This window comes from Egretta garzetta, unplaced genomic scaffold (assembly GCF_000687185.1).
Source record: "Egretta garzetta isolate BGI_Z169 unplaced genomic scaffold, ASM68718v1 scaffold231, whole genome shotgun sequence".
Classification (NCBI taxonomy): Eukaryota; Metazoa; Chordata; class Aves; order Pelecaniformes; family Ardeidae; genus Egretta; species Egretta garzetta.
In genome coordinates this window covers 4,868,971-4,941,059 of record NW_009258727.1, presented here as the reverse complement: position 1 = coordinate 4,941,059, position 72,089 = coordinate 4,868,971, and the positions used below count along the sequence as shown (strand labels likewise).

The 72,089-nt window shown below is 38.9% G+C and overlaps 1 protein-coding gene across 1 annotated transcript; it reads left to right on the top strand.

Annotated features, from left to right (window-relative positions):
* The first annotated feature begins 32,243 nt into the window (after positions 1 to 32,243).
* On the top strand, positions 32,244 to 56,127 carry MCHR2 (melanin concentrating hormone receptor 2). The gene is made up of 5 exons (XM_009649034.1): positions 32,244 to 32,425; positions 41,183 to 41,392; positions 52,301 to 52,495; positions 54,568 to 54,687; positions 55,803 to 56,127. Exons 1-5 carry the CDS (start codon positions 32,244 to 32,246, stop codon positions 56,125 to 56,127), a joined length of 1,032 nt encoding a protein of 343 aa, XP_009647329.1.
* Positions 56,128 to 72,089: the final 15,962 nt, after the last annotated feature.

Below are 72,089 nucleotides of genomic sequence, written 5' to 3'. Positions count from 1 at the left end.
ATTTTTCCTGAAAAGTATTGTAGTAACATGTGCATTTCTGCCAATTCTTATTAAAGGTATGTGGGATATATGTCATACTGTTAACTATGAGCTCATAGAGTTATACAAAAGAATTCCCAGTTTGCTTCTTGTTGCTGTTATTGTTGTTGGTTTTTACCAACTGAAATGGTAACAGATCAAAACCAAGCTAAAATAATAGTTCTTTTTAATGCAGGTTCATGATTTTTAGGTTCTGAATTATTCCTCTGCAAATCTTGGCAGTTGAAGGTATCACATAGTATATGTTCCTGTCAATACTAACAAAGATGTTACTTATTTTATGGTAGCCCCATTTGGCTCACCTCCTGGCATATGAGAAGCAAAAGAAACAAAAATGTCCTCTACCCAAAGGAAGGTAGGTACAAGATTACCGACTGCACCTATAATCATTCCAGTCTGCAGTGAGTAGCTGTGACCTTGGCATGCCAGATATTATTACGCTGGCCATTATCTAGATGGTTGGTGCCACTACACCAATGAAGAGGAGATGGCAGAGAAGATAATATTAGGGCACAAGCTGCTGCAAAGTCAGTTATCTTGTCTAAGAAGGTTCAGCTCTCTCTATGGTCAGAGAGCGAGAGATGAGGGGACCATCCGTGTAATGTAACCCATCTAATGATAAAAACAGTATCTAAGATAGGCACTTCCAGAGAAATTTCATGAGATAACCAGCTTCAACTAGATCCCTAATTTTCACCTGGTGAGAATTAGGCAAGGTGACAGCCAGTCTACCTGTACAAGCTTTCAGTGTCATTTACTTTAGCTAGGGTGTGCTGAAGTCTGTAATCCATCATGTCACTTGTTATTTGGGATAGCTAATGCTTCTTCAGCTATGCACGTACATCTTGTGGTCAGACACGTAATTGCAGCATCGTTCTGTCTGATACAGACTCGGGTGAAATAAATTTCAACAGCTGTATGAAAGAGACCATCCCAGTAACCTGATTGGGTCTCCTGCTGTATTTAAAGGGAAAAGAGTTCTTTAGAAATGAGAACAGCACCTGGTGTATGTGAGACACTTTCAGAAATGGTTACCCTAAATAAACGAAGTCTGAAGTGATTTGTGTAGGCTAAGAATTTGGCTGTTTCTACAAGCCCAAATAGCACTTAGCTAAGATTCTTGGAGGTACTGAAAACAGACTTCTGAGCTGTTAGGAAGACATCATTAATCATTAAAATATCATTTACACCAGAAGCCTGGAAGGTGGCCAGTAAGTCCCTGCTCTTCCTGTGAGGTATTAATAATCCGTTTTAGATTTGCAAGGGACATACCAGGGCAAAACAGTTGTAATAATCCGTTTTAGATTTGCAAGGGACATACCTAAACCAGGGCAAAACAGTTGAAAAAAAAAATCATTAGTGACTTTCATACAGCATCCAAATGTCTGTAAAAATCCACAGTTAAATGAATGACATTTCTTTTTATTCTGTTATATTTTCCAGAAAGCGATATTCAAAAGCTCTAGAAAGGTCTAGGGAGCTGCAAGTTGTTAACAAAGCCAGGGCTTCACACCGAGACAAATCCCCTGTGGCAGAAGGGGCATAAATCTTCAGAGTGCCTTCAAAATCTGCCCTTAAAGCTGTGGAGGAAGCAAAACCAACTGTTTTTCTGGTTGAGCTTTTTAACAATCTTTGCCAATCTCTGTCATGAATTCACCAGTGCTGTCACGCTCATCGAGTATAGGGTTTCTCTATCTCTAGGAAGCCATAGATACGCTGGTAATATAGACCATTCAGATATGGAGTCTAAAACATCTTGAGCCAATTGAATTCTTTGAATATGTGCTTACTGTCAAAATACACGTACCCACCTGGAAAGTGCTGCATCTACCATGCTGCATCTGTATTGCTGTCTAATGAACTTCACCAAGGCACGGAACGCACCTGGAGTTTGCAAATATTGTACAGATTTGCAGAGACCACTACAACAACCACACAGCCAGAATCCTCAATAGTTATCCAGAAGTCCTCAAACTCTGTCTTGTTAAAGTTTCCACCTGGAAAAAAAGTTGATTCCATTGAAATAAAGATATGGTAGCCCTCTCTGAACATTAGTCAGTGCAGTGCTGTGAGAAGATTCTATAGCATGCATGTTCACATTAATAGAAAGAAAATGTTAATAAATAATATGTTAATAAATGTTAACATGTCATGTTAATAGTAAGTAAATATTACGCATGAGCAATTACTTGCAATTATAAAGTAGTTAAAATTTTATCTTATTTTTTAAATTGTAGCATTGAGAAATATTGGCTAGATGAATAAACTGCAGGTAGAAAACGTTGATATTGATTGCTGCATTTTTCTCTAACTTTATAGAAAACTAATGAGCTATGGCAATTCTGGAATTTGCGTATTTTAATGTTCAGTCTTTTTTTGTAATTTAAACTGATACCGTTTACATTAAGTGCATGAGTGGGTCACTACAGCATCTCAGGCTAATTTATAGCTTCTGGCAATCACTGACTCCCAAAGTTTCATACCAGTGCCAAATTTCTGTAACAATTTCTTTTTCAAGCCACCTTCAATTATAAGGAATTTATAGTATATTGTAGAAGGCCATTAATTTTAAGTGTGGTGTCTATTCAGCCAGCCTACTTATTGGTTGCAGCAATTCTAAACTGATATTTTACCAGGAGAAAATAAATCTTTACAGCGTTATGACCCAAATACAGGGGCAGAACAGTAAATTCTCACATGACTGCAACTCTGCTCTCTGTGCAGACATGTCCTAGAACTTAGTGACAGAAAGACTCCAATTTGTGGAGTGATATCTCGGCCCCATTAAAGTCAGTGGCAGAATTCCCACTGACTTCCGTAGGGATTTTACTGATACAATACATTTCCTTGTCGATGTGGTAGTTATTACTCTATATGCCATAAGGCATCGTCCTTCATACAGTCCCAGACCACACACCATTTTAAGGATAAAAGACTGCCTTTCCTAGCATAAAAAACATCACCCATTAGTTCTTTTTTATTTTTTTTTTTTAACTGCTAGCCCACATATATCCATAGTCATCTTAGAAGGTATAAATAAAAGGCAGAAGACAGGACAGCAGTAGCACAGTGGAGCACAGCTAAGCCACGGCCCACCTAGCTGACCTGCAAGTTCTTGCTGCCTATCAGATCCTCATCAGCTTTGCACATTGTAGTGGCCTTGGCCAAAGGGCACTATATTTTCTTCTTCAGCGTAATACAAGCCTGAATTCTTGTAATGCTGAGCTCCTTATCAGTAGCACATGATTTGGATTTTGGTTTGTCTCAAACCGTAAGTATGCTTGAAGAGCCCATTATCATCAGGATTTCATTAGATAAAATAAACAGGTGCCTATACTGCATGTTTCTGAGGAATTAAAGTCGTAGTTATTTGGAGAGAGAAAAAGAACTTACTCAGATGCACCTTTACACACATATGGAGATATATGGCTACTCGTTGTCATGCAGACATAATACACAGTAGTAAGATTGCAGCATTTCATAAAATCTGCAAGTATGTTGTTCAAAATATTTACAGGACATACATTTAAACCTGCCAGGAACAGGAAGGCTGGGTCTCAATATTTTGTTTGCAGGTTTTTTTTGTGATTGTGACCTTTTAAAGCAAAGTATAAATTCAAGATGAACTGATGTCATAAAGTTGGCCAAGTAAGGAACTAATTTATATAAACTCACGTACTAGATATCAAGCATCTGGCTTTTGCTGTAAAATGCATAAAAAGCACCTAAAAACAGTATTTATGTTGGACACTAGAGATTCAGTTATCAGGCTTTACAGTGATTGCTGTCACTTTATTTTTAGCTGTTCTTTATTATATATTCTCCACTGAGTACTTATTTTCCCCAGGTAGCTGGAATTCCAAGATTTTTAGTCATCAATCAAGTCCTGCGGAATGATAGAAAATAAAATAGGACTCTTTTTGAGGCAGTTGATTTCATGCAGTTCTCACATAAACAAAATTTCTTTAAACAGATAAACCAATTTAAGCAAGAGAAGTGGAAGTTAAGAATTGCAGCTGTGGTCCTACAGTAGGATCTCTCTGTGTGAAGCCATGGCAAGAGTGGAGCCTCGCTCATAAAATTTTTGGAGCCGAAAGATACAATAAAATTGTCAGTAAAGATACAACACTGAACTAATCTCTGTAATGGCAGAGCTGGGAATTCATTTAATACTGCTCACATTTTTAAAGGTGCACTCTGTGATTATTCTTTAGAGATTTAAATAATTGCCAAGATGTCCATCATGATAAAATCTCTTTTTTTTTTGGTAACTGTTCATTTATATCCATTTATCTAATAACCATAAATGTGAGCAAAATATAATTTGCTACAAATCCTTGATATAAATCTTTTTTGTAATTATATCAAGTATTCATATTATTCTAACTTTTTATTCTATTATTTTATATATGCTGCACCTGTAGGGTCATCACCAACGAAATGTGGCTCAGGATAATTTTGCTTCTTCATATAACTATCCCACTGTATAGTAATTGCTTTCAAAATTTTGAAGCAAAAAAATAAATGTTTTTAAAAACTCATTCCTGTCTAAGAAAAACTTTTAAAATCATAAAAATAACCTTATTCTAATAAATGCAATAATGATTGCATTTTAAATATGGGCTTAATATCTAAAGGTTATGCAAGTTACTTTGTTATACTTCTACTGCCCAGGCAGTGAACATAGTTACATTTTTTTGAGATTTATGTCTTGTACATCCTGCTTCCAGCTATTTGTGTCCAGATTTTGTTCACCAGAACCAATTAACCGGCTACCTCTTAAGCATGGATTTTCCAAAATGCATCGATTTCTCAGCTCCCACCACTAAATGCTTAGAGACAACTTATTTCTCAACAACTCTACATGCACAAGTGTACTCCAAGTCTGTCTAAAAAATTCTGGCTATTCTGCCAGCATACATTCTTTAAATACTTCTAATGGAGCTGATGATATAACAGCCAATGCCTGGGGTGGATGTTGCCATGCTCTCTGTTTCCTGAGAAAGAAGTTATGAGCTCAAACAGCAACAAGAGAGAATTAAGTGAGGTACGAGGAGAGTAAAAAGTCTGTTCTAAGAGTATCCACATACTGGAGCAGATTGCCTGGTGGTGAGCCTGTGGGGTGCTAAGTGAAGGATGTGGCTTCAGGCACAATCCGGTGTCAAAGAGCACATTGCCTCAAAGGATCACTCATCTCAAATTACATGTCTCAATCCATCTCATCCACATTAATCCACAGCCATTGCAGCCATCGATAATGGGATTCTTCAGATGGTGAATGGATCACAGGGGATCTTCAGAGGATCATTCAGCTGAAGACAGCCCAGAAGGTGTTTTTGAGGCCATGCACATAGATTTTCATGGTCCAGTTCAGCTTGCCTACATACTTTCTCGATCCATCTGTTCTATTACATCTAATTACCTCCATTCCAGTTCATTTAAATGGGATCCCTAAGGTAGGAAAGAGAACTGAGGATACCTTTGGATAACTGGTTGTCTGAAAACAGCCAAAAGAAGTGTCAAAGGTTATGCGCTTGAATTATGTTCTACCTTATTGACCAGCACTAAGCATTTTAAATGATAGACACATCATCTTATGTCTAAGCAGGTTGTGTAGGTGCATGGTTGTGGGTCTTTGTTCTTGGAGGACTAGTACAGCAAGTCCCCAGAAGCATTTGTCAGCTTCTGGCTGTAACTTATTCTGGTCTAGTCAATATAACTGTTGCCATGTATCTTCTTAGAGGATATCCCATTCTCACACAAGAATGGCTCGATTTTTCACTCAGAAATTCAGAAGCTGCTTCTCCATTCTGTGTATGGCTGCTTGGACATTCACAGCTCCAGGAGGAGGATGATTGCTGTCCTTGCTGACCAACCTGTGTCTCAGCCTACCATTATGTGTTCATCATGGATGAGCTCACCTCCATTTTGCAGTAACAGCATGAAGCAAGGCTTGAAAAAGAGTTGTATCTCTAGATAGACTTTTGACTAAGAAAGGTTTGGGGTTTTTTTTCCCTTTTTAGCATATATTTTTTTCCCTGTGCTCCATCAAGTATTGCATATGGACAATAATAATCATCTAAGTAGTATACGGGGGGCAAGGGGGAAGGAAGCTGGGGGAAGACATTACTTGGGAAAGAATATGCATATTATAGTGGTTCACAAGCTGACATATGTTTGCAATGTTATGTTGATGATGATGCAAAAAAATGAAATCCAAAGATCACACTGGGATGTAGAAACAGGAGGGTAGCTTGCAAAATGCATTAATAGTAAGGTCCATAAAGACAGTGTACCTCAAAAGATCTTTATTTATTGAGGAGCAACCTTAAGGAAAAGAGTTAGTCCATATGCCTGCTCTCAGAACAGAAGCTCCAATTGGTGCACTGCTGCTTTTCCTGGGAATAGTCTTGGGAGACATCAAGCTAAGAGTGACTGTAGTTTCAGCAGATCTTGTTACTCATTCTCTGAGTTTACTTTATTCTTTATTCTTGAAATGCAGTTCTTCCTTTTGCCAGTTTCTATGAATTACAAATTCTTACCGCATTCATCATCACTGTTGCCCAAATTGCTCTTACCTTTTTATTCTCAACCACTTCTTTCCAACTCAGATCTTCAGCAGCTGTCAATATTGTGTACCTCAGATGAACTGCTTGAACCCCTAATACTTCCTTCTCTCTCACCTGTCATTCTGAGCAAGCTATACATTTTCTGTGAAACAGCCAGTCATCAGAGTTACCTCACCACCTTTTTGCGATGCCAGTTCGGTCACAGTTTTGGTTGTGCATTAAGCATCCCAGTGCCTCTTGCTTATTTCTCACACTGCTTGCATTACTATCCAGGCATTTAAGTTTGATGGATAAATTTAATCATGACAGAGAAATGGGAAAAAGCATAAAGAAGAGGACGGTGGATCAATCTTCTCTAGTTTTAGACCTCCAAGCTATTGTGTGGACTTTCAGATGCTGCTCTCTCCTCCTAGTTTTAAGCATTAGTCACTAGATTAGCAGTCAGGCACACAAAGTTGCTTTTCCCCTTTCTCATGGGGCACAATACACAACATATTGTCAACACAATATTACTACATGTTCAAGAAAGCCAAAAGCTTATTGGTGACACCATCTCACAACATTCATTTTCCCTGAATCTCACCTGTAAGAACTGAAGACAACATCTCCCAAGCTCTCTGTTCTCACCTGTTTCTAGAGTCTGGTAGCAAAATTCAGTGACTCCTGAAAATATTATTGACAACACACATCTGAAAAAAAATGCAACATGCATATTCACAATTCATGTTTCATTAATCAAATGCTCATAATGTTTATTCAATAATATGACTATTCATTAACGTGTGGCATTCATTATGGTGTATATGCACAATCTGTTCTGGCATTTTCTACCTTTGAAAATGTGACTATGCAACAGTAATGAAGTTGTTTAATGTGGGACTGTGTAATAATACACATCCTGTTAAAGGAATACTTTCAAAGGCAATTTCAGATCTGGTCACAAAAAACCCCAAATAAATGTGTAATATTAGCTGACTTAGTTAAGCAACCGCTTTATATTGGGGTATTCTTATTCTGAACTGGAGCCATACCAGTGTGGCCAGAAGGACATCATAACATTTGACTGTATATATCAGAAAGGACATCAGAAAAAAAATTCACAAATTTCAGGGCCACAAGTTCTGTTTTAGTTGTGCATTTTTTTAACTTAATCACAAAGATCAATAATGGATGCAAAGGAGAAATTCAAGTATCATTTTCATTCAATATTAATGAATCAATATTAGCTTACATTAATAGTGGTCCCTGTAGGCAAAGTTCACTGCAAAAATACAGAAGATGAGCAACCCTTTGAATAAAGTCACCTGCTGGGCTAAGAGAATTGCAAGAATTTATCCACTCTGGCATTTAGCTATGCAGTTTCCCAGCCTTCGTTTATGATGACTCTTGCTCACTTTAGCAGTGCATGCCTCTAACCCATTAGATCTGACAGTCACAGATGGTTTCACAGAAGTTTTTCTGGTATACTGGCTACAAAAGCTGGTTTGGATTGGAATCAAGCTGTTTATTGCTGAATATAATGTTAAATACTGATGGTGGTGAATCAATTAGGTGTTTCTGCAATAGCCGGCACAGCAAAAATAGCATTTACTGCCAAGTAGTAAAATGATTAAGTAGAAAATCTGGAATCTATTTTTTTCAGGTGACTAGAGAGAACATTACCTTTTATAATCATCTGGAGTTCCCTGCAAGCAATTCAAATTTACAGCAATGTAGGCGGGAGGCTCATCAGCTGATGGGTATAATGGATGAATTATGTGCTAGTTGTAGTAAATCTGGGTGTATTGTCACACTCTGCACTCCAGTGACCAGATTGTCACAGACTGTTTGCATACCTTTCCTCTTCCTCAGGCCCAAGTATGCTTTATCTTGAGCATATAGCTGATGCAACCACAGTATGAACTTGTCCCCAAGCTAGGCTGCTTCTCTCTTTTTCTGGGGAGGATAATAAAAAACCCAGTGAAGATAGGTAGAGAGATTCCCACATGCCTTAGAACACACTTTTGATGGGGGTGTGGGGGGGTGGGGTTTCTACCTTTTACACTCAGTAACTTTTCTCTGTATAATTTAATGTTTCTGCCACAGAATAACCTTCATTTGTTTTGTTCATTGCTTTTCATTACTTCTGAACAGAATTAATTTAGCCCAGATTCCATCAACACACTAATCCCCATACTGCTAAAATCTGATCTAAAATAGTGAACTGTTAATTAATCTCTGGACTGGAACTCTGTAATCAGTGTTGGGCTGAGTATTGGGCTTAAACTTACTGGTAGGACTAAGAGTATTTGCTTGTCATAGAAATCATAGCCCTGAAAACATGACTACCAGAAAAGCAAGCAAATAAACAACCAAACAAAACAGCAACTTAATTTTGATTTAAAAAAGTAAGCATTTAAAAAAAAAAAAAAGTAAAAGAATCACAGCAATGAGATTTAATATGGTCTTTCAGAATTCCCTTCCTTATGCCATTGGAATGCTTGGTATACAGATTCTGTTGGTTGAGTACAAAATTCAAGCCCTACAAAGCATTCAGATACTGTCTTACACTGTCATAATAATTACATGTGAGATACAATAGTTTCTAAGTCATTGTTAAAAATTATCACTCTTCTGGTTTTGTCCTTTTTACTGCTGAAGAACAGCAAAGATTTAATGGTGTTAATCAGAAATTAAATAAACAAATGATCAATCAAAATTGATTTTCTAAACATAGCCAGCATGTAAAAAGAAAGTCAGTTTAGAGCCCTACATGGTTAGTAAATGGGAATGCATAAAGAGAATGCCTTAACATACACTCCGTCATCCAAATGGGAGCTCTACGTTTAGCTTCTTTTAAAGAGCAGAGAGCACTTTCTCAATGAAGATGAGATACAGAGATTGGATTTCTTTTTTTTTTTTTTCATTTGGTCAAATTTATGGAAGAACTAAAAACACATTTGCTACATACATATTCTCCCCAAACACATCTATCACATTTCTCAGTCTTTAACCCACTAGGTACTTGTAGTTATGTTCTATGCGCTCCGTTCTTTTAGTACGCTGGCCAATTAATAGAAAAAAATCCCCTGGTACAAAGTCTTATTGCAGCAGCCAGACATGCTAGTGAGTACTAATCTGCATGTAACATTACTTAGATTCAAATGAAATTCAACTAAACAAACTTAGGTTCCAAATTCCCTTCCTCCTAGTCATTAGTGGCCCAGTTCCAAATATGTTGATGGAAAAACCCTAAAGAGCTTTAATAGTCTTTGGACTGAGCTGTGAAATACCACATAATAAATCCTATTCTTTTTTACAGTCTCTTCCCTTTTGACCAAACAGTAGAAAATCAGGCTATTCAAAATTCTTACCACACACAGCATATATTCTGCAACGGGAATGAATCTACATTTCAGATACATAATTCTGGGGTAAAAGGAAGGGATAGGGTTCATTAGCCTTTATATATTCATTGGAGAGATGAAGGAGATTTTGATTATACCTTCCATCTATCAAAGAAGATGCAATCTAAGGTGGACTGCCTTAGCCAATGCATTTAGGAAAGTCAAGAATCTGTAGAAGATGATCCAGGCTACTTAATGTAGGTATCCACCTCTTTCCATTGACAGTACATGAACTCTACAGGAATGGCTATAGTGGCTGTAGGTACATGAGATTCAGGCTATCTAGTGGCACTAATCCATTCTAAAATAATATCTAAGGGTTAACTCATAGCGTGGTTAACTCTTAGTAACAGAAGATGGTGATGTACCCTATGATCTTCTCAATAGCTTTGCATTTAGAAGACTTACTTCAGAAGTGTAGAACTCAGCTGCAGGATCTCCACCTGTGGGTTGTGAGGTAAAACCAATGTCTCCTACATCCTATTATCCATGGAGCAACCCCTGTGAGCTAGACTGTTCTGTTTTGGACCATTAACTGTTTTGGTCACCATCTCTTGAAGCTGGTCACGGCATTTGGCATAAAAGACTTACAGATTATAAGATTCACTTGACTTTCATAGCCTTTATTGGAAAAGCAATTCAAAGGCTCATAAGATAAAATTTGAAAAACTTATTAAGAGTGGGGCAAAACTGTAGGTCTCTCGTACCTTGTCTAAGAACCCTAAAGAAAAGGTAAGAATCAGGTCTCCTCTTTCCCACTTTCCTGCTCCATGATTCTTGTATTCCTGGCAACACAGCGACTCAACCTGAACAGCAGCTCTAGTCCATCAGGCACTCCCCATACCTGCACATTGATGACTAGCACAATTTCCTCACAACGTGGGCATGTACCTGCTAAGCTTGCGATATGCTCAGAACCCAGGTTTCCTCTTCCTGGACTAGTGTTTTCATTAATGCCACTGTACAAAGAGGAAAACATCCTAGTACTATGAACTGAGATGTCTATGCCGTAAAGCATCACTGGAACATATGTGAAAACTACCTCACATCTGCAACTGGCCTATTAAAGGGAGATTCGGCTCCATGCTGACTGGGGAAGCTGCACACCTTTCAAGGAGTCTGCACAATCATGGCAGAGAAACTATTCCCCTAAACACGCTCCCCTCCTTCTCTGTTTTGCAGAAGACTAAACAAAAGGATCACAATGTCCCTTTGCATCATATACATACATTCTTATGTGAGTATGCGGTACTCTTGTCATTTCTGTCAATGACATCTGTTCTTATATTCAAATTTTTCTTGGACCATGTAAAGCCACAATACTTTAAGTCACTATAAATCAAATTAACATGGGAGAAAATATCACATTGTCACACATTTTCTAAATGAGTAGTATAGAACATGTGGTGGTGTTCAAAAACCAGGTCTTTTTAGTTGCGATTTTTTTAAGATAATTAAAAAAACTTCACACAGTTTTCAGTAATTATCTTGTTATTTTGCCTGCCTAGCTTTATTTGCCCTGAAATGGTAAGTGTATCTTCTGAAGCATGTTCAAGGCCCTGGCTGCAATTAATTGATTGTAGTTTCTGCTACTACAATTATGCTAAGCTTTGCAAGTGAATTTAGAATACACCAATTAAAAGCTTCATCAAGTTATAAATGGTACACCTATAATACATTCTTTTTCCTGATTTTTGTAACTATGTTTAGTAGTTCATGAACCACTAATTATGAGAGGGTCATACAGTTTGGTTTAATTAGCTATTGTCACAGAATATATTAATGTACTGCAGTAAGTTATGGCCAGGCTGCACTAGTCTACATATAAACACTTTTCAGTATTGACTAAGAAAACTTGGTGGGTCTGAAAAATGTGCCCTAGGGCTGATGTCTATTGTGTAACAATTCATGTCACCATTTTTCTTAAGCTCTCTGGCCTTCCCTGCCAGAGAATATATTGTTTTAAATAGAACTTGGCTAACTTTCATTCAAACGAAACACGAGTTGCCACTACATACAGTTTGAATGAAACAAGGTAGTAAAAACTTGGAGCTTTGATGGTCTAAAGTTATAGAAGAAACAAGGTATGCTCTGTTATCTCTAGATAATAAAAGACATCAGGCTCATACTTCAGCTCATTCAGCGACCACTGGAGAGATTCTCTTCTTTATTCACAGCACTGAACAAATGATTACATCTTTACAGAGGATGAGTACTAGAGCTTTCAAAATGTCATCTTGCTCTAAGCCATTTTGAAGTCAGGACACAAGATTAAATTAGCAAATACTTATACTCTTTAATACACTTTTATTCTCATGGTTCTTTTCTTTACATTTCTGAAATATACATGTAAGGGTCAGGTTCAATGGATGAAATTCAGAGTACTATTAGAATGTAGACTACTGAAGCTAAAACCAGAGTTCTGGAAAACCTCCCTCATCAATGCTTTTGAAATTTGGCACCACTTGAACTTCAAAAACCTCTTGCTTTGTGACTCTGAATATAATCAGAAAATACACAGTTTAGACATATCTAAGAATTCATGGCCAAGCTCAAACATGGCTGAAGTTCCAAAAACCTAGCTAATCTGACTAAGTTACTGGAGACATCTCATCTTGTAATTACTCATTGAGGGTAGATGTTTAATACACTGAAGGGCTAAAACCCCCCAGAAAATATGCCAATAATATTTTTTTCTTTTTGATCAGAACCAGAAATAAAAACCACGTGCTGTGGAAGTCACTCACACAGTGCAGAAGATGTTTCTGTGGAAACTAGATTGCATCAATGCTGTGTCTATGAGAGCATTCAAACCCTTTGCTGGTAACTGCCTTGGCATATGAGGGATGGGAGAGGAAGAAAGGGAGGAGAGTTTCACCATGAATTGTATTGTGGGGTGAGAATGCAAACTCCCCTGGGCTTGAAGGAGAGCACAAGTGCAAATTTAACTCTGTAAATTGCCTATGTTTGCAGGGATACTTGTATTATGATGTCTATTGTGTAACAATTCATGTCACCATTTTTCTTAAGCTCTCTGGCCTTCCCTGCCAGAGAATATATTGTTTTAAATAGAACTTGGCTAACTTTCATTCAAACGAAACACGAGTTGCCACTACATACAGTTTGAATGAAACAAGGTAGTAAAAACTTGGAGCTTTGATGGTCTAAAGTTATGGAAGAAACAAGGTGTGCTCTGTTATCTCTAGATAATAAAAGACATCAGGCTCATACTTCAGCTCATTCAGCGACCACTGGAGAGATTCTCTTCTTTATTCACAGCACTGAACAAATGATTACATCTTTACAGAGGATGAGTACTAGAGCTTTCAAAATGTCATCTTGCTCTAAGCCATTTTGAAGTCAGGACACAAGATTAAATTAGCAAATACTTATACTCTTTAATACACTTTTATTCTCATGGTTCTTTTCTTTACATTTCTGAAATATACATGTAAGGGTCAGGTTCAATGGATGAAATTCAGAGTACTATTAGAATGTAGACTACTGAAGCTAAAACCAGAGTTCTGGAAAACCTCCCTCATCAATGCTTTTGAAATTTGGCACCACTTGAACTTCAAAAACCTCTTGCTTTGTGACTCTGAATATAATCAGAAAATACACAGTTTAGACATATCTAAGAATTCATGGCCAAGCTCAAACATGGCTGAAGTTCCAAAAACCTAGCTAATCTGACTAAGTTACTGGAGACATCTCATCTTGTAATTACTCATTGAGGGTAGATGTTTAATACACTGAAGGGCTAAAAACCCCCAGAAAATATGCCAATAATATTTTTTTCTTTTTGATCAGAACCAGAAATAAAAACCACGTGCTGTGGAAGTCACTCACACAGTGCAGAAGATGTTTCTGTGGAGACTAGATTGCATTGATGCTGTGTCTATGAGAGCATTCAAACCCTTTGCTGGTAACTGCCTTGGCATATGAGGGATGGGAGAGGAAGAAAGGGAGGAGAGTTTCACCATGAATTGTATTGTGGGGTGAGAATGCAAACTCCCCTGGGCTTGAAGGAGAGCACAAGTGCAAATTTAACTCTGTAAATTGCCTATGTTTGCAGGGATACTTGTATTACAGACTGTCCTTTTCAATAGCAAACAAAAAAAAAAAAAAATACCTGGAACACATACTAGACCCTCCTGAGGACAGGATGTCTTCAGGCTGATGGAAGAATTAGGTTAGTATTACCACTTTTCCACTGGACTGAATTACACCGGTCATAGAATGATCCCTCCAGTATGAAGCAACCCTCACTGTAGTGCTGGTATCTTACCCAGTCACACCAGCTACCGAAGGAACTTGTGTGTCTACCCAAAGGAAAATAGCCAGGGATTGTTTGTAACCTAGCTGTCCTTGGTTTCTTACATTCTTTCCTGATAATCAGAGGTCAGTCAATAATTTGACATCATGCATCACAATAAATAACGGACTTCAGTATGTCCAAATAAGGAACTGTTTGTAAATAATTGTTTCTAATAGTTGTGTATAGACTGTCCTCATTGTGATGTAAGTGGACCTTCAGTTTAGTGTAATTCATTTGGGAAATTAAAAAATTTCTTTGCGTTAGAGCAGAACAGTTACACCTCACTTAATTGCCAGCACTGGAGCATTTAATTTTAGAATAAAGCACTTGATAAAATTATGGATTGTTTTAGAGGTGAAATACAGTCTCTCTAGGATTGTTGCAAATAGTGTATTTTAAACAGCATATTTTTTTTTCCTGTCCTCAGTAGTGGCCCCCATCTGCTCCATTCTATGCCAGTAAGGGGACAGCACACATTGGGGGCAATTCATTGAACAACAGAAGTTTGGAAAACATGGCCAACAGGGTTCAGTGAAAGGACTAGATTTCTTCAACCAATGAAGGAGAGTATTTTTATAGAGGTCTTCAGGTATGCGAAAGGTTTCTTAATAGATTTGGTTTCCCCAGGAGGCAGGTATTACAGCGTACAAGGAAAAAACACACTTGCAGAAGGTAGAGGAAGATACTGAAGCGATTTGTTTGCTTCTCAGTCAATTTTTAAATCTATATACAAATGTTCTACCTACCTTTAAGCCTTAACAGGTAGGTATTCTCCCATATTTGTCATACACTTCTGAAATAACTGCATAGCTGTATGACCATATTTGGCCTCCATATTTGCTTCTCCTATTTTATTCTGTTCCATTTTAATACAGTAGTAGTTATAAGAATATATTTGGTTGTGCTGAAGAACTAAAACTAATCATTAGTAATCTCAATGTTTTCCCTAAGTAACCATTGCAATCTAAGCTCTCAATATAACTTAAAAGAATATGAGATATTGTAATTTTTACATTGTATTTTAGTATTAGAGTATTTTAAAAATTGTATTTTATCTGAGGTGTCATAAAGAAATGAGGATGTTAAAATTTCTTTAAACTTTAAACTTTCTAGGAAGAGTCTGAAAAGCTGTGAGAACGATTTGTTCTGAATATTTCAGTTACAGTATAATTTCTTCAAAATAGTTCTGATTTCCAAAGATTTGTATTTTAAGCAGTCTAAAGAAAAAAAAATGCCTCTGAACTGAAATAAATTGCCTTCTCCTAGAAGTGATATGAATTATCATTACCAGATTTATACATAATCTGAATTTCTTATCAAGGAAGTTAATATCCATCAGCCAAGTTAAATGACTGCAGAGCTATTCAAGCATGTACTACTTCTTAGAAATTGTTTCGCTGTTCTTAAAATAAATTTTCACTATGGGCTTGAAGAAATCCACTGAACTCAAACGAAATACCTTCCAGTTTCCTGCAGACAAAAATCTAAAAACTTATTAACTGCTAAGACTTACAGATCTCACATCAAGATGAAGTTTGAAATGCAATTATGATTATGATTGCATTTTATCTTTGATGGTAGTTGCCAGCAACTACAAGTACTGAACTTTTCTAATTAAGAAATACTTTTTCTGTTCTTATTATTCAGGAGATGCTTTCAACATTTTTCCTTAGGATTGAAGATCTCATTGTTAAGTACTTAAAAATAACTACTGGTGCCTAAGGTTTTTGATTATTTCTTCTAACTAATGAGGCCATATGAGTGTTCTCATGCTATATTCATTATAGGCAAACACAGTTCTCTTCCATTAGAGACTAACTTAAAGTACAAGTGGTAGCTTGATGTTTTGAAGAGCAACAATGGTCTAGAAGGAAAAAACTGTTAGGAAAAAAAATCTCCCTATATTTTCAGTGCAGAAAAAAGTATGTTACAAAGTGCCTAGCTAATTCAAACTCTACACGTATTTGTATATACATCATTTTCCGTCTACAACTTTTGCTTTTCCTACTGCGGTATAAGGCATTAAAGTACACTTCATTGTGGACTCTTGCTTTCTGAGTGACTCTTTTGAGTTAGTCTTTTATCCTCGTCCTACTGGCATTCCTTGCTTGAGAAGAGCTGGCTGCCACAAACCAAAGCTGCAGGTAGTATTAGGTCTCAGCCATGCAGGCACCACCACTGGCAGAAGTGGAAATGTGTAGACCCCTTATCAGGGCAGAAGATTTCACATCACTCAGATCTCTCAACATTAAAAAAATAATTTAGACAGACATATGTGGAGAAGGAGAAAGAGATTCACAAAACTACATGCAGGACAACTAGAAGGATACATCTGTACATAGGAACTGGTGTTCAGTAACACATATCTCTAAAGATATCAGGTGCACACACTAGAAGAAGGACCTAGATGTGCATTGGAACTTATTGTTTCAGCCAGACAAATGCAGCTAAAAAAGATTTAATTGTCTTAGCTTTCTAGCCTTTTTACTGGTTCAACCTGAAAGCTTGCCCAGTTTGAGTTTGTAGCCTGTACTAGTTCTGCTGTGTCAGTGATTGCTATATCAGTCACGGGAACTGATAAGAACTTAACTGTACCATAGTCAAGACCTTGGTGTGACCTGCAAAACATAGTTCCATTGTAATGTGGCCAGGGATTTATCAAAGGGGTTTGAAGGGAAATACTTTCTTTTATTTTTATTAAAAAGACTTAACTACGTGGGTATTTTGCCTAGCCAAGTAACAGCCCCCATAAAAATACATCTTTGACCTTGTTCACATGCACAGAACAGTTGTCACACTGGTTTCCATTGGCAAGGGCTGACCAAGCAGACCATCTGAAACCTGCTCTACAGATGTCCTGATGCTGCGAAAGGATAAAATTAAGGGGGCAGATTGTAAATTTGGTCATAAAGAACTTGTTCATTGGTACTGACACTGGCACTCTTCACTGGACCTTTTCACCACCAGAACAATATTGTCATGGCTGCAGATGGGGTCTCATTAGGCTTGTGAGCAGGTAGAATAACCTTGTGCATCATTGTTTTGGGTATGCTCACCTGAAGATGGTAGCTTGCCAACACAGCCTATAGCCAGCTGGCCAGACAGAGGTTGTACCCCGAAGCTGAGATCATAACCTGCGTAAGCAGGTGAACAGATGGTTAAATAAAGTGGGTTCTGACTCTAGGGGGTTCTCTTAGAGGCTACAGACCTGTTTTCCATGAGCCTTTTTTATTTTCCAGGTATGCACTGGCTTGCCTAACTTGAAGTAGTAGCATGCTGCCAATTTATATAAAAATCAACATTAAAAAGAAAAAAAAACATAAATAAATACAGAACTTCTGGGAAGGATCTTCTGTGAAACTGCCAGATAGAGACATAATGAAAAAAACTTGTGACTCCAAAAAGAAAAGAAAAGAAAAGTGGCAAAGAAGACAAGATGTTTCTTGGGCACAGCACCAGAGTGCTTGGCTCTGAAGTTATGTTATATATGACTGCTGCTGTGCAGGAAAGTCTATAAATAAATGCTAAAGATATATCTTTGACTCCATGTCAGCAAGGAAAATAGCCTCATCCAGTCTCAAATCATGACTTTTCATGCACATTCTTACAAGTTCTTTGGCTATGAGATCATTAATGGTCTGAGGCATAAATAGGAAAAGTCAACTTGAAGGAGAAAAAAAACCCAAACAAACAGGACAATCAATACCTGAATGACCTTCTATATTTCTCTCAAAATATTAAGGGTGGTATAAAAATATCTCTCTCAATGTCTCTGAAGCCTTTGCTTTCAGAAAAGATCACTAGAAACAGATTTATTTTTTTACATAACATGCCCTTGCTTCTAGCCAATGGTAATATGAAAAATACAGACTCAAGCAATAAACAATTGTTTGCTGTGAAAACATTACCTCAAGAACTGTACAGATGAGCCAAGACATTTTGAAGTACCAATTCATTAATTTATTTTTTTTTAAAAAAGTAAGGGCACAGAGGAATTTATTAACTTTTGGTACTGTATTTTCCATAAGTATTTTTCATCTCATATCATACAAGCACACACTTCAGAACTGATAATAGCTGCCTCCAATTAGACATTTTGCAGGAAGAAAGCTCTTGGCGAGTAAACCTAAGATTTCTTATGTAATACCAGGATTATATTGCTTTTTCACTTTTAGGCACATTGGAGCCGTAAGAATATCTAATTTTTTTTGGAATGCAGAGTCAAAAAAAGCACAATCTGTGCTTTTTCTAGAGGTGGCAACTATAATCTTTATTCCAGTTCATCCAGTTTTCCCTTTAAATCATATCTTCCTGGAACACTGGGTAGGAAGAACTTATTAACAACCATTTTATTTTATTATCCCTTTTTCCAAATTCAGTATTCAAACTCATTGCTACTCCTCACTCTCTGTCACAGAGAAGGTAATGGCTGGACCCTGGCTTGGCTTGGCAGAAGTAATAGTGAAATGTATTTACTTTGTCTGGCAAAGTGGCAGTTAAAATGCAAGTGCACTTTCCATCTTTCAAAAACACCCACTTATCAGGCAATTTGGCTCAAGTATTGATTCTTCTCAGGTACCCAGGCAGAGGTGACACTCCCCTACTCTCTCCTCCCCAAAGAGAATGGCTTCTTCATAAAACTGAGCAAGCTCATATAAGCTATTGGGTAGATCTTCTTTATGCTACTATGCACAGGGATAAGAAAGATGTGGAAAACTACGATTCGCAGCACCACCTGGTGGTACTGACTTCTTGCAGTTATTTGGTGTAGCCCTGTGAAGCATCCTGCCTGCATTGCGTGGGTAAGGGAGTTGTTTTCAGGGCAGTAGATGGAAAGAGTTGGGAGTTGCATTACTGCTGTTAACAGTCTCTTTTCGTGGGGAAGTGGGAAAACAGATTGCAGGCATTTGAGGCTTTGCACTGAGTGTCCTATGAAATCACAGAGTCTCCATCTGTGTCGAAACGTCTCTGCAAATACATCATTCCTTAGGGAAAAGCAGATGTTTCAGCCCTCTTCTCCTGGTCAAGAAGGGTATGATGTTTTCAGAGAGGTAAACTCTGGAGTCTTTTGGCACCTTGGGAGAAAAAAATAAGCAAGCAAAACTCCTGTGAATTATGCCTGATGTTTGCTATTGACTTCTAAAATGCCAGTGAATGAGAACTAGAGACTAGGACCAAACCCAAAGATTATCCACAGAAACTCATTTTTCCTTCAAATAAAAGTTGTTTCAAGGGAAACTACTTTGAGAGGAGGAAAGCGCTTATAACACTAAATCCAAATTAATGTGAGGCTGTTCTGATATACTGATAGATAACCTTAGAGAAAGTGGAAGCCTTCAACAGAAGTTCTGCCATGGGGAAAATTCTGAGTTAAACTCTTTTTTCTTTTTTTTTTTTTTTTTTTTTTTTGTTAGTTAGTTAACTTTCTTCTTAATCATTTCTCAGGCCAATACATTCACAAAAATGAATTATTCACAAAAAGATCACAACTTCCCTCATAGACTATCCTATAAAATTTCCATGTGCCACATGAAGAAAGCTCTGTGCCAAAACCCAGAAATTCGAGAAGCCAGACATGCTAAAGAGAAGGGCTTATCACTGCTCCTCTGAGGGAATGGGGTTCCCGACACCCACGGGAGGGAGGCAGCACCCTCCATCCATGAAGCATATCCCTAGTGCCATCCGTTCCTCTCCCTCCACCCCACCTCCACCATAATTTCTGGCTTAATCACCTTTCTTAGAAAGCAGAGGTAATGATTATGAAGTAACTTCTGTGGTCACAGAGATGCTGGATAACTCCCTGGATTTGGTAGACTGGGAATAAATTAATCTGTGCTGCCCAAGGGAGTTTGTGATGAGCATGGCCAAACCACGTGGGCACTCTGAGCTGGGAACTCTGCCATATCCTCCCCTTGCTCTTCCAGTTCTCATGAAATAATTAAAATTCACTATACCAAAAGGAGAGTAAGAGAAAGCATGAATACACAGAGAGCCCAGAGTACCAGTCCCTGCTCCAGTTAAATCTTAATTCTAAATACTTACTCCTCTTATTGCTCTGTTCCAGGAAAACACCCCCCAAATCATCCAAGAGCCATTCTTTCTCTTTCATTACTTGTCCCAAACCAGATACAATGTTTTGTGTGGAGCTCAGATCAGTAAGGATTTATTAACTTGCAGCATGTCACTGATTATGAGTCCAAGCTGTTATGAATCAAAACCAAGTGTCAATTGTCCTTATTAAAAATTAAGAATAGAAAGAAATGAAGTAATGTATGGGCACATAATGGTTAAGACAAGCAAATAAAAGTTTTCATGGCCAAAAATAAGCTGCCAGGTTTTGAGCTTTATCGCCGTAAGTGATAAAAATTGAGTTTACTACATTTACAAACTGACAGATCTTAATTTTACCTTGGAGCAATTTTCTAGAGGTTTCAATTTTCCTTTTGAAAGGAAAAAAAATTTTTAGAATTGCTGTATTTATACCATGCCTGGAGAAAAGCGTAAAGCAGTAATAGTTTTCAGTAAGACGTGGAAACTGTCTGGTAGCCTGACCTCAATCCACCTTGCAGTAGGTATTTTCATTTTTGCCACCTTACTTGCTTTAAGGTACTCAGCATCACAAACTGTCATAAGTTCAAAGATTTCCAATCTGCCACTGAATCTGCAAAGTCAAAACATACAAATCTACATTCAAAGCTATGATACATCCTAACTATTGCATCAGCTTTTTCTTGGATTACAAAGCTAGTAAAGAAACTGCGAGCAGTCAGATGCCCTTCTGTAAAATATTGCAACAGATGCTATCTGCAATTAATTCCCATTTGAGCAAGAATGTGTATTTCAGTAAAATACCTCAACTGCCTTAATAATTGTTTCAGTGTTGCAGAAGCTACCTTTCAACTTGGTGAGTTGTTCCAATAGCTACTAACCACCGAAGTCTTACCTATAAATTGATGTCTTATTTCCACTGTGGCTTTTCTCTAATTCAGTTTTCAGCCTGTCAGTTTAATTGTATTACCATCTGTCTGAGAGAGAGCTTTTTCTTCTAAAACTTTTTTTTTTTTTTTTGGCTTACGTTGATATTCATAAACTGATGAAATTAAAAGCTTCTAATCTTTTCTTTGCTAAAGAAAAGAGATTCAGTCATGTGTATCCCCCCTTATCTCTCCCTGCATGTCTGTTTTCCAGTCTTAAAATTCTCATCTTGTTTTTAAATCTTCTGTGATTCCTGATATGCTGTAAAAACTTGAGCAGGGCCCAGTACTCCCTGTACCAAATAAAGATAGCATCTCTCCTTCTCCTCCTCCTATTGGTATTAAAGTTTATATGTCTAAGGACTGTATTAGCCCCTTACCTGCACTGACTCACCCGAGAGCCTGTGTTTATTTGATTTTCCACGATGACCCACGTTCCTCTCTCCCCCTCCCCTATAACCTTTTCCAAAGCTACCACATCCTGAAATGGACGACCCCCAGTCCCTAAATATGAACTACAGTCTTTGGATTTGGCTGCCTGACTCTACATTCGCCCAGTTTTACTTGGATTTTTCTTCACAGAGGTCTCTGACCAACGCTGGTTTTTTTGGTTGTTTTTTTTGGTTTTGGTTTTGGTTGGGTTTTTTTGAGAGGTTACTTTTCTCACAGATCTGCAAGTGTTATGTGTATCATTACCTCTCTCGGCTGGTTCTGTTGGATTCACAGAGATTCATTTAAGTTCCTTTAACAGAAAACTTTTCTAACCCTGATCTTTTGACAAGAACCAGGTAAGGGAGGGATGAAACCTGCAGTTATGTTGGCACATCTGAGGAGGCAGAAATCTTCGGTAGAAGAATCAGGGGCAGCTGAAGGCAACTGGGCTGGCTCAGGCACGGGCAGGACAGGGAAGCCGGCAGGAGGCTGAGAAACTTCCATTTCCAGAGCAGAGGGCTGGAAGGGGGCATATTGCTGAGGAATGTACCCCTGAAGCTTTCTCTTCCTTCTGAGTGCAAAACTTGCATTTTGTGGTGTGTCCCAAACTGACTATATTTATTTCTAGCAGCCTTTCTCATGTGTCCACTCTACTGAGTTTGTGTTTCTTATACTCTTATGCAAGCTGCAGTTCTCTGAGACGGCATAGGGGGAGTGCCTGGTTTCTAAAGATAATTCGGAACTTTGGGGTAAAACTTTTTTTTCTGCAGGAGCTGAAATGGTAACATCAATTCCAAATCTAGTCAACTGAGATGCGTCTTTGAAATGAAAGAAATCAGCAATGTTTCAGCAAAAATAGATTTCCATCAGATTTGGAATATATTTTGCCAAAATTAAGTGTGAAAGGCAGTTCTGACAATAATCTTCTGTCAGCACTACGGTACTGTTTTGTCTTGGCTTCAAGTGCCTTCCATTCAGGTATATATTGCATATACACCATGAAAAGTTACTAAGAAAAAAAATTAACTAACTCTGCAGTTAAAATAAAACATGCATTCACACGCTTCTAGGAGGGGGCCGTTAAAAAAAAATATTTAGGTCACTACCTTTGCATATGAGAACCAGAACCCATTGTTACAATTTGAAAAGCCTGAACCAGAGCTGTCCGGTTGTCTCTGTTCTAATACAGTTCAGCAGCTGCTGGGGTTCTTTGACACTTACTGTGCTGTTATGCAGATATGGCCATTTCCCTCTGTTCCTCTCTCCTGTTTCCTGAGAAGGATTCCCTGAAATGGTCAGGGAGGTTTAAAACTGTGAAGAGGTAAGTGCTGTGGAAGGTGGAGTAGGCAGTAAAATAGGTATCGTATTTTCCTGTGATCTTTAAACTTTTTTTGCAGAGTGGGGTTTTGTTGGCTCATTTGCTTTCTCCGGGGTAGCTACAGTGCTGGGATTTTATATTTAACGTTTGTGTGAGCGTTTGGAGAAGGGCACAGCCGCGGGCTGCGTGTTGGGTGTAACACGCTGCTCCCTCGCCTTCCGCCGCTGATGGCTGCTGGGCAGAGCTGCAGGTCCGGTCTCAGAAGTGGACAGGAGCAGAGCACGGCTACAGGTGAGCTCTTATTATGCAAGGGCCAGGGGAGGCAGCGCTTACCCCTCCACCTCAGCCCCAGGAGGGGGGAGCTTGTGGGCAGCGAGAAGCTGGGGGTCGCAGGGGGGGGGGAGGGAAGGGGCTGGCAGCAGCACAGCTGGGGATGCCGGACTGAGGGATGCTGCAATTTTCTAAACTTTTGTGCTCTGTGTGCTATTAGCCGTGAGGGATTTCTTTCTTTTTCCTTTTTCTTTTTTAAGGAAAAAAAAAAAAATCCACTTTTGGATTGATGCTTGTCTTTAGCGGAAAGGTGTGCATGTGCCTTCAGCAAATGTTGAAGAAGGTTAGTTGCCTGGGAGAACGATGAGAGGTAGTATCCCTCCAAGCCTGTCTTGGAGAGAAAGATGCTGTGGCATTATTTAAGGCAAAGTGTTTCGGATGGTGGTTTTATAAAGAAGAAAATAGGAAGGTTAAGAAAAGGTTTGTGTGATATGACAGCTATGTTTTAAGTCAGCAATTCAACTTTTTTTAAAAAATTAGAATTTTCTGATCTTTCTTACTCATTGGAATGAGAAAGAATGACCTTTTCTTCTGGTCATTCATTGCCTCACATTTATTGAAGAAGAACCAAATACCTTTAATTTGCAGCAGAAATTGAGTAAAAAATGAAAAATAGTGTGGTTTTTTTAAGGTTATTGTGCAGCATAGCCATCAAGCTTTAAAATCAGGGTTAAAAATCATATGGGGCTATTGTGTTTAAATACTCTTTCTCCTGATACTTTGCTTTATTTTCTTGCATTTTGATCTCAGACTGATGTGAAGTCAAGTCATACCACATGAAGAAAAGTGTCTTCCCTTAGCAGTTTAACTCAGATTCAGTAAACATCTGCTTTGTAATACCAGCTAAGGAGTAGTTAGGGATTTACAGGAAATTTCTATGGAAACAATTCTTTTATTGAATTTATATTGGTCTTACATAGAAATCTCCAAGCAGACCTTCTGCTAAGATGCCATTAAAATGCTATGACTGAATAAAAATTTCATGTACTAAGCAACAATTTTCAGTATTTTCTAGGTTTCTGTCATTACATTCCTACCCCCACTCAAAAAAAAAAAAAAAAATCTATCAAAGGGATAGATGTTTGTCTACACCACAGTGGTTTGTTAATCCTGGGTTATTATTTTGGATAGAAAGCGTTATTAACAACATGAAAATTTTAATAGTGGTTTAGAAAGTTACAGTTGTGCTCTTAGATGAGTATTAGTGAACAGGGTAAACCCAGATTATCTGCAGTTACCTCCGATACAACCGAGTAGGCAGTAGACTGCATGGGAAGCCAAGGAAGAGCAGAGTCTGTTGTGAGTAAACGAGAAACGTCCCAAAGGTTTCTTACCTCCTCTAGTGGTAGGCACTGAGACACACACACACAGACCAAGGAAGATTATGCTTGACAAGGAAATGTGATATCACTTAGCTATGACCTAGTCTTGAGGTTTTGTCCATCAGATCAGTTATGTGGGGGCAAAGATACAAGGGAGCTGTATGTACAGTGAAACAGGGGAATATACAATAAGCATAAGTAGCAATTCTCCCAGCTCTGTAATAAGATTCCAGCGGGATAAAACAGCAGGACAGACCCTAAGCAAGCCAGAGATTAATGTTTCTGCATTCTCATTTAACTTGGTGTCCAGTCCATTGCTCATTCTGAAACTTAGTACTACATCCAAATTATGGGAAGTACCCTGTATGCACTCTTACAAAAAGCCATGTAAACTGTTTCAATACATGTGCTCTTTCAAGGTCTTCAGCCTCACTGGATGTAAATGGGTAACCTAAGCAGCAACTTTACCTTGCATTTCCAGTGCTGGTCTTGTCATCATGGTGCGGACATACTTGTTGCATCAGGGTGGAAGGGCCTGTCTCAGCGATGCTTTACAGAACCAAGGCAGGTATTCTGTGGTCCAAATTTCTTCTTCAGTTCTTGGGCCAAGTAGGTAGATCTCTGCTTAATTAATTTCTTTCTTCTCTGCTCTTCATTTGAACACAGCTACCCTCATCCAATTGTTGCTACTAACCAGCCCTGTTTATGAAAAATCTCATACATTTTATTTTATTTTATTTTATTTTATTTTATTTTATTATTTCTAGAAATAAGAATCAAAATTGTATCACTTGCAAGAAAGGCATGGTTGATACACAAGTAAACTGGTATTCTCTCACACTTGTGCCAGCAAATTAAATTGACCCATTCCACAGCTGCTACTCACTTTGACTACTTAAACTCCTTGCCATGTAATATATGCTCACAGCAAAAAGACTGCAAATTTTCCAAGGGAAACATGGTCAGGATACTCTTGTTAACATAGCAGCATCCCAGCATCGCCAGAGACCTAGCATACCCATTCAAAGTGATTTATGATAAAAGATAACAGGTTTTGTTTAGGTGGAAGATGACCAGGTTAGACAGTGCCCAGAGCTGAGCATACTTACTTTAAACAATATATAAGCAGAATTTTTCAGAGAAGCTTTAACAGTGAAATCTTCGCAAATGTCGGAGGAAGCATTAGAAGGGAAGCAGTGAAGGTGTTTCAATATTTCAGAAGTAGATAATGAAAAAGGTTAATAAAAAGTAGGATGAATAGCATATTTCAGCACAAATCACAGCCGTTTCCTAGGACAACAACCTTAGACAAATAACCAGTTAACATTTTTCCACCTTTACTGCCACATCAACAAAAAGGGAAGAATAATTCTTAACCTTTGTAAAATCAGGCTTTAGTGTTCTCATCTTGAAATGGATATAGCGAATGTCATCAGTATTCTCTCTTGCTCCCTTGGGGAGGTTTCTGAACAGATTCAGAAACCCAGAGGCTTTCTGTATGCCCCACATTCTTATCAAACTGCTTCAAACAAGTTTGCATAAATTTCAAATATCTGCTCTTAAATTATGGTCTTTAGGCTTGTCAGCTCAGGGCTCTTTTCCTTTCCCAAATCTCTCTTCCTCTTCTCTTCCTAATTTGTTCTCTTCTAGGTTTTGTTTTCTTTTGTACTGCATAAAATAATTTCTTTCCACAACGACAGAAAAGGATTAAAATGTATCAATCATTGGCAGAATTCATGCCTTTACTGATTGGGGTTCAAAACACACTTCAACACTGGAGAAGTAATTTTAGAAAAGGAGTAATTTCACAGATTACTATTTCCCAAGCTTTGACCATGAGCTTCAAAACCAGAACAACTACATTCCATTTCCAACTTCCTGAAAGATGCTGAATAACATTCTCTACCTGCTTACGTTCGGCATCCTGCACTTCCTGAACTATGCCTGCTCTACACAAGTTACTAAATGACCAACAGAAATTGCTGGCTGAGAAAAATTAATTACTAGAGGAGGTCAGTCTAAAAGCAATAAGCATATTTTCCGATAAACATCAAAGTGTTAGTTCTTATGAGTCCTTTATAGTAGAACAAAGACAACAAATCTAAGAACTCAGCCGGAGTCAGTAACTAGTTTTACACAGGTTCTTGCAAGATACTTGTCCAAGATACTGAATGTCAAGAAGCTTGCCCTTATTCCAAACATCCCAAATATTTTTATCTAACCATAGGCTGTCCTCTTCCCATTTATAGGTTGCTATTTTCTTCTCTACACTCTGGTGGGAATACTTTCAAATGTAGTCATATATTGGTTTAAAAAGAGTGAATTTAAATTGTAAGTAGTTATTTAAGAGAGATACAATATACTAGATAAGAGATAATTTGCCACACAAGAGAATTACCTAAAACAAGCTATTTATACTGTATTCATATCTGGCATAAATCTATTAAGTTCTCTGGTACAGTTACCTCTGTCTTTTCCTGGACATAGCCTTTTTTGTGCCAGAAACTGTCTCAGTTGAGCTGTAGGAATTACTAGAATTTCTTCTACTGCCTTCTTTTTAATCTTAAGTGTGTTCAGGCACAGAGATCTCATTTTCAAGAACCCTGAGGTACTGTTGCATGGGCAAAAAGGAGACATTCAGTCAAATGCCTTAGAAGCTGGCTGGAATTTAATCTTACACTTCTTTTAAGTGCTGTATAATCAGGAATGTCCAACAAGTAATAAATATTGTAATTGGCTCAGAGTTAAGAGAAAGTTAAGATGACAGTTCTGTGTGAAGAAGAATCAATGAATTCCCTAATGAGAATTATAAATATACTCAAAGCTGTATGTGCTATTTGATCAAGCAGGACAGTATAAATAGTCATGTAACTATATATTTATTTTAATAACGAATAGAAATCAAAGAACTACTTAAGAACTTGCAATCTATTGCTAAGCAAAAAGTGCCTAAAGGCTGTTAAAGGCACTGTAAAAACTCCTACCGACAATAGCCCTGGTCAGAGTTCATGGTTGCCCTGTACAAGCGCAGGTTGCACCCATTACTCTCTGGTTCTCCCACTCTTTATATTACAGCCCTTCTGACTATGTAGCATTGTAATTGAGACTATAGTGTATTTGTAAGATGCAGATTGAATACCAGTATAGAGAATATTTTCCGTCTCTGGATCTTTTTTTACTTTACTGAGGTATAAGAAAAACTTCATAAGTATCCGCATTTTGCAGATGGACTGGCTGAGTAATAAACATGCCTGAGGTCATGCACTGAATCAGTGGCAGAAGCAAGAATTAAATCCGCATATTCTAGTTTTTCTAGAATAAAGGCAATGGAGAAAAGGGTAAGACAAAGGATCAAAAAGCAATGAGACAAAAGATGACTTTTCCTAATAAAACAAGATAAGCTTCTGACTTCTGACATTCCAAGTTAATGCTAAAATTGGCATGAAACTGCAGAACCTTGCAATGGTAAGATGTGAGCAAGCCCTTCAGACAAAAGCTGAGCATGTCAAAGGCATCAGAGAAAGTGAGAATAGTTATAAATTACACCAAAACTAAGTCAAGTAATAGTCGAATTCTATAGCTACTTTTTCCATGTAAGAGTCAGTCTGTAACTGGACAGAATTGCATGAAAAAGTGATTTTTTTTTTATCATTTGATTAAGCTGTCGCCAAGAATTATTCCTTCAGAATGCATAAATTATAGATAAAAGAAGCTACTCTTCTTGACTGATTTTGCCTCTAGTAAAAGTGTGTTGTGTTACTAAAAACAAATCAGGGTTAGTATGCACTCACTCCTGTAATAGTCCCTGGCAGTTATTAGGAGGATTAAATTCATAGTATAAATACCACCTGTTTTAAGTGTCTGAACTGCTTAGTGACAGAGAATATATTTAATAAGAAACACAACTATATACAAGAAGTTAAAGTAGACAGCTTGTATAAACACTTCAGTAGTGTAACTGTTTAAAATATACAGGAGAAATCTTAAAGAGACTCATTAAGGGTCACAACTATTCTATGCAAATCTTTACTCAGTTTCATTAGCCAGTTTGATCCAGACCTCATGAGGAAGCCCTACTCCATGGCCTAATTATCTGTTCTTCCATGCTTAAGCAACCAAGGAGCCAGCTTCCTCTTTTCTCAGCTTTTGGAATTTCTGTATTTGTGTCACTGTCGTGGTGAATTTGTGTGCAGCTGGTTTCTGTGACCTTAAGTGATGAAAAATTACTGTTTTGAATTTCCCCTATAATTCTAGTTCTTCATGTAATGAAGTTTTGTTGATTCTACTGCAGGTAGTAGCTTGCTGTGTCGTAGAGGAATGATGGGATGGATTGTAAGCACCGGTATTAGGGACGTGGTTTAGTGGTGGATTTGGCAGTGTTAGGTTCATGGTTGGACTCAATGATCCTAAAAGTCTTTTCCAACCTAAACAGCTCTATGATTCAGCATGTTATCCTGACTTACAGAGCCATCATAGGTCTTGCTACATTTGCAAGAGTTTGTTTCCTCGCCAGAGTTTATAGGAAGTGAGGCACAAGAAAGAATTATGCTACCGGATCATTAGGGCCCATGAGAAGATATCCCTGTGTTTGTTGTCAGAATGCTAACTGTAGGGGTTTTGCTTTTATAGTTGAACTTAGCTTAGCTAAGATGTTCTCCTTACTGACAGTCTTCCATTTTTGTATAGTAATAGCTTGCCAGAAGAAAAACAGACACATAATAGATGTATTAAAAATTTGAAGCTTCAGAGAGTATATTTTAGCTTTTACACTTTGTCACTGCAAGAAGTTGATGATACAATTTTGAATAGTCTGCCCTTTCAGGGGTGATATTAATTAAATTATTGGGTTTTTTCTACTCCCCAACTGAAATTTAAAGGGTGATTGATGTCAGTAATTTTGGAGGCAAGTACTAAAATAATGTTCTTTAATATATCGGTTCAAAGAGTTAGAAAAAAAGAAGGGGTTATTAGCTTTAAATCTGGTCTGTTATATCTGACACTCTCCTTATTAAAGTAAATGATTAGTCTTTTCCCAGTTCTTTCATGAGGTGCTGATCTTACATTTTCAAACAGAAAGAAATATGATTTTTTTATTGGCTGAAAAACTCTCATCTGCCCTTTTTACAAACAAGAGAGCACTCACTTCATAGAAGCACTAAACAGGCACAATTTTCTTTTTAGCCCCATGCATCTTTTTATTATTAAATGACCATTGGATCAATCACTCATTGGGAATGGGAGGTTACACTAATAACAGAACCAATTTTGAGTTTTCCACTTTTTTAATTCTTGAAAAGTATGTGATTTTTCTCTTTTATATATATAATAATCGTGCCGCTAATGTATCTCATAAATGCCTTAGTAAAGTATGATTTCCAAGCATATTTGTGAAGAGAAATTGTTTTTACTGAGGGAGCCATTTATCTGCACCAACACAAGTAACTGTGTTTGTGATCACATGCCATTCACTCAGGCTTCATTCCATCAGAAGATACTTTCCTACATTGTGGCTTTGCTGTGAAACATAACGTATGTAAAGTTCTTGGTGGTCTTCGACTTAAATGCAATATACAAGTGTAAAAATTACACTCCTATCTGTACGCAGGGAACATATTATTACAGGTAAGTTTCTCCTCTGTAAGCAACAGGAAACTGCTTATTTTTAATTTAGATTTTTAAAAATCTGTCTCTGCATTTTATTTTCATTAATTTTTCCTATTTCTGGTAGTCTCCTGGACCCCTTGGTTTCAGCAAGTAAATTAAGCATTTATTACCCACTGCCTTCCTTACATCTTGAAGAGCAGAACCCTGCTACTGTTAATTTGATGTTATTGAAGAGCAGTGACTCATCATCCCATAAAGACTAAAATCTGATAAAAGGGTGATTTTATTCTCAAATGCATAAGGGGATTTTATATTATATAAAGGAATTTGTTTACTTCATCCCAGGCTGCAATTTTGCTTTAAGATATTGCATTTACTGAAATAAAGATCAAATTTGCTACAGATGTAAATTTGTCTCAAATTAGTATTAAAAATACACAAGTATGATCTGCCTCCCAATTTACTGTTTTAAAGCTGGGTGTGGGTGTGCCTTATTTGCAGCTGCTGGACTCTTGGCAGGGCTTACTAAATTATTTTGAGCAGATTGCCTTTATATATTTGTTGAGATCCTGCCAGCCTGAGGTTCCACTAGGCAAATAAAGCAGAGAATCAGCCTATGGTTGCATACTGGTGGGAAAAAAATTATCTAAGGAAAAATATATAATCTTTACTTGAGGAAATATAGGATTGCATATCTAGACAATTAAGAATCTAGAAGGTAAAGACTCTGATTTTGTTCAGTGTATTATGGAAAGTGAGTGTATGGGATAGAAGACAGTTTTGCTGCAGCAGCTGGAGCTGTTGAAGAAATGGGCTATATGCATCTCCACCAATAGCTTTGTCATCAGGTATAACTTATGGCTGAGAAAACTATAGGTTTCTTGCAGCTTCAGGCATCTCAAAATGGACAGACAAGACTAGAGGTGATTTTCAATTAAAAAAACCTAGATTTGACATCATTGTCTCATATTTCACGTGTTCAAGAAACCTTAGAGCAAGAAGAGACCTCTGGAGATCACTTAGTCAAACATCCTTCTCAAAGCAGGGTCTGACCACACCCATTTGTTGGTTTGGGTTTTTTTTAACATGTCTAGGAGATATTCAAAGAGATGGAGATATGTGGAGATTCCACAGTGTCCCAGGGCAATCTGAGTCCAGGGTTTGAACACCCGCACAGGAAAAAATTCTTTCTTGTGTTCAGATGGAATTTTCTGTGTTTCAGTTTGTGCCCATTGCCCCTTGTCCTGTCACTGGGCACCACTGAGAAGAGTCTGGCTCCAGAGTCTTCACTCCCCTGCAACTGACTATTTACACACATTGCTCAGATTCCCCTGAGCCTTCTCTTCTCCAGGCTGAAAACCCCAGCCCTTCCAGCCTCTCATATGCCAAATGCACCAGCCCCTTCGCTAACATCATGGCCTTCCAGGAAGTCTGTGTCTCTCTTGTACTGGGAGTCCAGACCTGCAAATGTGTCACCAGGGCTAAAAGCAAAGGGGCAGAATCACCTCTGTGTCCTGCTGGTAATGCTCTGCCTAATGCAGCACTGGATGCTATTGACCTTATTTGCTGCAAGGGCACATTGATGGCTTGTGTTCAACTTCTTGTCTACCGGGACCACCTCAGCCAAGAGAAAAAGTGGACATGGGCTTTCTGAGGGCAGAATAAACACTGTGATTTTAAAATGGTCTGTCTTGGATGATTACAGAATTGCTTAAGTTATAATGGAGTTATTACATCACAGATTTAATTTTTAAAACAACAACATCTGTTTCTTTTATGTCCAATCCATGTATAAAATCTTTTTGTGAACGATTTTTATGAAATTCAGGTGATCATTAAACAGTAATGTACACTTAGAAGCTAGACTTAACTCATTATATTCAAATGATTAGACCATGAATAATTTATTTTCTCTTGCTACTACAGAGCTAAGTCCTAAAGTCGCTGAAGAATGAGTGAACGTCAGCCTTTCTGTCAGAATGGTACACCAGGCTTGTTTAACAGATCTCTGAGCGGATGGCACCATTACCAGGTGACTGGTGCTGCCGAGACAATCATCCTTCCCTCTCTGATTGGGATTATCTGTTCAACAGGTTTAGTTGGAAACATCCTCATTGTGTTCACCATAATAAGGTATGGAATTGAATACATTCTACAATAAGATTTGGTGCTGAAAAAATAAGTTATGAAGTGAATTGCCCAGCAAAGACAAGGAGAGCAAGTTTTTCATGTTTAATTTATTCATTGACATTTACTTCTCATTAAAAGAAAAAATAAATCATGACTACAGGTAGCGGTAATATATGCCTGCTTAGTCCTTTCTGATACAAAGCACTTACGTGCATGACTGCAAACACATTCAAGGAAACCAAAATACATCCCTCCTTCCCTGGCTTCCTTGTAATTGGCAGCTATCTTTCCCATAGCACACGTAAAAGCTAGACCGAACTTTAAACTTTAGTTATGGTATTAGCCAGGCTTTATAATGTTTTACAAAATGCTTTCAAGATCAGTTGAAAAGCAGTCTTTTTCTCCTTTGAAAACTGCACTTCTACCTCAGATTATTTTAATAACAGAACTCTATTTAACTTTTGCCCATTTGAAGCAGCTTCCTAGAACTCATTGCTTTTTTCCAGCATCACCTTACTTCTGGAAATAAGGGCCTTAGTGCCAGTCAAGGATTCTCACATGGCAGGAATTAATACCACAAGATATTTTTGTTGTATTCTGAGAAGGTAAAATTGCTGAAGTTGCTGAAGTTTTTTGGGTCATAAAATCTGACCCAGCCATCCTTTATGCAAGAAAATACCTTCTAGTCTCTTAATTTTAACAAGAGATTTCTTTTTTCTATGTAATAAAGAATTTGCTGTCAAGTGGCTGATGCTACCACAAACTCTAAATCCCCAAGCATGTATCTTGAAAAAGTGGCTTTTATCTTCAGCACAAGTTTAACATAAAGATTTACGACAGCATAAGGCTAATATATGTCACACGCTACAAGGATTAATAGATGGACTCCACCCCTACATACTGTGCTTTTAAAGGAAAGATTTCCAAAGGCCAACTTAGGACTAAGTGTCTGTCAGTCCCTGAGCTTTAGTAAACTTCCCTTGAAACTACCAGAAATCCAATGCCTGCTACACTCAATTGTAGCTCATAGTCCGAATGCAGAATAGAAGAAATGTGGAAACAGTAAGTATCAAGTGAACATAATGGCAATACAATTTTTTAAATGTATGAATAAATAGAAAGGAAAAAAGGAATCATTGAATTTCGAAAAATTAGTTGTAGAGTCTCTAAAATAATGGAATGGAAGGAAACTGAGAAGGAACAAAGATTTTTTTTGTCCCTAGTGAAAAGCCTTTGTCTTGCTTAAATAAAAATACAAGAGACAGAAGGAATAGACACAGACAATGACTTGAAAAAAATATATAATTTAAACCGTATTTATATTCAAATTTATGGGCATGGACATTTACACACAGGAAAAGAGTTTGAAAATAGTGCATTAAAAAGTTAATATGGTGGTTACCAACACTTAAAAAAGCCACCCACAAACCTCAGAATCTGTAGATTAATGTACATTTAAAATGTAGCTACATTTTGAAAAATCACCATGTCAAATTCTCGCTTTTCACTAAGCAGATCTGATTCTACTCGAAGGCTCTGCTTCCCAGTTGTGTCTCCACTCTTTACTGAATACATTTTCTCACAGATACATTTAAATTTTGTTAGCATTACAGAGTCATTCTTTTAAGAGAGAAAGAAGCTAGATGATCTCTCTAATTAGCTAGAAGGCTGTTTACTTTCCAGTAGCAAATGCTTTACTGATGATGGAACATGGTAAAGAAAGAACCTTGGAATTACAGCTCCCCAGTTTTGTTTATAGGTCTGCCAGCTAGGGACAAACATTTTTAAGTGTGAATTAAGTTTATATTATCTGCCTACTGGGAGAAAATAAATAAAAGTTGTAATGAAAGTTACATGTAATTTATGTCTATGCACTGAGGGCATACGTCTATGCTGCGCCAGGGCAGGTTTAGGCTAGACATTAGGAAAAACTTCTTCACCGAAAGGGTTGTCAGGCACTGGAATGGGCTGCCCAGGGAGGGGGTAGAGTCCTCATCCCTGGAGGTATTTAAAAGAAGGATAGATGAGGTGCTTAGGGACATGGTTTAGTGGTGGAATGGCAGGGTTAGGTTAAAGGTTGGACTCGATGATCTCAAAGGTCTTTTCCAACCAAAGTGATTCTATGATTCTATGATTCTGTGATTCCTTGTGTGAATGAAGTTCATCCCTAGGGAATAACAGAGGGAGCTGAGATATGTTGCTGTTTAATTAAAAAGAAAATAGTGGAGAAAATGCTCCAAGAGTTCAGTGTCAGCCAGAAGTACCCAATAATCTTCATCCAGCAACCTAGAAAAAATGGTCCCCAAAATTGCAGTTCTGCTAGCAAGCAGTTTATGTAAACCTACTGACTTTGGTGGACCAGCTGGTGGGAGAACGGCTATGGTTTTGTGTGGAGAGGGAAAATGTGATCCAGACAACCCCATTTAGCTGCATTAGTCTGACTGTATTTTTAAGGAAGAGTATGTTACAGAAGAGAAAAGGGAATCAAATACAATTTCAATTATCTGTGAGTACAGCTTTTCAGATTAACTTGGTTTTTAATAAGGTAACTAATAGCAAGTGGTGAAATAGCATTTCTTAAAATAGAGGTTGCAAGTAAGTGTCTCAACACTCCTTACTTGCATTCTGAGTCTTCAACTGGAGAAGGTGTACTTGCAACTGAATGTAGTAACCAGTAGAAAATTTTGGAAACCGCTACATACAGCTATCCTATCCAGATCAGGGATTTTGTATTATCAGATTTTATGTGTTTCCATGTTGGAAGTTATTAACTCAGCAAAAGAACAATATAATGAGTTCAAGAATAATAACATGAGAAAAAAGTTTGCTAAAGGGTGGCAGGTACTAGGCGACGTTGATAAGAAACAAGTTTCCTGAAAAGATTTTCAGGAGAAATAGATTAACATGGAACTTTCAGGAACTGATCGTGCAGCCAGCCAGATTTCATATTTTCCCTCAGAAACCTGAGGCGAAGTGTAAGAGTGTGTCTACAGTATTCCTAATGACATGTGCTGGGGAGATGTGGCTGATGTATATGTATGGAGTATAAGGCTGTCATATAGAAAGAACCAGATAAAGAATAGAGGGACTAGAGCAATAGAAATGCGGTAACACTTAATAGCACAAAGCACAAACCCACAGATTTTTTTCTTTTTTTTCTTTTTATAAAAAATAACTGACTGCTATCAGTTAGAAAACAACGGAGGAAAAACTTCTGGAATTGCTATGGGCTGTCAATAGGCTAAAGCTGCGTGAGAAGCACACACATCTGTAATACATGTAAGACTCAGCCTTTCTAGGGGAAAGAGGGAAATGTTACTGCCATTCTCCAGGCTCATAACAAGGCCTGAAATACAACTCTCACCAGCTGTTTCCAGGAAGGATAAGATATTCAGACTGGAATAAGAACAGAAAAGAACAATTACAAGAACGAGAAGAAACGAGAACTATGAAAATTCACCTAAATCTCTTTTTTTTTTTTTTTTAAAGTCTGTCACAACCCGGGCTGGAATGTCCAGGGAGGGGTTGTAGTAAATTTGGAATTCGCTTGGGCTAAATTAAAGTGAAACAACACCAAATGATCAGTTAAATGTTTTATTTATGGTAGAAGCAAGCTGAACTTAGAAGGCATAATAGTGGCAGTGTAGATTCTATTAAAATGTTTGCAAAGGTAAGACAGAGAAAGAGGAAAGAGAGGAAAACAAGAAAAGGGAGCAAGGGGGGGTGACAGACATCACCACCCTTGGGTCCCACAATGAAGCTCTTGGTTGGGGTGATCCTCTGGTGGTGGGCGCGTGCAGGGCTCCTTGTGTCTGCATCTTATAGCCCAATTCAAGCCCTTTTCATTTCAATCATAGAATCGTTTAGGGGAAAAGACCTTTAAGATCATCAAGTCCAACCGTTAACCTAACACTGCCATCCCACCACTAAACCATATCCCTAAGCACCTCGTCTACCTGCCTTTTAAATACCTCCAGGGATGGGGACTCAACCACCTCCCTGGGAAGCCCATTCTAGAGCCTGACAACAGTTTTTATGAAGAAATTTTTCCTAATGTCTAACCTAAACCTGCCCTGGCGCAACTTCAGACCATTTCCCCTTGTCCTATCATCCACTACCACAGAGAAGAGGCCGACCCCCACCTCGTTGCAGCCGCCTTTCAGGCAGTTGTAGAGGGTGATAAGATCTCCCCTCAGCGTCCTCTTCTCCAGACTAAACAACCCCGGTTCCCTCTAGCCTCTCCTCATGCCCCTCTTGGTTTTCTGTGCACCACACTAAGGACTTGATCTTCTGCACAGCCGAAATTATGAGGGGTGGTTGTGAGCCCCTTCCCCAAAGATGCTCTCAGAGCCCCTTGGCTATGTACACTAAGTTTCGCTTAGCTTATCAGGACACAGGACTGCGCATCCTTCGACACACCTCTGGCATCCTGTGTTAGCCAAATGTCTCACATGCAGTGTTAGTAAGTGAAGCTTATCTTGTCACAGTACCTTGCAAGCAACTCCCATCCCTTCCTCACCCTAAAGGACCTACCTTGTCACAATGCCTTGCAGGCAAGTTCCATTCCTTCCCTCAGCTGCAAAAGCCAGGCCCAGCCTCTGCAACTTTCCATGGCAATGGGTGTTTGAGGCATTTACTTATGTTCAGTCTTTCACAAAGTCTCAGAGGTGTATGCTTGCTCTCTATAAATCAGGATCAAATACAGAAGAAAGGATAAAAGACTGCTTAAACTAAAGGCCAAAACTGGTACAAGAGCAATTGGGTAGACTCCATTCAGGAGCTATTAAAGGCTGGTAAGTGGACGGTAATTTTTACCTTCTAGAACAGTGATGTCCTGTGATAGCCTTCAGTAGGAGCAGTGGAGGTAAAATCATTATTTCTGAGATGAAATTCCTCTGTTACAAGGAAGTCTTTTCTGATCTTGTTGCCTGTGACAGCTGATGACTCAGTTCTGTGACAAGGGTTATCTCTTCCAATCTTAGATTCCTGATTTTCCTAAACCTAGCAAAAAAACCCCAACATGTTAAACAATGTGCCCAGTGTCCTACAATATATCTCAGCTGTTCTGTTCTCTATTCCTCGCTGAGATGGGAAAGCTAAGTGTCTCTGCACCGAGACACCATACTGTCAATTTACTCTATCATTCTGTTTTAGATTTGTTTCAGAAATAAAAAACAAGCTAATGTTAGAAATGTGGGACTTCCCATGATCACATTTGGCACAGCAACTGATACATGTCTCTAAGTGACATTATCTGGCTTGACTGTGAGATTCAGTTAAAGAGTAATGTATTTTTGGACCAGAATATCTTGGACAAACTTCTGTAGCTATTGCTAATAACATTAGATAATGTCGTTATCCAACAACAAATTAGATAGTTGAATTGCTTGGAAATATTCATCACTAGATATGGTTAAATGAGGGAAGGCATAGAGGCACAGATGTAAAACAGAAATGGCTGCCATTTCTTTGTGCAGTTTTTTGTAACTGGTACTGAGGAAGATTCAGTCTCACAAGATTTTATATTTGTGCAGATGTGAGCAAATTTTTTCCAGCCTAACTTTGCCTGAGCCAGTCATCTGGGTCTCTCCGTGGAGAGGCACTACTGAGAGTAATCTGTGTCATCTTTGTCATATACCTATCTAAGGATAAATTGCCCCCAGAGTACTGTTTCTCTGCAGTGACTATAGGTGCCAAGATCTCTTGGAGACATTAGAGGTCTAAATTTCAAACTCATAAAGTTAGGTTAGAAGAATCCAACCCTCAATTAAAAGGAGAAAAGATAGTACAAGTCTTCCCTGATAAATTATTGAGATGTTTTTTCAGCCACTGGGGAAAAATAACACACACAGAAATGATCCAAGAAGGAGGGCAGTACATGCTCAGCAGCACAAAAGGGCTACAAGATCATGTTAAGTAAGTATAGGAGTGCTGCTGTTGGACCTGCTCTTCTCAGGGACCGAGGATCAAGGTAAACTCCAAGTACAAGAGCAGAAGGGAAGTGGGCTATGGTTAACATCAGAGCTGGAAATTTAAAAAATCTTCCTCCAAGTCAAGCTAGTTTGCTGGGAACAGTCAGATTTTGCAAGGGAGGACAAGCCTAGGTGGGTGGAGGACCTTAGAGCTCGTGCTACTTGCCATAAGGGATGCCATTTTCACCTTTCCTGTTTGAAGAAAGGGTATATGCTTGTGTTTTTAAATGTGAGATACTTATAAATCATCTCGTCTTTGACCTGAAAGATCACTTCCAAATTAACACTTAAGCTTCTAGTTAATGAAGACTCTCTGTCCAGGAGGGTATAAATAAATACAGATGACAGCACATAATGCAGTCAGAGGGGATAAGTAATGACTGATGACAACACATAACGCATGCGCCATGTTCCTCGAAGTTGTTACTGGAGTGACAGCCAGTATATGGATTATCACATTGTCGTGTCTGCTCAACACTTCTTTTCTTAATGGATCAGGATCATTCAAATCCTTTTTTTTTAATGAGTTTAATATGTAGTGGTAGAATGGAAGAGAAGATAGGACTAATCACAGATTTGACGTATTCACAGATTTTACAGAACAGCAATTGTGCTTTTGTACATTTTTATATGGTGTTTCAGAGATGGAAAATAATCTGCCATGGGTGGAAGAATTAATTGACCAGCTAATATCTGTGGCTTGAGAAACTGCTGGGAAGCTTTCATATCTGTGGTGAGAAGGAAGAAAACACTGAAAGGATGAAAAGAAAGAAGTTTGAAATGGAAGCTATCACTATTATTTTCCTGGCTTTTTTCTTTTTTTTTTTTTTTGAACAGTGATAGTTTTAGCAGAAGGCAAGCACCACTGTCTTAATAAAACATAAGAAAGTTATAAACTATAAAATGTGGCCAAAATTACTTGAGATTATAAATATAAAGTTTACTGCGTAAGTTACCATTTAAATACTGTGGTTCTGAGCCACCACAAAAAACTGTACAAAAATCTGTATGAAAATACGTGTCCTGGCCTCTGGACACTGATCTAAAAAGGCATCGTTTTCTGAACCTCAGTGTAAAGCAGTGGGTATTACAATACTTCCCTTTACATCAACCATGGGACAGCTGTTCAATGTATATTCTTTGTTGATTAAATTTAGCATAAAGGGTGCAAGTTTAGAATCTGAGATTCTCATTCTGAGACCAAAAGTAATTTCTAATTTAGTATGTTTTATCTTGTTAATGTGAATGAAATAAAGCAGAAAAAGTCTGGTTTAACTTTTTCATGAAATGACATGTACAGGCAGTTCTCAGATGCTTTGAAACCTGTGCCTTTGGGCGTAATGGTACCATTTGATGCCTTGCAGGAAACACAGTTTGGGGTTTTTCTTTTCCTGGAGATTTTGCATCCTTCAAAGTTCATAAAGCTAAAGGCACCAGAGGAAAAAGATCACATATACGTCATTCTCTCCACAAGCTCCAGTCATTAGTGCCAGCAGATATATTTTATAGATGTCTGGCTTTGGTTTCAGCACCATAACCAGATAACAGTGAATCATACTTCATAATTTATTAAGAATGCTTGAAAAAAATACTTTTTTCTGGCTCATTCCCTCTAGCTTATATTTGTTTCTTTGGAAATAGTTATTTCATAGCTTGCAGCTATGAAAAATTAGGAACTCTTCTCACACCGATCATTTTAGGAAATGATGGTCATAGAGTTGGACTTCTGAATGTGGTTTGTGGGCAGCCAGGTGGAGTTGTCCCAGCTGCAGATTCCTCTGTGTCTTCCAGTAAGAATGACAAGTAAACTGGTACTTTGCAGTAGACTGGAAAAAAAAAATGGTTAGAGATACTGAGAGGGAGCCTAGGCAAATAGGTTAGACTAGACATTGAATTTGTAAGTGAATTTAGGAAAGGTGATTTCAACATGGAGGCTGTGGATAAGGACCTTTTTAATAAAGTCCTGTAATTAAAAAATATTTTATAAATATCAGTGCTTTTCAAAGATGTTTTGTGCTTCTTTCCTTGATTGTATAGAATAAGGCAATTTAAATTCAGGAATCCTTTCAACTGCATATAACATTCCTCCAAGCCTAAATCAGCGGGTGTACTAAGATAAGGATTAAGTTTCAGTGAAGGAAGCTAGGAAAGTGTATATATGACACAAAAGTTATGCAATATAGACATGAAACTGGCAAATCCAAACTCTCAGTAATTAAGTGGAGACTGTGCATACACTTTTAACTCTGTTACGTTCCCTATGGATGTATAAACTTCATGAGACTATCTTTAAATAATTGGTTGCATACTATTTTTTTTCCCAGGGGATCATTCCTCTTTCACCAGTTCCCTTTTTACCTTAAGCACTTGAGAACCTCCTGTCTGCATCTTTAAGCAAGATTCAGCCCTGGGTCAACTGTGTCACAGGAAGGCTCTGATCTCTCCTCCTATTTATGCTAGGCTGATATTTCTAGAGCTCCTGTGCCCATCAGACCTGTGTTTATTTTGGACACTTTATAGTTTTCAAAGGACAATATAGATAATTGTGCTGATGTTAATAAATTAAACAGCCCATTCAACCTCACTAGAAAGCAAAATTATGAACAATATGGTTTTGTTGAGCCTAAAATGTTTAGTTTGAAATATCTAAACTCTAAAATAGTGGCTGTGATGGTGTACTTACTTGTGTGCAGTTCCATTTTGAGGTCTGCTCTACCAACAGCATACTTGGAAAACAATACAGTAACTATGTCAAGTAATCATCTCCATGTCTTCCAATTGGTTTCAGAACTCAGAAGAAAACTATCCCAGATATCTACATCTGCAACCTGGCTATAGCAGATTTGGTTCATATCATTGGCATGCCCTTTCTCATTCACCAATGGGCACGTGGAGGCGAGTGGGTTTTTGGCAGCCCCTTTTGCACCATCATTACCTCCCTGGACACATGCAACCAGTTTACATGCAGTGCCATTATGACCGCAATGAGTTTGGACAGGTAGGTGGTTTCAGATTTTCATTCTGTATCCAAGGACAATAATACCTGATTGTGTTTATGCAAAGCTGTAGTAATTCAAGAATGAGAAATGCCATCAGTTACGGTTAAGGATATTTTGAAAACTGCAGGAATCTTTTTCTGATGCTTGTGGAGGTGGCAGAAGTATTTTAAGTCTCACTATAGCATTATGCTACGAGCAAGGCCTTCAGGGCTCCTAGTCACCCCCACTATTACTGTTATGGGGTTTATATTCGGAGGTGCAGCTTCTAGTAAAGGCTTAATGTCACTAAAACTGGACTTGTTTCAACCATTCGTGCTTAAGATAATTTTTTTTTCCAGGCAAACTGCAGAAACCTACTGTATCTGTTATTTTCTAAAATCTTTCTTAAAATGCAGTAAGAATACAACAAGGATTTTAGCTTTTATCATACCTACAGTTTTCAAAACCAGCTTCTATACATTCTTGATCTTAAGTAAAACTTTTTCCAAAGTTTTGACCAAAATCATGACCAAATTCAGGAAAGAAAAGCCTGCTTTGGACCAAAGAGGTCTTCTTTCACATGTCACAGAGAGCATGGAGGAAAACAAAAAGACAAACTTTCGTGCATAGCACGAGGCACTAGTCAATCATTAAGAAGGCATTCAAGAGGCAACTTGGAACTTATGAGCTAGGATGAATAAATGGACCCAAAGGGAAGGATAGTTGCTATTGAACTTGTAGCATACAAGACAGTGTGCTTCCACAGAAGTGAAAAGTAGTCACTAAAGAGAGGGAGAGAAAAATTGTCAGAAAACAGAAAGCAGAAAGTAGAAATTTGAAAGTTAGAAATAACTTTAAAATTGATAAAGTATGGGTATCATGAAGAGGCTACCCTAATGCATGATGTTACAAGTCTTATAGAATCATAGAAAGTTGTGGGTTGGAAGGGACCCCTAGAGGTCATCTAGTCCAACGCCCCTGCAGGAGCAGGGACACCGCTAACTAGATCAGGTTGCTCAGAGCCCCGTCCAACCCGGTCTTGAATGTTTCCAGGGATGCGGCCTCCACTGCCTCTCTGGGCAACCTGTTCCAGTGTTTCACCACCCTCATTGTAAAGAATTTCTTCCTTATGTCTAGTCTAAACCTACCCTGGTTTAGTTTAAAACCATTACCCCTTGTCCTGTCACAGCTGGCCCTACTAAAAAGATTTTCCCCATCTTTCCTGTAGGCCCCCTTTAAGTACTGAAAGGCCGCAATCAGGTCTCCCCGCAGCCTTCTCTTCTCCAGGCTGAACAAGCCCAACTCTCTCAGCCTGTCCTCATAAGAGAGGTGCTCCAGCCCTCGGATCATTTTTGCAGCCCTCCTCTGGACTCACTCCAACAGTTCCATGAACAGTCTTACTTGGTTGACATGCAGTTAAAAAAGAGCCAAGAAATTGTCAATTCCTTTGAAGTTCAATTTTAAAAGTTCTGTTCTTATATTTGCATATGAGTAATGTGACAAATGACAGTCTTTTCCTATACTCCTAACGAATTTACACATATCATTATCTTTAATCTTGCTCTTTAGAGAAAAAAGACAAAATGCAAAAGACAGTAAGTACTAAGGCAGGAAAAACACATGACATCCTAATGAAGAAAGACAGAATATCAAAACTTGGCATAAAAAATAGTTTATGTCCCAAGTAAAGTAGACATTTGGGGTTTTTTTCCCAAATTACTTCAGGTAATCCTGTGATTTCTTTTCTATTTTGAGGCAAGTTTCTCCATCTCAGATACAATTCCCTAGGGAAAGCTCTTCAAATTACTTCTCTGCTATTTGTTTTATCACTGCTAATACTGATTATGGTACCATACCCAAGAGAGATAAAGGTTTTTCAGACAACAAGCTCCCAAACTGTCTAGTGCTTGATTTTCAGAAAAGCACCAGGGAGCTTTCATTAAGTGAGAAGATTAAATCGACCACTTTGCAAAAAATCAGGAGAGTTGATCAGATTTTGTTTGACTCTAAAATCATCCCAAATTCACAATAAAAGCAAGAAACATAATTGCCCCTTAGTGAATGCTATGGCTAATGCAGCATTGGGCGGGTTCATGTTCTCTTTCACAGTTCTCAAAAACAAAAGCACTTCTAAAGGATGACAGGAGCAGGTCAGATCTGGGAAGGCACTTCCAGAGGAAGTCTGAGCTGAATAAAACGGCTACCACATGCAAATTAATATCTGTCATATTGCTGGATAATGTTCTTATTCCCATAAATCCTCCACTTCATAATGGGAGTGAACTATGTCACACAATGGTCCAACCGAGACTTTAGTATTTCAGCATTTCTTTTTGCAAATCAGATTTCTTTATAAGATCTTAAGAAGTGGCAAAACCAGCTGTTCTCTCCATGGAGCTTTAGGAGTCAATTTATGAGAGGTACAATATATAAAAGTTTGCTTTTCATTACTCACTTTAATATGAGATAAAAAACATTAAGGAAAGCTGCAAAAACTATGCAACCTGAGTATGCATATTAAAATGTATGAGAAAGTTTTCTAAACTGACACAAACCACATTTTTTAATACAGATTCCTTTTTATGCCACAGGCCAACATTACATACATTAAATCTGAATGAAACTTTGGTAGCAGAACTTTTGCCCATCAGTTAAAAGAAAGGCTCTTAAGAAGCAACCCACACCACCTGTTCTCTGGATGAGGATGCACATAGGCACACATAGACAACAATCCTAATATAATTTATCCCCATGTACATCAAAAGTAAATTTGACTGTTCAATAAAAACGTCCCTCGCCTAAATGGAATCAGAACTGTGTATGCTGCAGACAGTATTTCCTCAATCCCAAATATTGATATACTTTTATGCTGCAGTCTCTGGTGAGACAGGAGAGATGGTGAGAGGGGTGAAAAGGGGGGGTCTGGTATGATATCCTACACTAACATTGTTACTTGGGACATTCCAATAAGTCACTGGACTTGAACTGAATATGAACATTGCAATTAGCAATGTTAGTCATTTGTTTGGAATGGCAAGGGAACTTTTTGGCCTATGACATTTTAAGAAAAGAGCCAAGATTTACACATTCAAAACAACAAATGCAGATTCAGAAGTCACATCATTCCTTAATGGCATACAAGATGCAACTGGTAAAACCTATGCCAGACTTTCCGTGACAGGAGGCTGTGAGGTGCACCTCATCCCCCGTAGCATGACTCCACTGGACCATGTCATAGGAAGATGCCACTGTTTGGGTCCCTTCTTGCAGAGTGCACCTGCCTCTGTCTACTTCTTCTGCAAAATTTGGTTATAAGAAAAGGTGTAATTCTCTTGGTTGCGGTTCAGTTCTCTGTGATCCAAGGCATAGTTTTGGTATGGCACAGCTGTATAATGTTGTCTCAGCCTCCTAAGAAAATTGCTAAATGCTAAGCTGTGCAAAAGCACCTAGAGTAGAACCACGTGTGCTAAGAAAGGTAACATTGCAGCCAGAGATAAGATAGTTGAGGTGGAGACAGCCGGCAACTGAAAGCTTCAAGAAGAGAAACACTGGCACAAAGAGGTATAAAATACTGATGAGAATCAGGGAGTCTGAAGATGCCTCTCCACTCCCATTGACAGCACATCAAAGACTAAGGGTGCCATACAGGGGTGGTAAGAGTATTAAGGAGCTTGCTAGTCCTAGCTGTCTGTTGCCTATTGTAATAGCTGATAAATAATCACTTTTTGTGAATATCCTGTTTGCAAAGTGTCTCTGTGCATGGGAAAAGTTCCCTGAGAAAAGTTCCTGAAGTGTGAGAGATGCATAGGGTACCAGTCAATTCTGAGGGCTGTGTAAACATTTATTTAGCCTATGCTTTTAAGGCTTCGGGCACATAAATGGAGAGGTGAAGCTGGGAAGACAAATCTGGAGTAAGCAGCTCCATGACAGCTGAGAAGAAACAGGCAGGTGCTCCAAGTGTTTGCAGCAGCCGCGACTGACAGGCATGAGAAAATGCGTTCCTGGTGTGCCCATTCTTGTAACGTTCCTCTAAGAAATATTTACCAAGGCAGTATCGCTGGTAGGGTGGGGCCATATCTCTGTGAGAGTTACAGGCTTTCAGTTATTTAAAACCAGAACCACCTGATTTGCCATGGACTAATCCATTTGCTCATTCTTCACACTCCTTTTTCTCTCGCTCCTTGCTTCACTTCACGTGCAGTCACCTCCCAGCCAGAGGAAAAGGTAAAAACCTTTTGAAAGCTCAATCTCCTGAGCAGCCCATCATTTCATGTAGAGCGTAGTACACTTTGCTGCCTCTTGGAGCAATCCTAACAGCTGTACATTTTAAGCCAATGCAGATAATAAATTAATAATTAACATTAATTGGATAATTGATGCTAGTTACTGATATTAATGATAATAATAGTGTCAGTACACTATATTGTGACAATATGCAGTACATGGTAATAACATTAGACCATAGGATGTCAAATATGATAGGTTAAGATACATACAGAGGCAGGAAGAAAAAAGTGAGGAAAAATCTAAGCTCCCTTCTACTTGTCCTATATGCATGACAGAAGTAGGACCACTTTTTCATGGTTTTGCTAGAAATCAGAGACGACGTGGTTAGCTACAATATTAACTAGGAGCACATGCTCCTATGAAATACTTTCTCTTTCAAAATGTCACCTTGGCTTTCATGGCTGTACTACCTACCTTTGGTGGTAGTTGGTCTCGTAGATGTTCCTCCAGGCAGCATTGTAACAGCAAGTTTGGCAGAAAGGCAAAAAGAAATGTGGTAATAGGCATGGGTAACAGGCACCACATACCTGGTGCCTTCTACTTTTTGAGAGCTCTGAGGGCTCCATCACCACCAGCTTCTCCAGCTCTCTGTGTCAGAGACGCAGCACAGACACTCCTGTTATTGTTTGTTTAAAGTAAGTATTCTTCAAACTTTTGCCAACAAAAGACTTTTATCACTGATAATTACTTTGTCAGATGAGGGCACATGTCTGCCTTTAAGTTCCATTCTCTGTCTGAAGTGGAAATTACCCCGTGTTTTCAAAACGGCATGTTTTCCCAAATGCACCACTCACATTTCATTTCACAAATTTATCATCGGACAATAGGCAAGATTGAAAATTACATCCAAACTGAAACCACCAATAGAAACCCACTGCTGCAAAAGAACGGAGACAAAAGCTGCTTGATAAGTGTTTAGGGTGAGATTAATTTCTTATTGTCTGGGGAAGGGTAAACCAGAATGCTGTCAGGATGGAACAAGTTTGAGTTCTATCAAGAAAAAGAATCATTTACATTTACATTGAATTGAATTTCTGGTGGTGTTTTCATTCCATTCAGTCCAATGATTTGCTTTTTATCTTTAAGTTCATTAAATGACTTTTTTTTCTTTTGCTCAGATGAGTATTAAAAATAAGAACTAGAAACCCAGGGAAAATATCCCTTAAAGTCACACATCAGCATATGAAAATGTCCAGCAAAATAATTGACCCAGAAAGTGTGAAAAGTCATTCAACAATACATAAGGAAATACACATATATACAGGCCAGATTTTAGCACCCTCACCTGCACCATTAGTAATCTGCCCTTTACTTTTGTGAGAATCCCATGAAAACTCAGCTGTGTATCCAGGCAGACAGTCCACACAGCAAAAGGAGCCAGGGTGAGCCAGGCCAAAGGCAGTGGTGGGCACCTCTGGAGCTGGAAAACGTGGACTCAGTAGCGATCCCAGGCGAAGGGGGTTCCTTCGCACACGCCATGCCTTCCCTTAATGATCTTCGATGCCCATTAACACTGTTGGTTTTATTACAAACAAAAGTCTGATAACCACTAGACGGCAGCTGCTATCAAAATGAGTTACATTTGCTGTTGGTAAGTCCTGAGCTGCACTGTTCTTTGAGCAAAGGCAATACCATCCGTTAAGCCACACGTCACACGGTGCCTTAAGAGCCTCAGCCTTTTGCATGGCTAACAGCCCTCTCTCTGAAGCTCTGTAGCTGGCTTTCTGCTGGCAGCTCTGCACCCGGTCACCCAAGCTGCCGCAGCAGCCTTTCCCAGAGCCCCTGGGGCAGCGCTTTCCCCTTGTTCCCACGCTGTGGATCTTGCGCTGTTCTCCTCCCAGCCCTGCACCTGCAAACCCAACTGCATTGTTATGGTGGGTTCTCATGGGAAGCGACTGCCACCAGCGTGAGAATCACCCCTTCTTCCCCTCTCTTTTCCTACCCTGTGGTCAAAGCTTCTGGTTGACATTAGTGGACCCAAAAACATGCATGCCCCAAACTTAACAGCAAGTCAGTATGCAGCGTCAACAAAGTATGCTCTCAGCAACACCAATAACATCATAGGCAGGAGCAACTGGCAAGAAGTGAGTCCTGATGAAAACTATGCTGATCCTGTGGAAAAAGCATTACAGAGGGACCCCTACTTACGGCACTGGAGAAGAGACCCAGAGAAGGATGCTTGTCTGGAGACCCCCCATTGCAGCTCTTCCCAGCTGGCCACTCAGGACAGCTTTACCTTTCCACGCTCTCTCTTTTCACTTTGATTTTTCCCTTAAAGTAACTATAAGCCATCAGCTACAGACCCTGGTAACAAACTTCTGTGCATGTGAACCTGTCTTAAAAACCTTTGTGCAATACCCAGTTTTTAATGAAAGAGATAATAAGAAATAACCAATGTTTTTGTGGTTACGTACCTTGTGAGCTTAAGCAGCTTGAACCAAAAGGAGATCTCACTGAAACCTTCCTGCTAAGCAGAGGCATATGAAGGCATCAAGGTGTTTTTGTATCACCCAACTGTAGGCATGAGATAAAGTTCAGCCTCTCGTTAACGGCAGGCAGCAGGCACCACGTCTAAGGGGTGACTCACAGGGTGTATGGAGAGCACAGCAAAAGATGAAAAAATCATGTCCTGTCACCTTCCTTGCTGCCTGTGAGAAGAGGCTGCCTGGTTAGGTGCACTTCTTACTCCATGCCAGGTACTAATGCCACTTGTCCATACTTCCCCCAGACACCCTATTTCCATCTTACACACTTTCATTTTCTCACAAATACTTCCTTTAATTCAGAGTTTATTCCCTTATTTTTTTTGTAAAGTCCAGTGTAACTTTATTCAGTATTCATTCTTTGGAAACATCTCTGCTGCTGATTTTAAAAATAGTTGCAGTATTGCTCTCTTGTTTTGCGTGGAGATGTTGTTTGCCCCACTTAAGAAATGAAAGCAAGCTCAAAGCATACATAGTATACTGTGCTTACCTAGAGACTGAGAGGCCAAATTTTGTGTAAAGTGGGAGTAATCACAAGTTTTAACAACTTGAGAAGCCTGTAAATTACTCTCAATTACAGCGATCCTGTAAGCAGTATCAGTGTCAGAAGCTATTTCCATGAGGCAGCCAGTGAAATAGGAGAGATAGCTGTACAAAGCCATTCTACCATTACAAATGTAGAGGATTTCTGTTCTTTCTCTCACCATCATGAAGACTGAGAATAACTGCATGAAATTAGACATATCTTTTTAAAATATCATATGCCAGAGTAGTCTTTTGCTGATTCTAGCAATAATGGCCATTACTTTAACCTTATTTAGTGAAAAGAACTTGGCTGTTGCAAAGCTTGAACGCTGAAAGGAATCTCTTTCATGCTCATATTCACACCAGGCTGAAAATAATTTATTATCACATGAAATATGAATCTTTCTTGATCTTATGCACTGGTTCCTGATCTGGATTGGCCCAAGGGCAACACTACCAAGGAACTGAGATGCTGCAGGGACCTTGTTCTGACAGGCTGGTGAACCTGATCTGTGAAAAACAAGTACAGGACCCCGAGTGACGTTCCAGAGTCTTGCAGGCAACATACTGCTAGCACCTACAGGCAAGGTTCTTCTGATTTGTATCAGATATTTGCATGGTGGAAAATGTACAAGTATGGCTCTGTATTAATACAGATACAGCAACACAGCTGTTGTGGTTAAACCACAGCAACAGAAAAGGAATGACAGATATTAAAAGCTACTGCTGTCCAGTTAATGATATTTCTGGTTATTTACTGGTACCAGTACTGGACTATTTAATCCACAGTCTTAATTAAACTTGAGGTATCAGCCTGGCAAACACATTCTTGAGCAGGCAGTCATTTACTAAGCTTCTCCTCTCAGCTGCATTGAAGAAAATTCACAGCAGCGTTCCTGGTTTTAGTAGAGCAAATGTAGATGCACACCAGGGTATCTGAAAGCAAAATGCAATGTTCAATTTGCACACATTGCAGTTGGTGTTATATACGCCTATCTGGCTTCTTTTGTTTTTAACAATGTAAATCTCAAATAACTCCACCAAACTCTGTTCCTTTATTTCTAATAATTTAATCAACCTAATACGTGTCTACACCTGTTTTTCTTTCATTAAATGCTTTTAAGAAGGAATGACATTGTTATGAAGACTTTTTTGCAGGCTTTTATTGTGTTTTTTCTGCATTTTTCTCACTTGACTTGTGAACAACATAAATAGTTCACTGACTGAGAGAGAGTTTTCCATTTCTAGCTAAGGTATAGCTTCAGAGCGATAGAAAATTAATCTCTAATGGCCCTTGTTCAGAACACAGCAAAAATACTACTTTCTGGGAAAATAAGTCTTCTGCAAGAAAGATGTACTTTCCAAATCAGCTTTCATAATTAGCTGAGCACAAGTGCTGTGGGGCTCCACAAGTAGATGATAACCCTTTAGAAAAATGGTACCTTCTTAGGCGGTACCAGAAACCACATTAACATTCATCTTACACTAGCGTGGACTGTCTTGTTTTGTTGGGCTGTAATTTTTTTTCTGCTTTGCAAGCACTAAAATTCAGTGAAAATTTCACCAGTATTAAAACATTTCTCAGTTTTGTCCTTTCAAATACTGTGACATGAAATCAACAGGATGGAATTTGGTAGAGAGGCTGCTAATAGCCAATCAAAAAGAAAAATTTTTTCAAGTATTGTTTAAATCCCTATATAATTTGTCTTTCTTACAGCAGCTAGCAAGTCACTCATTTTCAGTTAATTTCAGAAAATTACAGTTTCAAAAGATTTCTGTGACTATAATTAAGAGTTTTCAGTCTCTTTAAAAGAAACCGCTACTACCCAAAATTCTCCCAGCATTATGTAAAAAAAAGGCATGTTTGATACAGTAGAAAAGGACAGAATTAAATTTGTCATCCATTTTGTAGAGGCTAGTCATAAAATAGATGTTTTCTACCCCCAAAGAAATGCCCCAAAACTTCCTCTTTCTTTTTTTTTGTGTAAAAACTTTTATATCCTGGAGCTTTCATTTAGCTGTATCACTTGTTATTAATTTAAGAATTATGAATTGATAAATGGATTAGCTGAGTTTTCTCCATAAGTTTCATCTCACCCATTTATCTTCAGCGTTATGGTTCTTTACCCACCCACCAGGGTTCCTCAACCTGCCCTTTTTCCTGTCTTAGGGAATGAGTTGGTGGACGTGGGGCCAAGACAGAAGCATAAGCCTCCAGTCACCCACAGTCTGGGTGGCAATGCATACAGCTGCCATTAGCAGGGCTAGGACCTCAGTGGTAGGCCTCTCGCCACACATCAGAGGGGATCACCACTGATCATACCCTTAAGATGGCAGCAATGTGGTGAGAATTGTCCCTCTGCCGGGGTCTCCACTAGGAAACCCCACTGACAAGAGCTGTATTCATGGCAGCTTGCCTGTGAAGCACCAAAGTGAGGTTGCTTGGTGCTGGTTTCTGGTTGTCTCCTGTGGTTTATATCACCTCAAAGCCATCACAGGGCAGTGCTGAAGCTTCCTACAAACTGCTTTACAGATCACAGTGAGTCTGACAGCCACAAACTAGTGCCAAGCCCAGGGCAATGAAAACTTTCAGCCTTTGTTGCATACTGTCTGCACCCGCTACCTCTTGGCCAGGCTGACGGCTGGTCCCAGTATGTCAGATTGTGGATGTTCAAAAGATGGCAAGGAAAAGGAAGAAATTCATTGTCAGGTTTCTTTACCTTTGTTGAATTTATTGTAAGATGATCTGACACTATTCTTCCCATACGAGTTGTTAAGCTGTGAATCCATGATCATGTTAGTAGGTAGTCTGATCTCATCTGGAAACAAAAAGGTGTACCAAATGCAGTGGGCTTTGTACCTACCCTACTCACTCCTGAAAAAATAGAGGGAAAACACACCCTGCTTTAACTTCCCCTTCTTTTTTATGACAAGTGAATTGTTGAATTTAATATTCTGCTTTTAGCTCAAAGATTACCCACTTTAATCCATTTTGCTCTGACAGATTAAAGTTCACCGCAATGTTTTACAAAATGTTGTAACCTTTCATGACCTTCAGGTCATAAAAATGAAGTTGAATTTGGTTTGTGTTATAAGCCACTGCTAACTGAAGGTTACTTCTAAGGTGGTGAAGTCGTTCAGTTGTATCTTCAGTTATGTTCAGTTATATAAACATTTAAATTTCAACTATAATAGGCTTGAGCACTCCTAGAGCTAAAAAATATCAGAAAGTTCTATTTTTGTTTTACATAGCAGTCTTACTTGTATTAAATTATCTCCAGTCTTTTTCCAGAACTAACTTCATCTCAGATTTTGTCTCTGATTGCTTCTTGTATATCTGAGTTTTTAAATTCTATCTCCTACATGCTGATCTACTATAATTTATTAAAAACTCTTATCATATTAATTAAATAATATTGTGACCAAAAGCACAATCAGTTATAACAACCCTTGTTGGATGTTAAGGGAATTGCTCAAATAAAAGCAATCCTGGCATGTTGTACTAGACAACTTTTAAAAAACACAGCTTCCTTCCCTTGTGATGGCTATTCTTAGAATGTTTATCTTGCGATCAACAATATTAACCTAAATATTTTATTTTCTATTATATTACTATGTTACCTGCTTTTACAGGTACCTCGCTCTTGTCCAGCCATTTCGCCTAACCCACCTGAGAACAAGATCAAAGACAATTCGAGTCAATTTATGTTTATGGGTGGCATCGCTTATTCTGATGTTCCCTGTGTGGGTCTACTCAAAAGTAATAAAGTTCAAAGATGGTTTGGAAAGTTGCGCTTTTGATCTGACCTCACCTGATGATGTTCTCTGGTAAGCTTCCAAAGCTCGGAGGATCATGTTTTCGCCTGGTGTTGAGGAAACCATCCATGTGGTCTTTGACATCCCCTATCAGGCAGAGAGATGGATGTATGTGCGGATGGATGGATGAATGGATGGATGGATGAAATAGCATTAAAGGCTGAAGCTGAGCTTTGTATCATTCAAATCATTGCACCTCAGATTATATTGGTAATATAGAGGCAACCCCAGCACAATCAAGTTTTGCAAGACAGCTCCCAGATAACAAATGTAACCGTGAAGGATTTCAGTTTCTCCTTATCTTCTCTTGCTGCATTTCATAGAATCATAGAATCATAGAATGTTTTGGGTTGGAAGGGACCCCTAGAGGTCATCTAGTCCAACCCCCAACTTGTTCACAAATGGGATCTCATTGCCCTTTCTGACCTGGCAGGCTGTCATATTTGGAAGATACAGATCACAGAAGAGATTAAACACTCCTCAAATTGCAGGCATGACTTTCCAGTACCTCATGGCCAAGCAGATTCCTGCCTATTTGTTGAATTCAAGCTAGCTTGTGGAGTGATGACTAGCAAGCGACAAAAAAGAAAATTTTAAAACCCTTACATAACAGAGAGCAAATTTTGGCTGATACTGGGTGTTTTTACATTAGCGTGTTCATTTCTATAAGGACGGTATTTTTGGAGTGAGTATCCCAATTGTCTCTAATTACCACACTTGAATTCACATTATTCAGCAGTCTCAGAGCACATGATCTGTATTCTTTTCGGGTGAAATCAGATTGGAAAAAGTGCTCTGGCAATTCAATGAATGGACTCCAACCACTGTTGTGTACTCAGTCCTTCAATTCACAGGATCCGATTAGAGAAAATTCAAAGTTAAACCCCCTAACATGAGTACAATTTGCCAGGTCCTCAACACCAAGTACTTCACTCTACAGATTTTCACTACTCATTTATACTACATGTTAATGTAGACAAAGCCTAAAAGAGTGTATTTAAGCCTTTTTTGTTCCTGCCTTGTTTCCCCCTCACCCCCTCACGATTGAATTGCGACCAGATTTTTAATGGAATTAATTCTAACTCCGAAGCACCTGAAAAAAGAGAAAAAACTGTAACACTACAGAAGTTAAATATTTTAATATCAGCAAAGCTCGATGAAATTCACTGCTGAAGACTTAAGATATTAGTAAAAATGAAATACGATTGATTATTTTCAAGAACTTGTGAAGGACAATGAGATCTCCAATAGCCTGAAAGAAATCAGAGAAAATAGGAGAAAAACAGGATTGAAAGGATTTCAGGAATTCAATCTAGTCCATCCTCTCTTGGATGGCATGACCAATTGTCAGAGGCTTGTTTAATTCCACATTAGAGGTTTTAACACGGAAAAGTATGAAGACAAGTAAAAGGAGACTGGTAGATAGAGTAAAAACCAATGAACTTCATTAACCAGAAAGTTTAACAAATTATTAAGCTCTCAATCTGTAAGGTGATAAGAAAAACTGTATATCTATTTGTCAGGAACAAATTATAACAAAAGCTTCTAATTTCCTTCTTTGACAGAAGTTCTCCAGTTGATAGAGAATAAACAGAAACAAAATAATTGAATTATAACAAAATGCCAGCAAGCCCATTAAGAAAGATGATGTAGATTAGATTATACTAACGGTGCCAGAACAATTGAAAAAACTGTGGTCAGAAGGTGGTCATCACGGGTCTACTATCAGACTAGCAAAATATCAGGGGACTGAGCAGACTGTGTCCTGCATAAATGCTTGCAAAAATTTTCACTAATTATACAGGTGCTGGAAAAAGCACACACATACGGAATTTGGAAAGCTGAGAGGTGTAATTTGTAGTTATCTTCTTGTATTCCTAGAAGTGCTGAACACAGACTTCAATACTTAAAAGTACTTGCAGTTCTAGGTACTTGCTGCTACTTAAAACAGGTCCTGTGTGTCTCTAATCAAGAATCACAGATCAGAGACCACTTTGGGGAAAATGTCATTTATATTTTCTTACATTTAATTGATGGGGTTTTTTGTAATTACCTTGTTTGTTCTTTTGCATTTTGTTTTCCAGGTATACGCTTTATCTTACTATAACAACTTTCTTTTTTCCTTTACCACTGATATTTATTTGCTATATTTTAATTTTATGTTACACGTGGGAGATGTATCAGCAAAACAAGAAAGCAGGAAGGTAAAGTATTATTCATGTTTATTCCTACTTCAGATGCTCTGCTCATACTGCAAAGGTTTTGTATGTAACAGGCCAAAAGGAGTAGACCTAAAACAGCATTTAGGCACTGCATCATGTAACTCTCAGTGCTTTGGACACTGCATTAGGTTCCCAGGAAAGACTTAGGGAGGGGACTCAGGGGAGGGAGGAAAATAACCCACTTAGAAAGAAACACTGAGGAGAAAGTTACGGCTGAAGTCCTCAGCTTATCTCAGGACAGCAAAAAAGCATGACCCAGCCCTGCAATTCTGGCTGCAGGAAGACACCTGACCATTGGGGTCTCGTGGCTCCAAGGTCTCAGTTCAAGGATTAGGAAACTCTGGGAGGATCTGGGTGCTAGGTCTGGTACCAGAGGCTGTGGCCTGGGGGGCTACAGGTCAGGTGCTTCCAGGTTGCATTGCCTCTCCTGTGGGAAGGGGACCCCAGGCCCCAGGAGAATCCCCAGCCACCATTCACAGCCTGGGGAAGCCTAGGCAATACAAGAAATTTGACACCTAAAACACATGAAATACAATTTCCCAGTTCCGGTGACAGCAGCTCCTGGTCAGCATGTTTTGGTTCTAGGGGTATGTGCTTTGGATTTCAACCTCTACAAATTTTATATTAAAAAGGAAACTGATTTCCATTTTAGTGTGGTTTTTAATTCCTCGGGCAGGAGGACCATTTGTGTCTTTAAGTCTCCTTTAAGCTCATAATAGTCATTTTTTAACGGGATATTTCTGTTCCAGTTGTTAGCAAAAAAATGTAGTCATAGATGAAAAGAAATGCAAAGCTATATAGCTCCTGTGTTGAAAAAGAGTAACCGTTTTTAACGAAAATAATTGTCAGTATTTCATCAAATATGTGTAAACAGTTCTCAGTGGCTCCTGTATGTGTGTGGTATAGGATCAATTCAGCCTCAGCAGAAGAAACAACAATGTGCAAACAACAAAAAAATGTAGCTGTCGAGAGCTGGCCTTTGCTTTAGCTCTAAATGAATTTGGTCTCAAATAACTGCCGTTCATCAGTACACTCCATCCATGACATCATTTTCCCATTTTGACTTTCTGTGCTTGGGATCCTTCCTTGTTTTGCAGTTACACCACTGGTATCCCCAGGCAAAGAGTCATGAGGCTCACTAAGATGGTGCTTGCTCTGGTCAGCGTGTTTGTGGTAAGCGCTGCCCCATTTCATGTGATCCAGCTCATGAATCTTCAGGTTTCTCAGCCAACCCTGACCTTCTACATGAGCTACTACATCTCCATCTGCCTCAGCTATGCCAGCAGCAGCATTAATCCATTTCTCTACATCCTACTTAGTGGGAACTTCCAGAAGCGTCTCCAGCGGTGCACAAACGTGGAAGTCAGGATGGCAGAACGGGATGTCAACATAATCGAAAACACCCTCAAGTCAACTTTCTGAAAGGAGGGCCTTCTCCCAAGGAAAATGTGTGGATTTTATCGGTTGCAATAGATGGGCCTGATTTCACTTCCTTCGTGAAACTCTAACTCAGAAGTGGCTTTGTTGCTGGAATTGCACCAGTGTCAAGCTGATGAAAGAAGAGGTTCTGCACCACTGTTTGAAAGGTTAGAGCTCCTAGGGGAGGGACTCTCTGCAAAAATATTCTTCGTTACTGTGCCATTTTTATGATGATTTGTACATAGATGAACCAAATGTATGAAGACAAAAGCAGATTTTAAAAAAATATAGTCCTCTGGTAGTAAGAAGGTAGAATGACTGTGGCAGGCATTTGGGATCTGACACTGTGCATGAAGTCATGGAAACTGGAACTTAATGACCAAAAGAGACTTAGTTACTGATGACTCAGAAGGGGGCAACTATTGATTTTTATCCTATCTACAGCTGTCTCATCTGGCACTCGCTTCTGCAGCTATTAAAGGCAGGGGAGAGACATAAAAGACCCTTTTGGAGGAAAACTACTTTTGAATTAACCTTTGTACATGTCCTTGCAAACAAAGAAGTGAATTCACAGTGTGAGTCATTGGAAATTATTAAACCTAAGTTTTGAAAAGAACTGTATGTTTCAGGGATATGTTTTTGCTTCTCTCTTCTCAAAATCCCTGCTTCCAAGACAGCCCCGAGAGGGGTGTTCAGTCCTGAAAGAGCTCAGTGCTGGTCACACTACAACGAGCGCTGAGAGGAACTTGGTGCTTGCCCAGGATGCACTTTCACTCATTTAAAGAGGGGTAGAAGAATGCCTGCTTATTGTCAACACTTAACCCACAAGTTTTCTAGTAGTAGGCTGTAACCAAGCAATATTATTAGGACCTTGCCAGGTAATACAGAAAATTGGCGGAAAAAAATCCTATTGAAAAATCTAATGTTCCTGAGAGATTCTCACAGTTTTGGTGTTCACCACACCGTGGGTTGATCTGCATCATGTTCACTTCTCAGAGCACTTTCTCTTGTCTCAGCACTGCACTTACCACTTTATTGGGTGAAGGTAACATTTCACTAGGACCAGAGGTTTTATGGCTACAATATTCTTATCCAGAGACCTGATGAATCTGAAACGCTTAGGATACACCTCCTCATGCTTGCAGTTAGCTCCCGTCTTGTTGTCCCATGCCAAACAGTCCTTTTATTCATTTATTCGCAGCGCTGTGGAGGTCATGCTTTGTGATCCCACTCCGTGACCTGCCAACCCACGGCAGGACCCATGACGCAGGAAAAAAGAAAACATCTTTCACTGGGGGAAAGCTGGCCTGCACATTCCCAAGCTGTGGACTGAGGTACTGCCCTGTCTTCTGCCATCACGTGGCATGTGAGAGTCCCGTACAGACTCACATGTACAGAAAAAGGAGTTTAAGGGTTTTGAAATCATAGAAAATTATCATTAAAAAAAAACCATAGAAAATGCATCATAAAACATTTGTGATTGATAGTGGTGCTGTAATCATAGCAGTCTAAGGGAATACTCGAGATAAGCTTTACGAGGGGAGGAAATATCATGTTTAAACCCTACAGGATAGCTGCAAAATGATAAGATTTCAACATGTAGTGGTTTGTTCAAAACTGAAAAGGTTGTCAGCTTTTCCCAGACATATGAATTAGTCTGTTAAAAGTCTTACCTCTACCTACAGGCCTTGTCATTAAAAAAAAAAAAAAAAATTAATTAACAGTCTGCTCACAAGGTGGCTTATCAAGTGTAACCAAAATATGGCCCTGCTAAGTGCAAGTCCGTTAGCTCACTGTTCCAGTCTGTGCCTGCATGTGTCACCTTTGCTTCTGAGTTACAACTGTGACTTTACAGGTTTCAGCTTTTTTTCTTCTTTTTTTTTTTTTCCTTTTTTTCCCCTTGCCTGGCCTTTTGAATCAAAGCAGATCACTATGTGCAAGTTCTTCCCCTCCAAGGAAGATTTTTCTCTACCTGTTCAGTTAGTTACATCAGTTAGTCAAACAATAGGTACAATATTTAACACTTATAACAATGGTAAAATAGTCTTTTTAATAGCCTTGGTGTTATTCTCTTTTGCATGTCGCACCTCCACTTTTAAAGTTTCTAAGCTTCTGAGGTCACACCAGTGAAACGGAGCCACAGAAGCACAACTTCATGAAATTATCCTATCAACAGCAAGGTCAACAGGACATTGAATGTCCTCTTGTGTCGGACACTAATAAAATCGTTCACAGTTCAGCATTTTTCTCACCTTCTCCATATTGCTTTAATTCTCTGTATCTGAAAATAAAATGGATGCATTTCAAGTAAATTTGTGTAAATATTTAAAAATTGTATTTACTAGTTACTAAATTGTCTATGTTAATGGAAGTCCATAAAGGAATATGATAGAAATAATTCCTTTTCTTCAATGTTTTGCTGCATCTTATCTTGATTATGTTTTTCCCACGCGACTAGAATAAGCAGTTCACTGGAAAATACAAACGGACTATAGATATGGGAAACAAGGAAGGTATTGCAATCCTATTGAATTTTAAATGGCTCTAAAAGTTGAAAAGTAGGTGATTTAGTATGTCTTTCAGTTGAAATAATACTGATGAAGAGAATCTGAATCTGAAGGAAGAATGCTATTTTGGGTCTACGGAAAAACTATAGAAGGTCACGTAAAGGTGAAGTATTGCTGGAATCAAACTGGAACATTGAGTTCATTCCCTGATGGTGATGTGTATTTTCTGTGTAGTTTTGCCACTGCATCATCACTCATATCTTCAGATAATCTTTTTTTATTATTTACTTTGCATGTAACATTTGTTTAAAATGTAGCATTTTTGATCAGAACTATTAACATTGTGCTGCAACCACCAGCCAGTTCTGCATTTCAAGCTTTTATTGTATTTGAATTTACGGTAATAGGTTGAGGGGGAAAACATTCAGTCATTAAATCAGAGCGTTCCAGCTGAGAGTTTCCAAACCATCAGGAAGCCAACCCTGACTGTACTCCAGGGCACTGTGGACCTGAAACCGCTTCCAGAAAATGAAAAAGCTTTGGGGTTTAATAACATATCACCTGTTACCTACATTCTGATGACTACTGGAATCCCATCATCCAGTCTAAAACATTGCCTGCATGAGCAAACTGGATGCCTAAGCGCAACTGGATAGCTTAGGAGTTGGTAATGACATATGATGTATGCAGCATTCGCTATCCAGTAAAATCACTTAACAGACTTATTGCATTTTAAGCGTGTAGATAGTCTCACAGAAGTCAATGTAGGCATGTGACTGTGATTTGCCATACTGGGGCCCAAACCTTCTGTCTCAATGCCACTACCATCTGAAGATGAATTTACAGGGCATACTCAACTTAAATATATGTGCACAGGCAGAAGAGAGAGAGATGATGTCCACGTGCAGTTCCCAGCAGGTCAGTGTTTGGAAATAGTCTCAGACATAACTAGCACTCAAGAGGTGATCTTGCTGAGGAATACAATAGGAATACTATTCTTTCCTTCAGAAATATTTCCTGGAGCTGGATTTCAAAGGGCCGAGTTTATACCCATGCATGTATTTGGGCCAGAATCCCCTATCATGGCTGTGCTGCTGCAGAGCAATAGCATCTTCTGTCCCTTGTATGGTCTGTCAGCTCCCACCTGCCTTGAAAGAAAATGAGCATCACCTGGGTGGCTCTTCAAAGGGAAACACCACCATCCAAAACAGCAGCAATCTCAGTAATGCAGTGACTTCCTGTTTATTTGTGCATACAACACATTTGCACATTTGAATATTTGCGGGGAAAATTTCCACACATTTAAGTGTATTATGTATAGCTAAAAGTGTGTTTATTGTTCAGCAGTTCAGTTGAACCATCTGAGAAGTAGCACCAATCCAACAATAATGACAGTCACCGCAATCATTTAACCAGTCTTGCATATACATTATTATAATTCTAAACATTAGACTCGAGAGTTGCTTGACAGATGGAGCTTGGGATCACACTGCTTCAGAGCAGCTTCTGCTAATGTACGCTCCTGTCTCTCCTTCACTCCTGAGAGGTGTTGTGAAAACCTGTCTTAGAGTCTTCAGAGTCCTTGAAAGAGGCAGAAAAAAAGGAAAGTCTATTCCTATACTTTTAGTAGAAATACATAAACTGCCAAAGAACTTTGTATTTGTGGTTGAGGCACTCCATGGGTGTAAGGATCTGTTACCACAGGTCCAACCCCTGGACCCCAACATTCAAATTGCTTAGGTTGCAACCACATCACGTCTTGAATCAGACATAATCTTTCACCTGCAGTTTCGCAGGACTGTGTAGAACAGAAAATTAGTTTCTATGGCATCACTGGCAAAACTGGAAAAACAGAAGGAACTAACACACTGCACAAGCTTTCTTAAATTGTTTTTTCATTCCAAAAAGGCTGTGAGTTTCATAAAATAACTATTTTTTATGTGTTCTGTTTCTTTTTTTCTTTCTAATTTTCAGTGCCCTCTTGCCTTCCCACCCAGGAGGAACTGGCCAGTCCTCATTTTTTTCACGTGCTGTTTGCCACTGCACACACTGCTGTGCCACTGTCCTGGTTCCAGCTGGGATAGAATTAGTTTTCCTCCTAGTAGCAGGTATAGCGCTGTGTTTTGGATTTAACATGCGAATAATGCAATAACACACTGACATTTTAGTTGTTGCTAAGCAGGACTTTCCAGTTTCCCATGCTCTGCAACCAAGGACGTGCACAAGAAGCTGGTGGGGAGCACAGCCAGGACAGCTGACCCACACTGGCCAAAGGGGTATCCCACACCATATGACATCCTGCTCAGTATATAAACTGGGGGGAGTTGGCTGGAGAGCTGGTCTCTGACTGGGGACTGGCCAGGTGTCAGTCCGTGGGTGGTGAGTGGTTGCAACACTTGTTTTTCCTGGGTTTTGTTCCTCTCTCTTTTTTGTTGTTTTCATTTTTATTACAATTTTAAATTATTAACTATATTATCATTGTTATTATTATCGTTGTTGTTGTTGTTGTTATTGTTATTATGTTTTATTTTATTACACTTATTTAACTATTCTTATCTCCACCCACAAGTTTTCTTACTTTTGCCCTTCCAATTCTCTTCCCCATCCCACCAGGGGTGGAAGGGTGAGCAAGTGATTGTGTGGTGCTTGGTTCCCAACTGGGGTTAAACCATGACAGCCACGAGTTCTTTGTACACACACTCTGAAAGAGGACAGACTATACCCAGGTATGAACGGTCTCACCAGATAAACAGATAGACAGATAGATAGATAGATAGAGGATGTCTTCTAACATGGACCATACCACACTATCATAGGTGACTACCTTCTCCATTGTTATAGGGAAGGTGATGAAGTTGAGGGGACCATTACTTACCATTGTACTTTCCCATTTGAAAGCATGTAGCTGGAATTAACCACCAAGACCTGTAGGATTTACACCAGAAAGGCCTCTGATACTGAAGGAAGCTCTAGTTTTGTTCTTATGCAGACTGACTTCATACTGCTGAACTTTTATCACATTGCTAACAGTGACCCCGTCCTGTTCCTGATGCTAAATAAAAGAATAGTAACTTTTTTCTCTGTTTGGTTAGACATGTGATAATAAAACATATTTCTTAATTGGATGTCCTACCCTAGAAACTGAAAAGAAGCACTGAAAGTAACACCATAGCTGTATGAAGTGTTTGGGCCAGTAGCTTCAGTCAGCTTGAGCTTTAAACTTCATCCATATGCCTTTTCCATACAATACTCTATGTAACAGGAGGGACACAAAGGCTGGCATGCTTGTGTTTTGCTTAGGCTACTTGTACTGAAAAGTAAAAAATGCTAAAAGCCTTAGTAAAAGTGTTTCTAATAAGGTCTTTAAGACAAAAGTAATGGTTTCTTCCTTTTATCATAAGTATTTCTGACGTTTTGATTCAATGTGGGTTTCATTTTAACGAATTCTTCCCACATGGGATTTGTATAACAATGTCACTGCACTCCCTTGTTTTCTTGAGCAGTGATATGTTCAGTCGTTAATAAATCACGTTCTAGACTGTGTAGAGATGTCCTTTACCTTTCCATGGACACAGTCATTTTAGAAAAATAGATGTTTGTGTATTGCAAATATTGTCTGTTCTAAATATACCGTAGTTGCAGCTCTGATTCAGCAGAATACTTATGCACCTGCTTCTATTTAACTCATCTGGATTTAGGACTATGTTTAAATCCTTTGACAGGCCTACCTTCTGGTCTCCTGTGGAGAAACGAGAAGATCAGAGCTATTTCCTTAGTTTTTTGTAAATCACCCCTTGAAGACAATGAAACTTTATCTTCATTTTGGGATACGATGTACTGCTTTGTCTCCTATGTGGTTGGAGATTTGGAGGGACTTTGGCTAGCTCTGGAGCCACAAGATAGCTGGGAAGAATGAGGATGCTTAAACCTGCACCAGTCACTTCAGCATGCTAGTGGGATATAGCTGACATTTTGAGCAAAGATGCACCTGACCAGATTTCAAGCCATTTGTCCTGCTTAAAATATGGGATCAAAACGGAAGTTTTGCTTGCGAGCCTGGATTTCCTAATTCCTTCACGTACAAACACCTCGGAGAAAGTAATTTTTGAAGTAGGGGCCATTGTCAAGAAGGTAAAAGCAATGTCACCGAGGGGTGGGGAGAGGAGCACAAGTGAGGACAAACAGTATTAACTGTCCCGGGCAGACAGCCCTTCCCAGCACCTCTTCCAGCCACTGAGGGGTGGCGAAGCATTTTTGGGCTGGGAATACAGGGATGGGCAGAAGCCCCGGGATTTGGCAGTGCTGGGCAGGGAAGGAGCCGGAGGCTGGCACCCTTCCCTGGGCGCTGGGAAGGGAACAGAGAAATGCCTTCTCATCCAGTTCAGCCCTCTCCTTTTTTGCTTCAGCCCCCAAAATTCATCTCCCTCTCCCTTTCTGTGATTCTGAAATCATGGCAGGAGAAAGCAGGTAAAACAAAGTGAGGAGAAAAATATAGCTCTTTGGTATTTGAAGAATCAAAACACGAACGCTTCTTGAAAGCATTTTCACTAAGGAAAAGGGAAAATACAGAGAGAAAATAATTAATAACAAATGCATTCATTTAAACTTGAGGAGTGGTTTTTTTTTTCCATTTTTTTCATTAGTGGTGCTTTTAACTGCTGCCATTCATTAAACCAGCAGCAAAAGAGAACAAAAGTAACTTGAATAGTCTCATAATCTGCTCTATTTAAATAAATTGGGGTAAAGTTGCACAAACCAGAAAAATTAAATTAAGTCCTTGCTTTCAGCTGGATAGAGAACTAAGAGTTGCATTCCTGGGACATAAGCCATTTGCTCTAAAGTTTATATGTATAGTGTAAAAATTCAGCAAGCATTAGCAGCACAAAGAAAAATGAAAGAAGGGGAGGGTCTGGTTTTTTCAGCACTGCTTTCTACGCCTTCTGATTTGTGTGGACAAAAAAAAGCAATTTAACTACTGAAATAGCAATATTCCTGCTTTGGAAATAAACCGATACAAGCAGAAAGAGAAATACTTACTTTTTTCCAATGATATCTCATTCAGGATTCTGCTGTACAAAGAACCTGTAAGGGTTTGGACTTTAAGGCCTAATCTTTATAAATCTACAATTGCATCAGTGAAATATTTAACTTTGCAACTTTTCCATCTGATTTCAGAGGAGGAAAAAAAAGATTGCTGAATTGTAATCAAAGTTTTGAAGAAATGTACACCCTGCTTGGCATTTCCCCACACATCCTTGTGAACACCACATTCCCAAGGGTTTGCCTGTACTTTGACTTGTACTACAATTAGAGATAACTGGACTAACATGAGTACCAGCTCTAGTCTGGCTGTAGCAGCATGGACTGTTCTCATCAGACATATTTACTGTGCCTTTTGGCCCCCTGCACTACTTTAATGATCAGCTCTCTGATAGAGCATATTGGCCAAAATTCATATGACTTTTCTGTTCTAGCAGAAACTCCTCCTTTCCACTGTATTTTTGCAGCATGGGGTAACTTTGTGAATTTACCCAATTACCTCCAGCACAAAGCACCCTTTTTCTAAGTTTCAATATTTCATTAGTGAATTCTGAAATACGAGCTTTTCTAAATAAATCACAGTGGCAGTACATTTAATTCACCTCTAGTAAGATAACTAGCCACTTATAACTGCATCTAAATAGATAGAAAAGCAGCACAATAAGTTTTTAGAAATTCTTTGCAGATCTAGGTGTTGTGAGTTTAGCCCCCAGTTTATGCATCTTAAGGGAGATGATTATTATTACAAATTTCTGAGCATTCTTCTGCAGTGGAGGATCCTTCACATGGGCAAAGCTCATGGTGCACCCACCCACCCAGTTATCAGCCATTTTCTCCAAAAATCAACATGAATGAAAACATTTTAAAAACTAGAGTATTTTTAGCGCGTCACCTCAAAACTCCAATGAAGTGAAAAGTTCTTATAGGTTGAAGAACTGTTCTGTTCTACTAAAACAAGTTCCAAAAGTGTTGATAATTATTTTCTGTTGAAAAATACCATCTGTTTGTTGGAAAATAAAGAAGTTGTAATGAAATTTTCTGTGAGCGCAAGCTGCAAGAAACAATAATGAACAGCCTGGTGACAAGGACTCAATACGCCTGTGAAAAACCTTGGTGCAATCCCAGTCTTCAAGCAGGTAGAAGATCTGTTGTGATGGGCTCAAGTGATTGAGCAAGGGAGCCTGCCTCTTATGTTTAAACACTATTTAAACAGTTAATTTCCCCCAAGGAGACCAGAATTTGTAATTCATTACCTAAGATTCCCCTGGGGGTATCCTTAGCTTGTGACTACCATTTCACAGCAGACTTGAACCAGGCTGTCATATAAAAGGGTGACTAAATCAGCAATAATGAGTGCAAGTATGTAGCTTATTCTCAACTGCAGCTCAGCAATATTGTATGAGTAACCTGATATAATACCTGGCCATAAGTCAATTCATGCTGTATTACACGAATGAGCCTATTTATATTAAAAGGTCTATTCAAAATACCACTCAAAGTCAGTAACACTGGGAAATAATTGTTTGCTCCTATCATATTACTGCTATAGGAAAGCAGCACTGCACTTTGAACCAAGCCACCATTTGTTATTTCATGCCTCACCAACATGTAATTTAACGTACTACAGTAGATTTGTGGTGAAATGGGCAATAAGGTTTTGTCATCCTTCTGCTAACCTTTAGAGCTAAAGAGGGAAAAATCTATGTCTATGATTTATTATAGACATCTGTATTAGAATGAGATGAATCATACCCATTTACTGTTCTTCCACTGATTATGAAAGGATTCTAAGGGGCCCGTTCAGATTAGACACATGCATCACAACCGCAGCATTTGATTAGATCCATCACACCTAATATGTCTACTTATGAGTAGAACATGTATAGACTACCGATATGCACTAAATATTATGCCATTTACTGCACTATTAGCATTCAGATACTATCTTGATGACACTGAAATCAGAATAGAATAGAATACAATAGAAGAGAACTATTAAATATGCAGTTATGATCACAAAATGGCTATGGTAATTCAACTCAATTTTTAAGTAAATTTTTGTGCCCTGAAAAAATCTAGTTAACAAAACAAAAACTGACTTTTTATCTGCTTGAAATGTTTGATCCTTGAAGGCTGGGACTGGAATTAAGCTTGGGAAAGCAGATCTTATAACATACATGCCACTTTGTGAAATGCATTTCAGCACACACATAAAAAAGATCAAATAAATAGCTTTGAACAGTCTACCTAATACAAAATCCAGTGGTTCAAATGAACTCCTGTACTGCCTAGCATGAAATAATTGTTTTAAATTGACAAAATGGATTGAATGAAATGCAAATTTAGGAAGTACATTCAAAATTTTTCTTTTGTATATTCTTACACGCTTGGATGAATTTAGGTGCATGGAAGTGCAACAGGAGAAAAGGCACGTCAATCCGTTTCACGTGGACACCTAGAAATAGGCAAACACTTTTTAAGTGGTTACCTAAGTAAAAATAGCTTGATTGCACCATAGCACACCTGAAAATCACTCCACATTTTCTGGGGGTCCAATGTTGGGCACAACGAGCCTGTGAAAGTCAGACACTTCTGGTCTTTACCTCCTCCCCATTGCATGATCACAGCAACAAATATGAGGAGAGAGATTCTTCCCTCTGCCTGGCCCATTAAAAATGTCTTAAGGGACTAATGCAACATATTAGCATTACATATGTAGTAGGGAATACGGAAATGTTTATTTGGTTTGCAAAAATCTACCATCACTTTTTCTGCAGGTCTTTGAGAGAAAACGTAAGCACATCTTGGCCTCTTCTGCACTTCACAGGATCCAGCATTAGGTTTACCGATTGCTAGATTGGAGAGTGAGCTTTGTCAACCAAGGAAGTCATCACAGACCAGATCACAGTTTAGGGTCCCTTCTCACAACTATGGTGGTGGCAATGGCAGTGGTTTCTCTGTGTTACTGGAAGCCAGGTTGAGCAGAAGGTTTGCCCTCCCTCCCTCCATCTTCCACCCAGGCTCCCTACAGAAAGTGTAAGTGTCTCCAGGAGGCAAGATCATTGCTGCAACTGCTTGTGCATTCTGCTACCCCACAGCTGTTCCCCTTCGCCTCTGTGGTGTAAACTGAAATGCTCTGGACTTGGTCTTCCAAAGTACTGAACTTTCTGGGACAATTCCAAAAAAGAGTTTAAGCATATGTTTACTGTTACATATATGACTTTAATGGAGCTGCTTAATGTGCTTCAGAGCCTGCAGGTTCTGCAAGGTTCCCTCCTTTGGCAGGTGGTGCTGGTCAGTCGCAGCATTTAGACTTCTGTAAAGGGAGCTGAGCTGTTTGTACCATGGGGTAAATGAGGTGCAGCATTACAGATTTATGAGGTAAAACAAATTATCCAAAGAAAGACACTTTAATAATTTAATTTGTGCTAATATATGCAGCCAGTTGAAAAGTGTAAGCTGGTGAAGTGAAAAGAAATCCTAACACTAATTCAGACCTTATGAAAAGCAAACTGTGTTTGGTGACAGATGGAACACATGTTGTCAGAATAAGAGCTAATCTGCACTGTGGAGGATCAGACAACTTACCTCAGTGTTCCTAAAAAATATGGGAAAGTAAATATTGGAAAAGACTGGCAATGATTTTAATGACAGTTTGAAATGAGCATTTAGATTTGAGCAGATTGTTATAATAAACCTGTAAGATATTTAAAAGGAGAAGGATATTTATTGGCAGTGGGATATGCAGTATATAGAAAAACCTCATCCAGGCTTCCCCGTGCATCTTAAGCTTCAAGGGACACCTGTCTCACAGCTGCAAAGAATGCTGCCTACCGGATCATACACTGCTGCATTTCATCCCACTTAATGACCAGTCACTAAACAACTGGTCAGGACTGGGGCTTCCTTCTGCTACCAGAATGCCCTGGCAAAGCCCACCAGCTGAAAGTGTAGGTCATTATGCACTTGTCCTTTTTAACTGTCATAGTCTGCCATATCCTCTTGCTGCCATATCCATTTGTCATGTTGTCCATTTGCTATCATGCTTTGTGAAACCTACAGCCAAATCTACAGAACAGGATTGTCATAAATCAGTTAGATCTGAGTATTTTAACTTGACATTTGATGATAAATGGCCAGGGCTTCCTTTCTCTTTAAAACTGCTAGTCTGGAACAAAGGTAATTTTTGCAATTTGAACCCAAGAGAATTGCTCCTGTGTCCCGACCATTCAGCCTGGACAAATGTTTTTACCTCAGAAAAATTCCATGAGATCCTGTAAAAAAGGAGGTCAAGATATTTAAAGCATGTCCAAGTTTGCAAGGGCAGATTAACCCCATCTTTTTAAGAGTAAAGACTTCTGACACCCTGAACCAGGTATTGTACGTGACTGCCCATGACACCACTGCACAGCTTGACTAGCAGGGCCAGTGAAACCACTAAGCTGACAAAACCCCCACATGGACATGACTTACAGCAGTAAAAAAGTCTTTCTGCCTTCCTGGGTTATGCTGTTTGGAGTCACTGTTAAATGGACTGGAAATTGAGTCCATTTCTCTGTACAAGCCACAGGTCTATTAAGGAGCTTTGCTATCAAGACAACCTGTTACAGACACACTAGTGGTGTGCAGTCGGACCCCAAAGCTTATGAATGAAAGACAGGTCTTGTTCAAGTGATTCACCTCCAGTCCAGAACAACTAATACACCAAAATACAATCATTAAGGTGAGAAAGAGAGGATGGGTTTATAAATGAGGTCTCAAAGATATCTGACAGTCTTGTTTTAGGAAGCCTTGGGTTGTTCAAGCAAGCAAAAGTGTCTCTGGGAGCAGGGCATGCAGAAGTGGGGCCGGGGATGGGGACTAGCCAGGCATCGGCACTGAGACTTGGGCACTGGACTTCCAACATGCAAGAAGAAAGGAAAGGAGCCACCTGCCACATGTGGACAGCCAAGACCCTAGAAGCATGTGCAGCAGCTTTCCAGAGGCTGTTTCTTTACGGATGTCTTGGGAACCAGCTGCTTTATTAATAGCCCAAACCACCTCCATCAATGTCACAAGTAAGAGTTGCAGGATTTAGATCATAACATCCAAGTCCAGACTGAGTATTGAAGGTAGTTATTCTGCTTTCAAAGGTTAATTGCAGCTCCCACTTCTTTAACTGAATTTGATCTGCTGGACTGTCATTGTTCAATTTAAATTTATCATTGTTCAGCGCTGGAAACCTGGTTTTGGGATCTGCATGGTAGTGTCATCTTCACGACTCTACAATCTGTATATATAAAAAATAGATATCATTACGAATCTGAGGAAAACCTTTTCTTATTTTCCTTGTGCTCTGAGCCATGTTCAGGGTAAATCTAAATTCCCAGTCCCTGGAGCCACACTCAGTGAGATACCAGTGGGATACTGGGGACAGGACATGGCTTCACTACATGTTATGGTGTCAGAGTGGAAAGGGATTTAATTCAGAGCAATTTGATGAATGTGCAAAACTTTTATACATGGCTTTTGCCAATGAATTTATACTGCTGTTAATCCTCTGTCTTGCACAGCTTTAGAGCTTTTTCAGTGGAGAATGAGGAAAACACAGGGAAGATGTTAGATTCTTAAAATTTAAAACTAGAATGGACCATTAGACCATTGCTTTTAATCACTTCCAGTTACTTCTGTACCTCTTGTTTGACAAAATGTAAGCATATCTTTCCAAAAGATAAATAACATCCATATGCAAATATCAAGAGATGCAAAATACACTTCCTCCATAGATTTTCCAATCAATAGTGACCTTCAGTATCAAAAATGTGTACCAAATCTATCATGTGCATGTATCTGATTCCAGATTCTGGCAATTGGTCTCTGCCACCTTTCTGTGACACTGCCAGAGTCCTTCTCTAACTGGTATTTTCTGTTTATGAGGGTATTTATAAACTTAATCAAGTCACTTCTTCATACGCTGCTTGAATAACCTAAAGAGAAAGAGCTCTTTAACACTCTCACTACAAAGAGCTTCCTCCATCACTCAGATAATTTTATGGCATTTTTCCTGTGTCATCGTTATTTATTTCTCAACATTCTTGTGAATGGAGCTGAGAGCAGTAATTCAAAACAAGATACACGGAGATCTAATGTAGCATTTAGGCAGAATCTAGGCATTTACCCTAAAAAGTGTCATCTTGAAAACGCACGCTCAGTTTCTTTCAGGACGAGGGTACGCCTGATCATAATATGGACCTTTGGTTTTTACACTAAGTTCCCACACTCCTAAAATCATGTGCCCAGAAGTATTCTATGCTTAAGGGCAAGGAACTTGGTTCTTGTCCAAACAGGATGAGTATCTTTAGACATATTTCTGTGTATCATATTTGAGGACCTCATTTTGGAAACATTCAAAGATTTTTGGATTATATTTATCAGTGAACATTCTCTCCCATTAAAATACTGACACTATTACTCATTAGCACACACTTAGAGGTGCTTCCCTGCTAGGAAGTGGAAAACATGGTCTCTCTGTGTGAGGGAACTTGACCTATAGCTGCCCCTTCCCAGAGTGTGCCTTAGTTCCCTGATGAATTACATTTTCTCTGAATTTCCCTTGAAGGACATTCCATTGACAGGGTCGCCACCACCTCTCCAGGAGAGTGCCCTAAACTTCCCTGGGGTGATGGGGCACCAGGCAAGTTCTGCACTGCTCTGCTTGTTTAGAAATCAAGCACTTTGGGCATGCACAGAAGAGACACCTGGAAACTTCCATGTGAAAAAAGGTGACAAGGCTGACTCCATCACTCCTACTGGAGATTTTCTACTTGCATGGAACAATTAAAGCTGCCTTCAGCCAAAGAGAAATGTGTGGCCAGCTGTTTAGACACCTGTATTAGAAGGGGAACCTTAGATTCCAGAATCTGTTTCTGGGACTGTCAGCGTATTTTGTATTAAACAAATTTAGAAGTACATCAGCCCTAAGCTGTTCTGAAGCCACCAGATTTGGTGCCTGTGCTCATTTTCTCTTTACCTCTGACTTTATTACTTCTGAAGCTCCATTTTCTCCTCTTCACACCCAAGCCCACCTAAAGCAGTCTCCAACTTCATGGTTAGGACTTCCCTTTGAGGGAAGTTTGTCCAATCTCAAGCAAATAAACTTCAATTCCCATCTCCCTGTTCTATGGGAGTAGCGGCACAGGAGCAGACACCTCTTGGGAAGAAACAGCCACTCTGAGAATGCCTTCTACAGTAGAAATAGCATTTTCTGGCACTTACTTTTTTTTAAGAAAGGTCATAATGAAATCTCACCTTGTCTGGTTATAGCTGTATGATGAGGGCTTTCCATAGCGATCAAATAGTTTAATTAGGATGCAGAAATCTTGGTACTGCATTACCTGGCCTGGTTTTATGACATTTGTACCGTCCCTTGGCCTCAACCAAAAGGTGCTCCAAGTGATTAGTGACAAGTGGTAGATCTCAACACTGCTTACTCATGATCAATTCTCCTGGAATAACTCATTTTTTGAAAAATTATTCTGCAGACCATATCAGCATTTCCAAGGGACAAGTGTGAGAAAAAAAAAAAAACATTGTGAAGTGTTGCAAACAGATTAAAAAGGAGAGGTTTGATGTCAAGATCTCAGCAAGTGTGAGTCTTGCACTGATAAGCTGGCTGAATAGCATTTGTCATTTTTTTTAAAGACTTGAAATTACTATTTTAATGAAAAATGTTAATAAAACAAAACAAAAGGAACAAATTGTTACTTGCTACGTGGCATATACTTAAGCTGTTTGCTTCCAGATTAGTTTGACAAAGTCACAAATTAGTTTTTTCACAGCCTGAGGGAAGGGTTCCATCAGGCTACGTGCCAGAGTAGGCATAACCTAGAATGACTGCCCTGAAATCAACTGCAGCAAACCAGCATATTTATTTCATGGTCCTACCCCCAGGGCCAAAAGTGTTAACATTAAGAGTCTCATAATTCTTTAGATATGGAGATGTGTTTTGAAAATAAAACTGCTTTTTAAAAAATGAATGAACCATTTCTCCTGATGACAATGTAATAGGAAGATGAAGTGGGTAGCAGATTCCTCTTTTCTAGTGATAAGAGGAATTATATGCTTCCAGAAGTTGTTATAAAAACAGGGTGGGGAGAAAAAACTTGGAAGAAAGAACTGTGATTTGTGTCTGTAACACTGTGACCAAGAAACATTTGTAAAACTAAATTGTATGGTTAAATGCTACTCTGGTTTTAGTAGCCCGCTATGATAAGCACATTGATTAATTCTTCCAACCCTCCAATAGCTGTGTGGAACAGAATATGCACAACCAGAACCCTTTCTGCATATGTTACTAGCATGGTCTGAAATATGCCAGAACTGCTCCACGGCTAGAACTGAACCATCATTGTGCCGCCACCACATGCCGACAGCATGTGC

Coding starts and splice junctions, on each gene's coding strand:
- MCHR2 (XM_009649034.1), top strand. CDS start 32,244: ATGAGTGAACGTCAGCCTTTCTGTCAGAATGGTACACCAGGCTTGTTT. Junction 32,426..41,182: donor ATTGTGTTCACCATAATAAG/GTATGGAATTGA, acceptor AATTGGTTTCAG/AACTCAGAAGAAAACTATCC. Junction 54,688..55,802: donor CAAAACAAGAAAGCAGGAAG/GTAAAGTATTAT, acceptor CTTGTTTTGCAG/TTACACCACTGGTATCCCCA.